General features: G+C 42.1%; 5 protein-coding genes across 5 annotated transcripts; 3 read left to right on the top strand and 2 right to left on the bottom strand.

The window, feature by feature from the left end:
* Positions 1 to 25,967: 25,967 nt before the first annotated feature.
* Positions 25,968 to 26,727, bottom strand: Ifnb1 (interferon beta 1). Its single transcript, XM_040757177.1, has one exon. The coding sequence runs from the start codon at positions 26,677 to 26,679 to the stop codon at positions 26,137 to 26,139; it is 543 nt and encodes a 180-aa protein (XP_040613111.1). The 5' UTR covers positions 26,680 to 26,727; the 3' UTR covers positions 25,968 to 26,136.
* Positions 26,728 to 43,669: 16,942 nt separating this feature from the next.
* On the top strand, positions 43,670 to 44,112 carry LOC121144027 (60S ribosomal protein L31). Its single transcript, XM_040757179.1, has one exon. The coding sequence runs from the start codon at positions 43,701 to 43,703 to the stop codon at positions 44,076 to 44,078; it is 378 nt and encodes a 125-aa protein (XP_040613113.1). The 5' UTR covers positions 43,670 to 43,700; the 3' UTR covers positions 44,079 to 44,112.
* Positions 44,113 to 58,154: 14,042 nt separating this feature from the next.
* LOC121144105 (interferon alpha-12-like) lies at positions 58,155 to 58,993 on the bottom strand. The gene has a single exon (XM_040757447.1). The coding sequence runs from the start codon at positions 58,948 to 58,950 to the stop codon at positions 58,378 to 58,380; it is 573 nt and encodes a 190-aa protein (XP_040613381.1). The 5' UTR covers positions 58,951 to 58,993; the 3' UTR covers positions 58,155 to 58,377.
* A 3,182-nt stretch (positions 58,994 to 62,175) lies between these two features.
* Positions 62,176 to 62,948, top strand: LOC121144104 (interferon alpha-12-like). The gene has a single exon (XM_040757446.1). It carries the CDS (start codon positions 62,210 to 62,212, stop codon positions 62,780 to 62,782), a length of 573 nt encoding a protein of 190 aa, XP_040613380.1. The 5' UTR covers positions 62,176 to 62,209; the 3' UTR covers positions 62,783 to 62,948.
* A 4,496-nt stretch (positions 62,949 to 67,444) lies between these two features.
* On the top strand, positions 67,445 to 68,176 carry LOC101824534 (interferon alpha-12-like). Its single transcript, XM_005074286.2, has one exon. It carries the CDS (start codon positions 67,481 to 67,483, stop codon positions 68,030 to 68,032), a length of 552 nt encoding a protein of 183 aa, XP_005074343.2. The 5' UTR covers positions 67,445 to 67,480; the 3' UTR covers positions 68,033 to 68,176.
* The last annotated feature ends 3,765 nt before the right edge of the window (positions 68,177 to 71,941 follow it).

The following is a 71,941-nucleotide window of genomic DNA, read 5'->3' as shown; positions in this document are numbered from 1 at the left end:
CTCTTTAAATTACAACAAGAAGTCCCACAATAGGCTGTCTTGAGAACAAGGAAAACTCCTGTGTGTTCAATTCAACTTGGAAGGCTCAGAGTTAAAACAAGTCCATGATTAAAGACTTGGAGAGCAGGGGGTAGAGTCATGGTGTGGACAGTGCTAGACCAAGACCAAGAGAAGGAAGCTCAGAGAACCTGATATGTGGACATCTATGGACAACAGAGAAAGGGCATCCTGGATGCAGAAAAGGGAGCAATTATTTGCCTTGCTTCTACATGTTTGGTCCATCCGGGTCCCCAGCTGATTGGATGATGCCCGCCCACACTGAGAAATGGTCTTCATTACAGTATCAATTCGCATACCAGCATCCTCCAAAAATAACTTCACAGAAACACAAGTGAGTCCAAGCAAAGCCAGGTCAACTGTGTTTTCATTGCAACAAAGAAGTAGAGAATAGACAATGTTTTATTATCCATCTCTTCATTTAAGATATCATAACATCACTAACAGGGTTAAGTGTGTGTGCACATGCATATGTATGCGCAAATTCACACATTAACGTGGTGTCTTGGCCACCCTTTCAATATACATTTAATAAATTATTCATTAACCTGCTTTGTAAGTGTGGCATACCCATTTTAGGGCTGAAATACTTTTGCTGTTAACGAATAGAAACTGACGTGCTATCAAACACACACACACACACACACACACACACACACATACACACAAAACAATATCTTATCCAGAGTAGTTAGGGCACATTGAAAATTGTCCATCTCAAAACAAATGGCAACTTCCTTATTAAATACACATGTGATGGCTGACTACTTCTTTATGTCTTTAAGTTTCAAGGACAAGTAATGGGATGACGTTTTCTTGAATTGGTTCTCGATGTATTTGTTGGTAGAAGGTTTGGCATTCATGTCTTGCTCAATAATTATTTTCACAGCCTTCTTCCCAAGTGTGAAGGGATGGTTATTATTTCTCTGGCTTTTGGATTTTGAAAACTAAGCTGCAGAGGAATGGACTTTGAAATCAGGTGACATTTGGCTATCTGAACCTGGTGTTCACACGAGCTAGATTTTCTAAGCCACACAACATTCACCCCTTCTCACTCCTCTCCTTGTTGAAGTAATCAGACACTGGGTTCAAAACTTTTTTTTTAACTCAGACCTTGCACCTGGATTTTAATCAGCTCTCCCAGGAGAAAACAGATCTTAAGTACTGTATCTCCCTTGATATTCACTGCCCAAGGCTAGATTTCTGACTGTCGCTGTGTGTATTCCTTTCTAGTTCAGTAAAATGTTCTAGTGCATATATTAGGATTCACTATAGGCTGGAGCCAAGGAAATCCTCTGAAGTAATACTTTTTCAAAAGACCAATTTATCCATACTTTGATTTTTCTACTTTAAAATTTTTATTCTAATTCTTACATTCTATAACTCATACAGGGTACACATTCTCCATTAAATGCACTGACAAGGACACAGAGACTCTAGTGACTTGAGAAGTCATTGAGATCTTTCTGAAGCCATAATGGCCTTTCAAGTGAAATAAAAACTTTGTATCTCTTGGTTTAGCCAGAAAAGCATGAATAGGCACAAAAACTAAAAGGTCATATACACACAGCACATACACACACACCCTCACTACTACCAATCAACCAATTGATTACTTTCAGGTGCATAGTCTCTGAGTAAGAGACTTAAAAAAATAACCTATATTCGTTGCCACTAAAATTAAGGTCATGCTTTAGCTAGGGTTCAATGGCTGTGATAAAAGAACATGACCAAAACCTGAGAAGGAAAGAGTTTTTATTTGGTTTACATATCCTGGGTCACTGTCCGGAAGCCGGGCAGGAACCTAGAGGCAGACACTGAGCTGAAGCCAGTTTCTAACTTGCTCTTCATGGCTTTGCTCAGCCTGCTTTCTTACACAAACCAGGACCGGGGCCCACAGGTGGCACCATCCCCAGTAGGTGTATCCTCTGCATCAATCATTCCTCCAGAAAATGCCCACAGACTTGCGTACAGGCAATTTGATGGAGGAATTTTCTCAACTGGGAGTCTTCTTTTCAGAGAACTCTAGCTTGTGTCAAGGCGACAAAAAAAATCACCAGGACAGGTCAGCGTGGTGACAGAAATGATCAAACAGAGAACTATGGAAATACAGGAGACAGGGAGATTTGAGAAAGTGTCATGAGCTTAGTTGAAGCCACCACTGGCCCTGAGGTGAGTGTGATCAGTAAGTGGCTGATGAGCTCTGTGAACCAAGGTAACTCTGTATTAGCCTCATAAGGCCACTATATGAATGTACCACAGAACTGGTTGGCTTAAAACAACAGAGCTTCATTGTCACCCAGTTCCAGAAGTCTAGAGCCAAGATGTTGTTTTGTAGGTCTATATTCTCTCGAAGCCTCTTGGGGACAATCCTTCCTTGACTCTTCCTAGCTTCTCATGCTGCATTTCTTGACTTTGTATTATTTGCCCTCACTTGCCATTCTCTGTGTGGCCATGTCCAAATAAATACTTGTCTAGAAAGAGCTATGGTTAGGACCCATTCTAATCTAGTGTGCCTCCCTTGTAATTAAATTACATATGTGAAAAGCCTATGTCCAAATAAGTTCACATTCATGGGTCTCTTTGTGGTAAGGATGAGGACCACAGAACATATATTTTGTTATGACACAATGGAACAATGTCAACAGAGTAGAAAGATGACCTGAATTAAACTGAAATTCTTCATGCTGCTAAGTGACCATGGAGGAGAGGGGGACAGACATTGCTCAGGTGTGTGGGGGAAGGGAACATTACATGCTGTACATTCAGATGGTAGCCTTCAGTCCAGAAGCAACGGGTGTTATCTGGGCCCTAATTAGCTTTGCAGAATATCAGGCCCCACTTGAAGTGTGTACTGAACCAGAAGTTTTATTTTAACAGTATCTCCAGGTAGGTGACTTTTACATCCAAGTCAAAGGAAAACCATCGAGACCAGTGGCTTTTGAAGCCTGGGTCTCAGCAACTTTTACTTCACTGGTAAGTTTGTCAGGTTGATAGTGATTGGTTCCATCCAGCCCACTGAGTCAGAACCTCTAGAGGTGAGACCCAGAAAACTGGTTCACCAGGCTTCTGGATAGTGTGAACTTCAAGAACCACAGACTTAGAGGAAGGATTTGAGAACAATTACTGTCCGGGGTTGTACTTGCTGTGGGTGGCCATTCTTTTATGTGTGTGCATGGGTCTACATGCCAACATATATATAAATACACAATTAAATAAAAATCTCAAAAATGCTTGTTTTTGTGGAGATTATGCCTATTGAGAGAATGGCAGGAAAAAACAAATTGCTAAAATTCCTCTTTTCCAGGTGGCAATAAATGGGACAAAAGCCTAGACAAATTGCTGGGCAGACGGAGTGGCCAACAAATGTCTAACTGAAAGGTCTGCTTCCTAGGCTAAATATTTAGATAAACGTTGTTTTCTGGGGGTTGTGTTTGTATAAAAAATGAACCAAGGTAGCTTCAGAAAATTACCTTCTCCCATGTCTCTCCTCTTACCCAGGAATTCTTAGGAATGTAGAATTGGGTAGTCCAAAGTGACAGTGACTAGGTGTGTGTACTATTGAGATCTAAGTTAATTAGAAGTTAATTTCAAAATCAATTCCTGTCATACTAGGCATATTTAAAGTGTTCAGTAGCCATGTGATTACTGTCTATACTAAGAGGCAATGCAGTTAAAACTCCTTACCCCAGTGAGATAGAAAAAAGGTCTACCCATTCTCCTAGGATCCCAAGGACAAATGCAGTCATGATTCTACCAAAGCTTATTCTGGGGAACCAATGTGTTTATTGTGCTCCCTTACAGAGCACAGGTGAAGGATCCTTACAGAGCATAGGTGAAGGATCCTTACAGAGTATAGGTGAAGGGTTGCTTACAGGGGTGAGGGTGCTGTTCTCCAATAGGCTGCAGGAGGAAAGCTTTTTAACCTAGCAGGGATGATGGCTTCCTTGGAGCAGGGTAGATGGAGCCTACCACCTAGTTCTCCCAACTCTATCACTAGCCCCTCCCCAAGGCAACACACAATTAAGACAGTGTTCCACACAACAGGTGGTAGGCTGACTCCTCAGGGGAGGGCCTTGTGACCCTCCTCACATGGGGGCATGTACACAGGCAACAAGTCCAAATGGTATAACAATCTTTTTACAAGTGGGCACAGATGAATTCCCCCAAATGGTGGTTGCTGGGCTTAGAAAACACAACAGCAGGAAGCACAAACCATTTCAAGTGTGGCAGAGAGTGCTATTGAGCAGCAACCTGTCTGGGAGGAATTATTTAGCATTTAAGTATTAGTACTTAGGCTCAAGATCTAATGTACAGGGAAGCATATGGTACCATGACTTAGTCAAACATTTCAGAGTAATACCAGAGAAGAACAGCAACCTTTTGAGACTATTTCTGTGTTTATAACTCAAGTGTCACCCATAGAAATGTACACATTTAATTGTAAACAACTGCTTTCTTTATGAAGACAAATGGCCCTGTAATTTTTTTCCCACTTGGTCTCTCTCCCCAGTGAACAGAATCTTTTCATCCTGTTTTTAAAACTTAAGTTAGCACCCAATTGCACCTAGAAACATGAAAATAATTTTTAAAATCTTAAACATTGTGTTGATATTGAGAACATTGTCCCAGGATACCCGTAGGCTTGAACATAACACATACACAAAACAAAACAAAACAGAAAAACAAACAAAACAAGAAATCAAAACTATGTAGTACAGATTGATGATTCATTACTTATGACTTGGGTGAGGGTTTTAGCCAGGAATTCTAGGAAGGGTGTGAACATCTTCAGGACTGTCCCAAATGTCAGTTTAGTTAGTAGAGCTGGGAGCACAGCATCCTGGGAGTCCCTACCCCATCATTTTACTAGGTATGATCAGAAAGCTGTGTCCTAACCTCCATGGTGAGGGTACCTAAACCTCAGGGGAGGTGATTGGGTCCTGGTGATGCAACCCTCATGGGGGCATTAAGCAGACTCACAGTTGCTTGTGTGGTCTTTTCTGCCTCGGAGGACACGACAAAAGGTAGTCCTCCATAAGCCAGGAAGCAATCCCTGAGCAGAGGGGGAACCTGCAGGTGCCTTGACCTTAAACTTCTTTATGAGTCATCCAGTCTACCTTGTTAATACAGTTCAAGCTGACCAAGGCAGAAGCTCCCCCCAGTTCTCCGTCTCTGCCAGCATCTTTGTTTCCAGCTTTCCTCTGCTCTCCTTCTTTTAGCAAAGAACATAAAACACTCAGATTATCAGATGGGCAAGCTTGGGGTCTGGAAAGAAGCCAGTACAGGGCTCATTCCTGCTTCCTCCTGATACTCCCTGTCCCCCAACTTCCGGATTCCCTGAGAACAGAAAATGACAATTATTCAACCACAGCCACAGTCTTTTTGTTGCTGTTTGTCCTGTCATTAATCTGGTACTTTTAAAAGATGGCTTTTCCTTTTGGGTGGTGAAAGGACCCTTAAGACTATTTGTCAAAATCATCAAAAGAACACTCTTGGAGCAGAGCCAAAAGGATCATGAATATAAGAGATACCGACTATAAAATCTAAAGAGCATGCTTAATTTAAAAATATTTTACATAAATAAAAGTCATCAAATTGTGTTTCAATAATAAAGTGACTTACATGAATATTTAACTGTGATAAGAATAATCTTATTAATGCATAAAGTTGAAATATCCCATAATCAAAAGTAAATAAAAAAGTGCCTGGACATTGGACTTTGACTTGAGGAGCCCCTGAGTCTCATCTTGGTCCTGGGGGCTTCTTGTGAGCTCTTCACTGAAAAGAAGAAGACATTTCTGCATGGACAATCTCCCAAGACCATTTGCTAGACTTTCGTCCTTGTAAGTGGTCACGGGCCCCTTGGAAGCAAAGTTTTGTTGGAGTTTGCTCTTTTCCATTGGTCAGCAAGCTTGACTCTGCTGCTGGACTTCCAACTTCAAGCATGCCTTTTTGTCTCCATTTGCAGGTAAAGTGCCATGAGGAGCCTGCCATGTTGCCTTCCTCCCAAGGAGTCTGGAGCACACAGGCTGAAGGTGTTTGCTACAGTACTTCTGGGCTGGCTGTGAGGGTGCCTTCCTTTGGAAACTGCATAGGTTTAGGAATCTGAAGTTGCCCGTGTCATTTAGACTTCCCAGAGGACATTTCCCCCCTGGGTTTCCAAAACATAAGGTCTCCCAGATGCCATTGGTCCTTTGAAAGTGATGGTGGAGAAGGACTTCCTGGGAAGAAGTGGAGGGGAAGCCCACTCCAGCAAGCTCCACTGGGCCCTGTAGACCCTCCCAGGACTGACCCCGCCTAGGAGAGGGTTTGGGTATGTATCACCTGTGTTGTAAGTCCCACAGTCTCCATATTTACATTTTTTGTTCCCTGGGCCACATGGAGGAAAGAGACAAAAGACTTGTGTTGTCTTCTGACTATTAATGTGTGCCTTGGCAAGTAAGCACACACACTTGTCATGTACACAGAAAGAATAAATAAAATACATATTTTTAAAAATAAATATAAATTAACTCTCCCCTCTGAAAGATCAACCATCACTTTGATGAACACAAAGCTGTGAGTGCCCTAGGATGACACTGTATCTTTCATGCAGAGTCCATTCCTGGCTTATCTTAATCTCAATCATTAATATTTTCCAGTTTATGTAAAGCCTCAAGTCAGAGCCTTACACACTCTGTTTTCAATGACTGTCAGCTGCCCTGTGGTGACCAAGTACTGTCACAGAGAGCCTCTCGCTGGCTGTGCTGATTCTTCAGAGTGCATGAATTAGTAAGACTCCAGTTGCCAACAGTCCCCATGCCTCCCTGTGTTTTATTGCTGTTTGACCACCTGTAGGACACTGTTCTAAATACTAGGGATTTAAGAGCCACAACAAAAACAGAGATGCACTTGTTGCTTCCATTTTTATAATTTCACATATGCCTCTATTTCCACGACAAACTTAAAAATCCCCAAATCCTGGGTTGAAATATGCCATTCCTGGGCAGGAAAACAGGGCGGCGCTAGAGTAACTAACCGTCAGTCCTGTAGCTGAAAGATGCATAAAGAAAAAGGTCTGTACGGCTCAGTGCTACTTTGGAACACCTACTCTAGACAGACGCCCTTCTGTTTATCATAAAGGTCACAGCTTCTCAGCTGAGGGTAGAGAAATGAGATTAGAATGTAGGATTAGAATGTTGGATGAGGTGTAGGCTCTAGAGCCAGATTTCTGAAGCTGGATCATGCTAATAGTTGCATGACCTCGGCAAGTAGTATTTCCTGATCTCTGAGGTGAGGCTAACGATATTATGTATGGTTTTCACGATGATTTTTAATCAATGATTGGTATGGAAGAAGCATGTAACCAGGGTTTGTCATCATCACAGGCACCATCACCATTACCAACATCACCAGCATCTTTGCTTTTCAGGGCAGGGAGAGTCTGGCTACCTCTGTCATGAACACCTCCCTGCTCCAGTTTTCTCCTCACAAGGGAAAGATTATTGTAGAGACCTATGGGCAAATGAGTATGCGACCTGTCAAAATATTGTTTTAAATGTTTCTTTGAGACGTGGTGCTTCATAAGTCATTGAATTAGGGAAGATCTGTAAGTTCACCATAACACCCATTGGGGGAGAGAGGCAACCTCACTCGGAGTTACTGAGATATGTGGGTGGAGGGAGGCACATTTATTGAGAATAAATTATACTGTAAACATAATGGCAGCCTGAATTTTCTAAAAGAGACAGCTGGCCGTGGTGGGGAAAATGTAAATGAAAACAGTAAGAAACCCTGTGCAGATTTGAAGGTAACAGTCGCTGCACATGTTTGCCTTTACACAATGCGACATAAACGTATAGTGTTTCTATGTATTGCTTTTATGCCAACTTAATATGGAATATCTCATTTAGCATGTAAGGAAGGTGAATATTAGAAACACTAACAAATGTACTCCGACCACACACGTGGCAGAAAAAATGTCACCAGGCAAAGGAGCTGCAAGGCTGGGGGACCGTGGCTGTAACCGGAGCAAACAAGTTTCCTTCTCCATCAATTGGGACTACTCTTCCCAATTAAGAAGGATTCTGGGGAACTGAAGTGCTTCCCCATATAATATTTAGATACAGGGTCTTCTTTGCTTTGAACAAATAAAGCAGGATTTCACGCCGGAGGGTAAGAGAAGATACAAAAGGAAGCCAGGGAAAAGGAACTGCGAGCCGCAGAGATCTCCAGAGTCGGACTGTTTTTACAACCTGGAATTGTCAAACAAAATTACCACCCTTTTCCTCCCCTGGCTCCAGACCATTTCCAAGCCAGAAAACAGCAGTACAGAGTCCTAATTGGACTTCCATGGTCTTAGGGAAGTCCTACAACCCACTAAGGCCTGACTTTATGAAGAAAAAAAAAACGGAACAAACAAGCAAACAACAACAAAAACCCTGCACCTGAGTAAGAGGATCAACTTTTTGCCACTGGCTGTGAGAACTCACACAGAAAAGTGTTCTCTTGAGATCCTGAAGCAGACGGTTGTAACAGCAGGGCCAGTCGGCACCTGCTTCTTCGTGAGTGAGGAAGGTGAGCCATCTCTCTGTGCTTTGACTGTCTGGCCTCCCCGTTCCTGCGGCATGTGTGTTTGCCTGTGCTTAGCTGCAGTGGAAAACCACTTCCCCTCTCTGTGGCCCTGAAAATCACAACCACATGCTGTTTCCAGGCTTTCCTCTCAGTTTTATTTTCCAGGTCTTAACTCATAATTGCCCTCTGGGTTTCTGAAATGGTGAGGGAATGTTTTCAATTGAAACAAGAGTTCCTGCCAGAAGGAAAGAACATGAAAACATGAGTCTTCATCTCGTATTTGGTAAATCCCCTACTTTCCATTTGAATTCGGAATTTGGAGGTTAAATTACAAGAGCACTTTCAAGTACTGTTTTTTTTTTTAAATCTGTGTGTATCTCAAATCTCAGGCAATCTTTGAATGAGGCCGAGTATTTAAATTGTTTACATGCAATTTATCGAGAATAACTTTTGAATGGAAATGGACAGTCTACCAAAACAAACACATTAATTCACTGCTTAACTACTATTATGAGATGAAATCTCCTTCCATTAGAGCACTACACATTGTGATCACTGCCAACCTTTTTAAAGTAAGTTGTTCTTTCCAATGAGAAGAAAATATGACTTGAGTTTTGTATCTTAAGTAGTCCTTTGCTGGTACCCAGGAAAGGTGACAGTGTTGAACCATCTGTTTTGCTCATTATTCCACTAATTCTCGCTCATCAGCAACATGCCTCTTTATATTTATCTAACAAAACAGTAATTTCCTTAGTCTCAGTCATACATATTATCTCTTACCAGGGCTTTCTGTTTGAGGACCAATGATCCTTGGAATCTCGCCTTTGTCAAATATTCCTTTGTGCCAAGAGATTTAAGTGTAATAGCTCATTTGGTAAGTTTTAAAAGGTAGACCATTTTATTATCCTTGTTTAAGGGAGGAAGATGAACTTCAGAAAAGTCAAGAAATCTGTTCAAGATCACATGATTTAGTAGCGTTTGAGAGAAGATTCAAGTACACACTTTACCACTTTTCTTGAAGCCAGAACTTCTGTTTGGGGTCTACACAAAACAACATAAAAGCCCTTTACACTCAACTATAGTCTCAGAGAGAGAAAGAAACCAGGTAAGATATTAAGTCTTGGAGTGAGAGATGTCAAAATCCATGTACAACTGAGCCTTTGCAAAGTCCACACAAGTCCCTAGGGAGCCTTGGAGAGCAATTTACCCTAACAAGTTAGCACTGAGAAGAGGGAAATACTAAAACTGCCTAAGTCCCCATGTAGTCTGTTTCCCAATAATGATAAAAGTATAGAAGAGCGGAATTACATTTTAAGATTTCACTGAAGTGTGAAATGCCCTCATTATATGATTCTCAGAAATTAAATCAAAGCTTGTATCAAGTAGAGCTTATTTTCATGTTCTCAGGGACAAGGGACAGTAAATGGAACATCAGGAACCAGGACTGATGATTCAGGAACTGAGATTAGAGCCAGTCTATCTCACTCTTAAAACTGAGATTGCTTTAGTATTATTAAATGATTATAAAAATCATTATCTGCTACTGAATGTGTTAATCATTCAGAAAATGTGCAGAAAAAGAAGTAACTGAGTCCTAAAATCTCAGATACAATTTCTTTACAATTTTGCCATTTGGGTTTAATAATTCTAAACTTTATTCAATTCATATCTATAAATTTTTTTCTACAATATACATAATATTTGCAAATATATCATTGGCACTTAGTGTCTTGGCTATGGAGTAATTTCCAAGTAAATACAGGAGATATAATGATTGTGTGTCTGCATGTGTGTGTGTGTGTGTGTGTGTGTGTGATATGTGCATACATGATGGTGTGTATGTAGTGTGTGTATGTGTAGGAATATGTTCATGTGTGTTATTATTCACGCTTGGGCTGCATGTTCATCAGAGGTTGACGCTGGGTATCAATATCTATTCCCAGCTTATTTTGTTGATGTTTAAGAAGCTTTTCATACACCTTATGTTTTGAGACAAGGTCTCTCGCTGAATCTGGAGCTTAATGAGGCAGGTAGGCAGACTGGGCACTGGAGCCCCTTCACCTCTGGGTTTATGGGCATGCAACTCAACACCCAGATTTTATGTGGGTGCTGGGGATCCAAATTCAGGTCCTCAGTAACAAGCATTTTACTGCCTGCACCAGCTCTGCAGCCTCACTGTTTATTTATTTATTTATTTTTATTTAAATTAGAAACAAGCTTGCTTCACATGTTAATACCAGCTCCCTCTCCCTCCCCACCTCCCCCCCACCCCCACAATCCTCCCAACCCCCTCCAATCCCCACTCTGTGTCCCAGGGAGGGTGAGGCCCTCCACAGGGGATCTCCAGAGTCTGTCATTTAGTTCAGCACAGGGTCTAAGCCCTCCCTGAAGAGTCCAGGCTGAGAGTCCAAGAGGTGCTCCTTGTTCAGGTCAGCAGTTTCTGTGGGTTTCACCAGTTCAGTCTTGACCCCATTGCTCATCAGTCCTCCGTCTCTGTCACTGGGTTACAGGAGTTCAGTTCAGTGTTTAGCTGGCCTCACTGTTTTTAATGGGCATAAAATGTTCCAATTCGACACCTTAACAAAATTCAATTGATCTTCTAGGATTCGAAATTTGTATTTTATTCCCTGATTGTGTTTATAATTAAAATCTAATAGGCACCACTAACAACTTTTTGAATTCTTTTTTCAAGACAGGGTTTTTCTGCAGCTTTGGATGTTTTCCTGGAACTAGCTCTTGTAGACCAGCCTGGTCTTGAACTCACAGAGATCTGCCTGTCTCTGCCTCCCAAGTGCTGGGATTAAAGGTGTGAACCACCACCACCCAGCATCTTTTTGAAATGTATTCAGTAATTTCCTTAGCCGAAAACTGTAGAACAAGATGGACAAATCAAAAGGGATAAACAGTTTTGACCGGCTATTGCCATCCACAGTCATATCATTTGCTAAATATTTGAGTGTCTCAAATAATACAACCTGGAACCCATATCATCGTGTATTCAATGCCTGTTTTTTCCACTGATGTTGGACATCCACTATTTTTTTAGGCAGGGATTAGTGACTATTTCATGTTTCTCAAGGCTAACAGATAGTGTGTGACATTCACAGCTCAGATAGTGTCCTACATTTGCCTGAAGAATTCCTTCTAGTACAAATTTGTAGTGTAGTGGGCATTCTAGTTCTTATTTCAGAGACTGGAAAGAAAAAAAGAAGAAGAATGTTAGCAGAATAACGTGACTTTGGAAGAAACAGATCTTCCCTGCCTCTCCTTAACTGTGCAGAAATCACGACATGCATGAAGCTTAGTCTTGAGCCCTCTTCTCTGTGTCTGCTTCCTCCACTTTGGCTCTGACCCCTCTGCTGTCCTTCCTGTGCCTTCACGGACATTCCAGTGAGGCTCATCACAACTTGTCCTCAGAGGAAGCAAAAGTAACGAGCATTGTTTATTCACATGCAAGATATTTGCGTACTGTGAGCATTTTAACTGATCTTCAAAACTTTGCGGTAAAATAGGAAATCGTAACAGCTGATTTTGAACCGTAAGTTAATGAATGGAGAGGTGCTTTTAGGAGAACGGGATCCTGGCAACCCAGAACCTGTAAGCAGCTGAACTAGTTGCCTTTTCCAGTATACTCTGGTGACGATCACAGACTTAGCTGGCTCTCACTACGTCAAAGATCATCATAGTTCTAGATTTCGTCATCTCATGTGACTTTTTGAATTTTACATAATTAATGTTTGTTTAAAATATCTTTATGGGATATTTTATGAGAACTTAGCAGTTAAGAGTGCTTGCTTCTCCCTTAGAGAGTCCTAGTTCAATTCCCAGCAACCACATCAGACAGATTAGAGGGAGGCGCCTGTAGCTCCAGCTCTTTGTGGTCTAATTCTCTCTTCTGGCCTCTGCGGGCATCCGCATGCATGTGTGAGTACACACATGTAGCTACCCCCCACCCCCACACACGATAGATAAGAAGGAGATTCTTGGCCATCGTGAGTCCCCTACACCACATCTCCTGTAGTACCCTTTTTTCCTTTTCTATGGGGGTATTCCCTTACTGTTGTATAGCTCAGTCACTCCAAAAAGTCAGTTTTTCTTCCAAGGCACACAGATAGAGATAATCAGAAAATATGCACAGGATCTCTTGGGACCCTCTGGCATTTCTTTTTGACTATTGGAAATTGATAGCATGAGTACTCCAGGCATCCAGCTCTTCCGGTTGCAGAGCTTAGACTGAACACTTAGACTGGTAACCACAGAGTAAGCACTGCAGGACCTGCCAGTTCCTCTAGAACTAGACAGACCAGACATTAGAATAAAAGGACATTATCCACAGAGTGTGTGTGTGTGTGTGTGTGTGTGTGTGTGTGTAAATGTCCAGTTGTATTTGTTAGCCATCACAGCCTCACAACACTACTAGACAGTTGGACTTCTAGTGTTGGAGTTTTTAAGTGTTGCTCACAGTTACCCGCTGTATTCAGGACACAGCCTGAGGGTGTGGATGACTGAGTCTTGGGAAAACGTGTTGTCAGCCACACAGATGCCCTGAAAGTATTTTGCTGTCTGCTGTGGAAGTCTCTTACCAGCCTAGCTCCCCCCAGGTCTCCTGGAGCACTTCCTGTAACAATCTCTTTGAAGTTATGGGCAGTTCCACTCTTCCAATCAATCTCATTTTCACGAAATAGGTTGAAGCTGAATTTCCACTGTTTTTAGGTAAAGGATCCTGCAGTCCTGTCTATGTAGGGCATATGGGCTGCTGTATGGGAGTCAGGAAGGCCAAGTCAAGCTGAGGAAGAGAAGAAAGCCTAGTTATGCTCCAATCAGGCTGGCCACTGAGGTTGTGTGTCTACTCTGTCAGCTAGCCGATGGCTGTCATGGGTGTTGGGAAGGGTTTGGCTGCATTCTCTGTGCTTTGATAGCTCTCTTGCACCTCCGTGACTGCACTAATCTTGCCTTCTCACTGCTCATTTTCACTAAGTCAAGGCTTCCTGAGGACAGGCCTTGCGCCTCTAATGTTCTGAATGCTCTAAACTGCACAGAGTGGTAAACACACAGAAAAAAGAACGTGGAGGATTTGTCTGCTGGCATCCATTGGGAGTATATTCCAAACAGTGCCCTGAAGCTGACTAGAGTTACTAAACAGCCATCAAACACTGGCATAAATCTGAATCTTGCTTCTCATCTTTTCCCAACACTTAACGAAAACACAAAATATTTAGTGCACAAATCTCTAGTGTGAACTGTGGCTTGTCTGTTTCCTGAAGTTTAGAGGTTGTGCTGAAGGCTGTGGTTTAAAAGTCACTGTGACCCAGAGGTGTAGTCCCGAGTTAGTCATGTGGCCAAGGGGTGATTCATATCTGACTGAGAACTGTTACATCACTAGATAACCTTATTGCCTTATGAATGACTTGGGGACATTTATGAAAGATATGTCCTTCTATTTGGCTTTTTTGTAAGTAAGTGAATGAGAGGCAAAACCCATTTTGTGTACAACCAGGTGAGTGACCACTTAGTATGAAGACAGTGTGCCATCAGGCAATGGGTGTGACACAGAGGTGGCCTCATCCCAATTCATTCAGGGCAACCAGAGCTTTAAGCTGTCCTCTAAGTCCTTCCGCTAGTCCTTTCTTTTTGGATTACCACTGATCAAATTTAAAAAAATGATGGATGAAATTAAAGAAGAGGAGGGGACGGGGACATCATGAGAGGCTTTAGACTTGGTCATGTCACTGGTGACAGCTAGGCAGTCCACTGTCCTTATTAAAGCCTTTGGCTCTGGGATTTCCTAATTACTTAGTATAAGAATCATCTGTTTTTCTCTTCTCAAGTTATGACCAAAGAAGTAATATAAAGGAGCAGGGGTTAACAAGGCTGGTAAAAGCCCATAGGTTAAAACTTCTAAAGATGGAAGAGATTCTGTGTCACTATGTTCGCGTGCACATACGTGTGGGCTTTCACATGGCTATTTTACCAGGGGATAGCAAGTCCAGGCTGTTTGGGCAACAGCATCTGTGAAATTGTGTGAGAAGAAATGGTGAGCTTCATGGACCCCAGACTGATGGCTGAGAGGCCAGCATGGGACTGATCCAGACCCGCTGAACATGGGTGTCAGTGAGGAGGCCTCTGCAATCTTTAGGGCCTCGGATACCAGATCAATATTTATCCCTGGCATCTGAATGGACTTTGGAAGCGCATCCCACAATGAGGGATGCTCTCTCATCCTGGACACATGCGGGAGGGCCTAGGCTCTGCCCTGGATAGACATTGGAGAGCCCCCATGGAGGGCCTCACCCTCCCTGGAGAGTGGAATGGGGATTGGGTTGCGGGTTAGGGGGGATTGGTGAGGGTTGGAAGGAGGGGAGGGAGAGGGATCTGGGGTGGACATGTGAAACAAGCTTGTTTCTAATTTAAATTTAAAAAATAAAAAAGACATGGTGAGCTTATTGAACATGGAGTCCAAATATGGATGTCTAGGTCATTTTCTCATCCTACAAATATATTGTGATATCCATGAACACTGTATTTTATTGCTTAAATAATGGAATTATTATACTGATGTTCTGAACTACATAGGGTAGGCTAATTGAGATAATACGGATTTTGTAAAAATTCTACTTCAGCAAACGGGAGTGGTATTTTGTGATAGACAGCCCTGTGTTTCATCAAGAGAATAGATAATAATTTCTGAAAAAAATGAAGAGTTGCTACCACTTGTTGAGCACATACTACATACCAGGCATTGCTTTGGAAACAAGCCGCACAAGTAGCAGGTGCAACATGTGACTGCCTGCCCACCACCCTCTCCTTCTATACACTTCCCAAGCAAACAGGAACTCGGGGTGGAACGAAAGGTTTAAGATGAAGCAATTTGGAAGAAAAAAAACAAAAACAAAAACAAAAGCTCTCCATCAGAGAAACCACTGTAATATGGCTAAGGAAGTTTGAGCTCTTTGGGTTTATAAATTCAATTAACTATAAAAAATAAAAAATGAATTTAGATAAATAGAAAGAAAATGAATCCCTCACGTAGACCACATTTATTATTTTAAGGGTGTGGTTTACAGCCAATATTAAGCTGTGGGACTGCAAGCTGTGTTGGAATTTAACAAAGATCATGTTGCACCCTGCAGGGGAAGAAATCAATGGCACTGCCCCTCCCCCGTGTGGCCTGTCTTTCTTCAGCGGGTGCCAATACTCACACATGCACAACAGAGACCAGTTGGTCCCAAGCCAGCTCATCAAATCTCTCTTGTGTTTTAAGCTATTTATAAAGTTTACAGCACACATGATAGAGGGGATGGTTCTTAGCACCTTTTGAAGATCTCTGTGATACTCGAGTTGTTTGTTTTTCAAAATGGAACCTAAATGGTTTCACTGCAGCATTTTCCAGGAGGGTTGATGTTGTCTGTGCTCCAGCTTCCTGCTGCTACAGATGGAGGAAGCTGAGGTGACTGGAGGAGGCTCTCCGGGCAAAACCAAACAGGAGAGAGGACACACATGAAGTGATGCCTAGGAGAGAAGACAGAGGCTGTATCATCTCCCGTGTCACTGGTTGAACTGTCTACTCACCACCCACATGCTGAAGCTTGAGCCCCCAATACTTCACAACTTTGACCTATGGAAATAGGGTTGTCGAAGGTAAATTAGGATGAGCGTGCTGGAGGAGAGTGGGCCAAGACTAACTACCGTTGTATAAAGGGAGAGATTAGGTGACACATACACAGGGACAGTTATGATGGATGTAAAGATCCAGTTAGGAGAAAGGCATTGAAAGATCCTCACAACCCTCTGAGAGAGCCAAACCCTTCCAACACCTTGCTCTTGGATAGTCTTCTCTTAGGAGTGTGAGACAGGACATTTCTGCGTTTCTATGCCACTCAACTTGGGGGACTTTGTTACAGCAACTCTAGAAATCAAATACACCGTCCCCAAATTTCACCAGCATTGAATGTAAGCAGGTATGAGATGAGACTTTAGGCAGAACTTCCATGGCCCTGTTAGGCATGAGGAGCACATCTTATGCAGCCAGCTGAAAGTCTGACAATATCCTCCATGGCGGTTGTTTGGAAAATAATTTAAATACAATTGAAATAATGTTTTGTGATGGTCTAAACTTCATATTTATGGGAGAGATGTCAATCTACATTAACCTCCTCAAGTGACCTCTTATGCCCAGACAGTTTTTGGAGGTCTCTGCTGAAGAGATGCCCTGGTTGGCCTTCTTGAAGTTTCTGGGAGCATGGAAATTATTCATGAGTAGCATCAGCTTCTGATCTGACCAAGAACTGTAAGAGTAGGAACATTGGACGTGCGTGTGTGTGTGTGTGTGTGTGTGTGTGTGTGTGTGTGTGTAAAGGGAAGCTCGGATGAAGACTGAGGGATTTACAAAGGCCTGATCCAGTGATGCGTGCCTATAAACCCACCCTCAGTCCTGCCACCAAATATTTGACCCAGACTCTCAGCATCCTCTCCAGTTCCTAGTCTCACCCTTCTTCCATCTATCCCTTCCAGCTGTGACCAGAGGTTCCTGTCCACAGTGAAGGCATGATCAGGCTACTCAAAAACACCGCTTGCTAAGTCCTCAGCATGCACCCCAACTTTAATTTCCAAGCTCCGTTTCTGCCCACTCTTACCCAGGCCCTGCTTTCTTGTAGCACTGTACTTCACGGCATTTCCTGAATAGACCATGGTGTTCTTTGCCCCTTTTTATTTGAAAAGGTTAGTATGGCTTCAAGTCCAAGTTCAAATCTTACCTTTATAAAATGTGTTCAGATCTTATCAGGTAGGCAGACTCTCAGCTGGGTTTCTGCAGGAAATTGCTCATTGTTAGAATGGCATTTATCAAGTTATCAACTTCAGGCCTACACATCTGTTTCCTTGTGGAAATGAGCTTCTTGAGTAGAGTGTCGGTATCTGCTTGTCTGTGTGAGCTCAGGGCTGACACAGCATTTGGTACTGTGTGAGCTAAGGAAATGCTGGTTGAATTTCATTGAACCACATACCTATGTGCTTCCACTATGTATTATCTGAATAAACATGAGAGCACAGTTAACCTGGAAGCCGTAGTCATCTTCCTTTAGGGATTCCACTGAACCCCAGATTAAAATATTCAGTAGGAGACGGATGAAGATTGCCTCATAAATCTCTAACTTTGGTTAGTGTACAAGCATCAGCTCATGGAGGAGGGCCAAGGAATGCCCCAGCCAGGCATGAGTGAGCCCCTCTTTATACTTCGTAGGCCCATAGAGTAACCCTCATAAAACTTAGGGTAAGAAAAAACACTTGGATTATGCTACAAGATGGGTCATTTTCTGGGTACATATGTTTCTAGATTATTTACACCTCCTTTGCTGTTTTCAGACTCAAGTAATGAAAACACGTTGTGAGGTTCATCTGCTTTCGACACAGCTAAACGGTGATTTCAGGCACAAGGCTTTCCCTTTGCTGTCCTTTGAATGCCTTAATCAGGCTCACCGTAGAAGGGCACCACCTAGAGGCCAACCAAGCACAGGCCGCAAGCTTGGTGTGGCAACCTTGTCTTTAGAGCTAATGCTGCGCACGCACTGCTAGTGTTCCTTCCTTCAGCCCTAGCAAGACTTTGGCCTGTCACTACCATGTCCTAATTTGGGGACATGTGTCTAATCCCTTATTAGCGTTCATGGATATGAGATGCCAGTATTGTCAGGGGCCCAGCCCGAGTTAGGGTTCCGCCTGATTCTCACAGGATGAGGCGCTGGCCCTGATGCGGGTGGGCGGAATAAGAGATTTCTAGGACCCCATGGAAAGTGCCAAACCCAATCCAGACACATTATCAGAGACCAGTGAGGACCGGTTCTCCTTCCTGCTTATGCTTCCTCACACCTGAGCCCATCCTTTATCCACCTTTTTCTTGACATTCCAGACACTTGGAATAATTGGCCTTGCTTTTAAGTAGCCACATATCAAAATCGGAATTTTAGGAAAGCATTATGCATGTTTTCATCACAGATGTTCAATGAACAAATGCTTTCCCGACACCTACAACTTCGGCAGGATGGCATTTATGTAGATTCCATTGTGACAATGTTCTTCACCAGCAACCTGATGACTCGAGACTTGATTTCAGGCAGGCAGCTCTGGAAGGCGCTCCTAATTGGTGGTAAGAAATTCCCAAAGTCTTTATTTGCTTTAGAGTTAAAACATTAGGCATCTTCTGTCAGTTCTGTGCTAGACCAAGTCAGACAGCCTACCGGCTTCTCACAGCAGCCCGGAAGACCTTGGGGGTAGTACTATTTCCGACTTTACATAATGTATCCAATATGAACCAGTTAACCAGTGGCTAAGTCTACACTAGCTCTCAGGTTTGTATTACCATATACTCGGGCTTTTGCCACACAGTATGCCCAGCGGGTTTTTTTTTTTAATATTTGGACTTTTAAAGTCACAGTTTCTAATTCATGCATGTAGATCAGTAGGTTATTTTCTGTTTTGAAAATTGTCTTACCTCTGGATTTTCCTAGAAAAATAAAATGAGCTAACCAGTTAAAAAGTGAAGGGAAAGAGAAACTCGCCGTGTCTCCCTAACAGAACAATGCAGCCCGTTTTCATTTTTGAACATTCCTATGAGATAATGAAAGCAGCGCGGGTCAGACATAAAAAGGAAACCGCATGCAGGGCTTTCGTGCCTGTGCAGGATAAAACTGGTGTAGCTGAAAGAAGGAAATGCAGCCAGCCTGGAGTGTGATGACTCAGCACAGACAGTTACCTCCAGAACCTTCCGAGGAGATGCTATCTGAGTCTGGGGAGGGACAGAAGGAGGAGGGGATTTCTAGCTGTTCTCTTTAGTGGGGGAAGGAGTTCCTTCTGAATAGGAATGGAAACAGCCTTTTCTGTAATGGGCCCATTGGGGCCCCGGTAGAAATTAGCGTGACTCTTGGCACAAAGCCAGGGGTTGTAGTTTTTTCAGGGGGAGCCACAGGGTGAGCCACAGGGCACTAGAGCTTTCTACCCCATCAACTGTGACATTAATGCTCTGTAGTTGAATAAAAATAACAATTGACATGGTAGTAGACAGTAGCAGAATATGATTTCTGGTCACAACGGTGCCTTTGCTTTTTGTCCACCTATGCAACATGAAGATCCTCACAGAGCCTCCCTTCATTTCCTTGTGGGCAAAGATTCCTCAAAGCGTGTCAGGAAGATTATAGAAGATGATCTATCTGTCACTCCTCACGTCACCTGTCTGTCCTTCAGCAGAATCCATTGCAGAAAGTAATTCCTTAGGAGGAAATACGATTTATCATTGTTATATTTGCATCATGATGAACTCACATGATCCAACAATTTTACTTCTGAGTATGGGACTCCAATAATGTTTGCATGCTCATGTTTATAGTGGCAGTATCCACATTAATTAAAAGAGAGAAATGACGATAGAACAGATAAGCACAATGTGGTTGAGTGGTGTATGGGGGGGTATATGTGTAGTGTGTATGGTGTTTTTTATGTATTGTGGTGTGTATGTGTGTGTTGTATATGTGTGGCATGTGTGTGTAGTGTGTATGGTATTACTGTATTTGTGTGTGTGTGGTATGTCTGTGGGGTGTTGTGTGTAATGTGTGTGTGTGTGTGTGTGTGTGTGTGTGTGTGGTAAGAGAATGATGTGAATGGAGGGTTGTATGTATATTGTGTGTGAGGTGTGCATGTGTGGTATGTGTATGTGGTGGGTTTGTACTTTCACAAAGGAACTTGAATTTAGTAGACAATAAAACTACATAAACTATATGTAACTATACTTGTTAAGTCTTCACAAGCATGTGCATTTCTTTTTTTTTTTTTTTTGGTTTTACGAGACAGGGTTTCTCTGTATTGTTTTGGAGGCTGTCGGTCCAGCCTGGCCTCGAACTCACAGAGATCCGCCTGACTCTGCCTCCCGAGTGCTGGGATTAAGGGCGTGCGCCACCACCGCCCGGCAAGCATGTGCATTTCTAAAACCATTGCCACAATTAAGCTGGTGACCATCATGTCCTCTCAAGACTCACCAGTCTATTTTATATCATGTAGATTAGTTTTTCTTCCTAGAATTTTGTACTTATAGAGTGGTACAGATTTAACTCCTTTTGGACCACCTTCTTTTCAAAAAAATAGTATTCTGTCTTTTCAAATTCCATATAATGTATTTTGATCATATTCACTCCTCTAACTCCTCTCAGACCCTACTGCCCTGCCATCCAATTATGTGTCCTATATATATATGTATATATATATATATATATATATATATATATATACTCACTATGTTCTGTATATGCTGCACAAATACTCTTGGGTGTGGGACCATCCCTGTAGTGTGATCAACTCACTAGTTGAATCTGCTTTTTATACCCAATATGAATATTTGGAGAGTCATTAATGTGGCTGCATCTATTGGTGATTCACGTTTTTTAATTTCACTTTTATCACTAAATAGCATTTCATTGTATGGATCTATTTATTTGTCCATTTGTGATATGTGATCTATTTATTTCTAGTTTCAGACTTTATAAAACTTGTAGAATATTTATATACAAGTCTGTGTATAGATATGTTTACTTGGGAGTGGACTTGTTGAATCAGATGTTTGGTGTATTTTACCTTTTGAAGAAACTGAAGTGGCTTTCAAAAGCAGTTTGTGGTTCTTATTTGAGGACAGTAAATGAGAGTTGCGGTCACTGCACATTCTCATCAAAGTTTGCCTCTTCTTTCAACCTTGGCCTTTATAGGATGTCTGCAGCAGTGTATTGTGGGTTAGGTTGAATTAACTAAGTCCGGTCAAGCTATCAAACCCTCTTGTTCTACTTGCCAAGTGTCTGGGTGAAGTGTGATTCAAAATTTTGCTCAACTTTTACTGAGTCATAATGTTTTCTTTCTATTGAGTTTTTTGTTTTGTTTTGTTGTTTTGTTGGTTTCTCTGTGGAAAAGCTCTGAAACATCGAATTTGAGAGTCATTTATCAGCTATATGTGGCTGGAAGATCTCTTCTCTCAGTCTTTTAATTTTTGAGTGGACTGTATTTGTTTTAAATTAGTTAATTACAAGGGAGCATAATTTAAACTGTGTTTAGGGGCATTCTAAGAGCACTCATAGAGGGATTTGTTAAACAGCAGGGATTTCAAACAACAGCAACTGAAACAGAATGTGTTGAATGGAGAGAGCTGTTTGGTGGGAACCAGTTTCTGGAGTACTCTTCAAATCAATTAATGAGTTAATTAGCCTGATCCTATTAATTAGGAGAAAGCTGTATGGCACTTCTAGTCCAGCACTGGTGTTTGCTTAAAACTATTAATTCTAGGGGATTTAAGACAGTCAAACCGATGTTTTATAAACAACATAGAGAATGAAAGGATTCAGGAAAGAGTTTGTTTTGTGGGTCAATGAGCATTGTAACAGATTTAGGGACAGTGTCTGATGGGCAACAGTGTAACTCTGATCTACTCTCAACTGCTGGCCACCTCTGCATTTCTCACAATCAGAGAGCAAAGACAGAAGCCCCAAATGGTTAGAACCTTGTCATCTATCCCAGGCAAATCTCCCTTGCTTTACATACAGATGCAGCTAAGAGGAGATGGCTGTCCTCAGAAGGGAAGTGCCCACTGCAAGCCCTCCTGGTGGAGCTGACTGCTTCACATTCCTTTCTAACCTGACCCACCTAGTCTCCAAGCATGTCTTCACCATGTCCAGGTGCTTACTTGGTTCTCATGTATCTTTTTTGATGGAGGCACCATTTACATACATTAGCCATTTTATTGGTCTGCTTTTCAACTATTGTATTTTCAGAGTATTTAATAATATATGTGGATACAATATTTTATCAGATAAGTGATTGGCAAATATTTTCTATAAGTCCACAGCACATTCCTCATTTTCTTAAAGCATTTTATGAGAAAATCCACAATCAGCTGTTATCTGGGTACCTGAAAGGACTTAATGCCACTTAAATATTTAAATATCCTTTTTTTTGCTAACTACAGGAAAGGCAATACAAACGAATGCTTAGGCGACACTGTATCTACAGACCTATATTGCCATGTGTCTAGGCAACACTTCTATATTTATATGTAGCCTACTGCTTCTGAAGATGCCCATGACACTCATGAGTTTGAGAAGGCCACCCTGCTAATCCACATCTGCAGAAACAATGTCTTCATGCTACACTTGGAGGCCTGAGGTAGCAGAAGGCAAAGGGAGGACCTGTGTTCTGTCATTGCTCAGTCCTTTGTGGTCATCCCTCTATGGTCTTTCCCCCATACTATTTGACACATGGACCTGGGCACTTTCTGTGAGTCACACATTGAAACTCTGCACACATAGCGCTTTGAGTAGTTTTGTTTTGAGACAGGGTCTCACAGTGTCACTCTGGCTGGCCACCATGCCCAGCTTGAAGACGAAAGAGAATGTCCTGACATCAGTAAGTACAACGTCAAGTTTCGAGTGAGACTGACTGTTCTGAAGAGTCTGGTTTGTCTCCATCAGGAAGTTGTCTAACTTACTCCAGGGAGCATCACATGCCCAGGCAATTTGTGGGGTTGCTTCCTCTGTCTCTCTTCTCAGAGCAAATTAACACTCCCAAGCATGTTATCTCAAACCATTTTATGTTCCTGCCATGTAACCCCACGAGTGACTAATTTGTAAATAACAGAGGGTTCTTTTGGCCCCGAGCCCCGGAGGCTGGAGAGCTTTAGATGGGGCAGCCATGGCTCAGACTTGAGTCTCTTAATGGAAAGCATGAGAGGGGAAGAGAAGCGAGGTGCATACATGAGCAGACGCTTGTGAGCTTCCATGAGACACGGCCCGTGCCTCAAGAAACACATTCATTACACATGGGGGCTCAGCCTGTGAGCCAAACAACACCTCCTACCTGCTAACACAGTTGCACTGAGGAACTGCAGTCCCTTCCCATAGACACAAAAGTGCTGAGGACACCTCAACAGCACCACAAAGATGCTTTCCTGTCTTTCTGTTACTATATTTAACTCTTCCAGATCTACTCTTCTGTTTTAAGTCTCTGTAGGTATTTCCCTAGAGCATTATCCTTAGGAGCGTTCTGATGCCAGCTAAAATGATACTGCCTTACCTCAGCTCCCATGCACAGTTGCCTACTTAGCATATGCAAAAGCCACCTTTAGGTTAGGGTTCTTTTAGGGATTTTCACTTACTCTGTATGCTGTCGATATGTTTTATTACCATTGGTTAATAAAGACGCTGATTTGGCCTATGGCAAGACAGGATAGAGCCAGGTGAGAAATCTAAGCAGAGATATAAAGAGAAAAAGGGTGGAGTCAGGGACAGCAAGCAGCTGGAGCAACAAGATGTTCTAGAGAACCAGTAATGCCACAAAGCCAAGCAGCAAAATATAGATGAATAGAAATGGACTAATTAGCAGGGCGGTGGTGGTGCATAGCTTTAGTCCCAGCACTTGGGAAGCAGAGACAGGTGGACCTCAGTGAGTTCAAGGTCAGCCTGATCTACAAAGCAAGTTCCAGGACAGCCAGGACTGTGGCACAGAGAAACCCTGTCTCCAAAACAATAAAAAAATCAAAGGGAGAGGGATGTTAATTTAAGTTGTAAAAGCTAGTTAGTAATAAGTCAATAGGCCAAAAGGTTTGTAATTAATATTAAACCTCTGAGTGATTATTTTGGGACTGGGTGTCTGAGAAGAGAAAGCCTCACCTCTGTTTAGAGTGGTAGACATACTCTTGGCAGTCTGGAGAGCTAGTAAGCTCAGCCAGGACTGCATTTTAAATTATGCAGAAATAGCTTTTCCCCAGTTTATCTGTATGCTGCAGAGAATACAGCAAATGCACCCATTACTGAGCTGTTTGCATCTTTCTCTCGGCTGCTCTAGACATTGCTTAGCTTATGCATTTCTATATACTGTGCTTGTACTTGACTCCCAGGCAGAAGGGAGCCTTGCTGAAGAAGAGCTTCTGGGAGGACTGGGACAGGACATTGCAGGAAGTAAGAACTGCGTTTTCAGGGCACTTCAGTGTGTGGGGCCCATGCGTGCAGGCTCATTGTGAGGATCCTGCTTGGTTTCACACTTTGAGTCAGGAAGGGGAGCCCTGTGCTGTCAACACAGTAGTAGCTTGTTCCTGGACAGAGTTCTATTGAAAGCTCACTCCTTCAGACGAAACTCTTACAGTTTTGGAATAAATGCTTTCAGAGAAAATGCCTCAATCCAGTAATAACTTCCATGATGCTTCATATGGTACTGCCTATGGAAAACCCCTCCACTTGTTCTCAATCAGAACTTGGCGCAGTTACTAGACCATTTTGAGACTCAGTTTTCTGCCTGGCCTAGAACATGAAGTAACAGAATTGTTCCTACCCAAGGGGCATATGTGAAAGGGATCAAACCAACTGTGTCCAGAGTACCCATTTCACCAGAACCTCTCAAGACACAGCTGCTGCGTGTGGTGCTGGAAGAGTCATATAAAACCAAGCTCCCAAGGGACAAAACCCTAGCCAGTTGGCACATGTTGGCCAGGTATCACAGGAATTTCCTAAATGCTTGATTTTTCTCAGTACAGTTGAGAAGCTGGTGTCCTCCATCTCCCCTGAATGCCTCTTTTTCGTATACTTTCTCTTTTCCCACTCAGAGACCAGACTAGATTTGATCCATCCATCTTGGCCCTGGGAAGATGACACTTTAAAGCAAAGGGAAACCAGAAGGACAGATGCAAGATTCTGTGTGAGCAAAGCTGAGGTGCTAGGGGCAGACAATTCTGAAAGGTAAATGAAGGATAAGACTTCTCAGGTTTTTAGGGTCAAGAAACGTCTTCTCTGTCTTTGGTACCTTTCCCTGGAAAAAGATACCCTCACTTCTCTGAGGAATCATGAGGAGCAAGGTAAATATCAGGGTGAGGTGTTTGGGACTTCTCAGTCATAGGCTTGGAGACACACACATTTTATAAACTGCTACAGCAGATCATCCCTATGATAACAAAGGTTTTGGGGTAAATACAACAGCTGATATGTTCCTCTGGCTACTCCAATGCCCAGCTGGGTTCTAGCTTTATAAGCACAAAGCCCCAAGAATCGAGTAGAAGCATAGGACACTCTGGGTTCTGGCTCCAGAACCACCTGCTTGCCACTGCCTTTTTCAATCCCACAGCAGGTAATGCCACAATAATTTCTCTAGAAGCTTTAGGTCTCCCATTATCTCTTACCTTGTGTAATGTATGTGTATTCCTTTGGTTTTAAATTCCTGAAAGGCAGGAGTCAGAAACTACACTAGTTTCTAGCAGTGCTTTACAAAGAACACTTTGTAAAAGATGTCCAGCAATTATTGACATAGAAGGCTATATAAATCAGTAGAAATTATGTTGCAATATTGACTTTTGTGTCATAAATATTTTTATTTTCCTAGGTTAAAATTTTAAATAAAGATCAGAAAATAACTTAAGTTATAAATTAATAAAATTTCAAAGTCCTCCTTTGACCTTTCAGATGCTTCAAGATTGCCTGCAACCATTATCCAGTCTCAGAGGCATCAGCTAACAGGTCTTCAGCTCTGGAAGATCCAAGTGAGCCTTCTAATGATTAAAAAGTTCCTTGAGACTGCTGCTCGGGTCACCATCCAGGCGCAGCTGCTGTACCTCTTCTCTTTAAGGTACCTTCCCAGCTGCCAGTAATAGCTCTTCAAGCTAATCCTTGTAGTCAAACTTTCATCCTCTGGCACTTCCTTTAGGGTTTCATTCAGAAAGACTATCTGATTGTGAAGTTTACCTAAGAAACTTTCAACGATGGTCTTATTCCACCCAGTGCTGGAGAAAGTGTTGTTGAAGACAAGAAAGATATTCTGGAGCATCTCTTGGATGATGAAGGCAGTGTCTCTCTTCTCCATCTGTTCTGGGTGGTTCACCTCCATAGGCATCTTGAAGAACTTTCTGTCTCTGAGGCAGAGAGGTCCACGCAGCTGTTTCAGGAGGTCCTCACACTCTGAATTGCTTCTGCTTTGTCTGGCCTCAAGTTCCTCGTAGTTGATGGACAGGGATATGGGGAGAAACCACAGCAGAAATGCAGCTTGAAGGATCCACCTGTTGGTCATGATGGAAGCTGGGGGGGCGTGCTGGCTGCTACCTGTCAGATGAGGCAGAGGCTGCCAAAGGCTGCAAGTGAGAATGTTCTTCCTCCATGGTCTGAGCTATTTATAAGGGATGGTCCTCTCTGCTTCAGAGGAAATTCCCACTTTCAGTTCTCCCTTTCAGTTTTCCTATGTCATTTTTTTCTTGTTTTAACAGCTTCTAATATTTTATTCAACCTCCTGCCAATTTCATGTACTATATATTGGGTTAAAAATACATGCAAACTGTAAGCATTTCTAAAACTTTGTAAAGTTTCACTAATTGATAAAGCAACAGAGGAGAAATACCCAGAAGAAAACAGAGGAGAGCAGACAGCCCTGAAGACAAAAGAACTCTCAAATATCCAAGGTGTCAACAGAAAAGCCAGGCAGTGGAACAGCTCATTCCAGATGGGATGGCTTCTGCCAATTGGCATAGTGGGTTGATGGGAGAGGACCTCAGTGAGCTCCAAGAGGATTTACAGGAGAAACTTCATATCAATAAGCCATAGCTCCCCTTTTGGAAATGAACCCCACATCCTGGAAAAAATGCTCAATATGGGATCCAATTTGAGTAGTGTAGAAATAAAAAAGACCAGGGAAAGGAAGTCTACGGGGTGGGCCACTGACAGAAGGGGCCACGTTGCCCAGTGCTTCCCCAAAGCAACAGAAGAGGGAGCTCTGAGAATTGAGAAAAACCAGCCAGGGCCTTTTCTAAAGGGGAGGCTGAGGGATGAACTGTCCCAGCAGAAAAGAGTTCCTAGATATGATTAAATACAGAGTAGCACAGTGTTTCTAGAATAAGAAAACTATTCCAGAATCATGCACACAACTCGGATTACAGCTGCCGTGCTCTCATCGAAGAGCTCGGTGTATAGAATGGCATGATCCAGAGTGGAAAGATCTAGGAATGAAGGAAATAAGCAGAAATGAAATAAAATAAAATAAAAAATAGGTTTGATTGACTGAGATACAGTCCAAAAGATGAATTCTTTGGGAGAAACCTCCATTGGAGAAAAACCGTGAATGTTTTGAAAATTATCAGCAGCCACAACCCAACAACACATAAGCATTATTATATATTGACTAGGGGGACATGAAGTCTAACATAAAATACGAAGTGGATTAGAAAGTCAATGACCAAATTCCAGGGGGTAAAATAAGGAATATGAAAAACGACGTTGGAACAAAGATGATCTATTGCACCAATATGTTAATCCGGAGGCATAAAGAAAAATACTGATAATGTGACTGTGGATACATTACACAGTTCAGTGTGTCAAAGTCACCCAGAAACCCAGAGGAAGAGTAGGGCCAGAACCACACTCACGATGCATAACGAAGTGCATCATTTTCTTCCCTCTCCAAAAGGTTCCCAACAGATACCAGGAAAAGAAACTTGAGGGATTAATAAAGATGATATCTGTTCAGTGTTACTGGGTTTAAAAATGTGCCAATCAAACAAGAAGTGAGGTAGCCATTTTTATTTTATTAATTTTTAAATGTACACTTATTTGATGGGGGCAGGAATGTGGGATGGTGGGAGTGCAGTAAGCAGATGGGAAATCAGAGGACAGACAGCTTGGAGAAGCCAGTTCTCTCCTTCTATCATGTGGGCTCCAGGAACGGAACTCAAGACTCCGGGTTTAGTGCTATGTCCCTTTACCATCCCACTGGCCAAGGTAACCGTTTTCAATACATGTTACACTTATACAACAATGGCAAATTCTTATTACAGTATTTCTCTAGTTAAAAAAATAAATGTTCATCTTTGGAAACTAGGTAAAGTAATACTATATTACAAATGAAATGGAGTACTAGACAGCCATCTGAATGGACAATTAGCCATATGGGACTATGTCACAAATTTATTTATTGAAAAGAACAATGCATATGCTAATGGATACAGTCTTACTTATTTTATAAAATAAGTGAAAGGTCTATGTGTATGTTGGTGTATGAATATGATGGTTTTTTCTGGCAAATACATCCAATCAAATATCAATAGGAGCTATGAAGGGATAATGTGAAAAGGATGATAGGAAACATCTTTCCCTCTTCCCTTTGCACCCCTAGTCCTATTTGAACCTGGAACTTTCTCCATGATAAGAAGATATCTTTAGGCAGGGTCATAGGTATCTTCATAATTTGATACACTTTATTTAATTTAGATGCACTATTAGGTTTTCAATTTTCCATATTCCCCTTTAAATATTTTCTATCATGAACACACATGCATCTTTAGATAGCAGAATTATACAAGAGTCTAGTGTCCTATAGTTGCAGCAGAGAGTGACTTACTCTATATTTTAAATTAAAGAGCTAGAAAAGAGTCCCAACATGAAGGCATTATACACATCCAAGAGGTGATATGATAGTTTTGATGTTGAGTGTTCTCTCCCAAAGATGCAGTCTCCATGGAGGGCCCATTGGTAGTCTTTTGGAGACAAGTTCCAGTAAGAAGTCATTAGATTATTGTGGGAAGAGTGTTTGGCCGCCTGTTCCTTGGTTTGCATTCTGACCATGCATGAGGTGAGGTTTTCTAAGACACTCCCTCAGGTCTTGATGGGCTTCCTCACAGCCTCAAAGCAACAGAACCAACCAGTAATGGGCCTGAGCAGCAGAAATAAAACTTCCCTCTTTGCAAGTTCATTCTTTCAAGTGTGCATTGCAATAATAGAATGCTAACACAGATGAAATTCTGATTATCTTGTTTTAGTTACTACACATTGTGTGCAATATGATTTTCACTATCCATCCCATGAATACGTACAGATATTGTACATATATCTGTAAAGCACCAAGTTATACTGAACATCAGGGCATAAAAAGTATCCACACTACAGCCACACAAGGACACGGGGAGGAAAATGGACAAGAGGAGGCACACCAACAGTCCGTTTAACAGCCCTTTTGTTTGGTGTACAAATGGATGGTGGGCTTTTCCTATTTTTGTTCATTGTGCACTTCCTAGCTCTTCACTGTTGAGTATGCATTCTTCTTAAATAGACTAACTTACAACAAAATGGGACCAGCGAGCTTAGCTTTTGAGTTTGCTCTGGCCCTCCTGTGGGTTGCATTCTCCTTCAGCCTTTTGGCTTTTGAAGGCTAGCTCTTGGCAGAACTGCAGCTACTTCATGATATTAGAAAAACAACTCTCTGAATGGGTTTGTAAAACAGCATTTTTTTTCAAAACCAAAGCCATCTCTCTTCTATTGCATTTGAACATGTCTAGTGACATCACTGAGTGATCCCTAAGCCTTAAGCTAGCTCTCTTTCCCTTTCTCTTTCTTCTTTTCTTCTCCTTTTCTCTTGCCCCCCCAAGCATTTTTCATTAGCCTGGAGTATACATGACATAAAGACCAATGCAGGGAGTTTCCGAAGTCATTCAGTAGAGTTGCCCTATTTCATTTAGCAAGGAAGAGACTTGAGAACTCATAGGAAGTTGCCTTTCCCTTGCTACATGCAGTGGCCTCTGATCTTCCTCACAAAGTGGCACCTGGAGAGCTCACAGTCAGCTGACATCACAGGAGGAGAGACAGTGATAGAGGTGGCTTATTTGTTTCCATTTGGGGGGCATTCACTATGCAGTATTCTATGAAAAGTTCTCAAAGTAAATATTTCAGAGTATTTAATAGCCCATATTTTTATTTTTATTAAAATAAATTATGTCTTAGAAACTTGCATGAATGCTTCACATGTCAATCCCAGCTTCCTCTCCCACTCCCCCTCCCTAGTCCCTCAACCAGCCCTCTCCCAGCCCCTCACCCAGTCCCCACATCATTCCCCAGGAAGGGTGAGGCCCTCCTTGGGGGCATCTCCAGAGTCTGTCATTTCATCCAAAGCAGGGCCTAGGCCCTTCCCCTTGTGTCCAGGCTAAGAGAGCATCCCTCCATATGGAGAGGACACCCAAAGTTCACTCATACGCCATGGTAAATAAACAGTGATCTACTACCCAAGACCCTAGAGATTCTGAGGCCTCCTCACTGAAACTACATTCAGGGAGTCTGGATAAGTCCCCTGCTGGCCTCTCAGCCATCAGTCTGGGGTTCAAGAGCTCCCCCTTGTCAGATCAGCTGTCTTTGTGGATTTCACCAGCATGGTTTTGACCACTTTGGTCATTATTCCTCCATCTCTGTCACTGGGTTCCAGGCGCTCAGTTCAGTGTTTAGCTGTGGATATCTGTCTCTGCTTCCATCAGTCACTGGATGAAGGTTCTAGGATGTCATATAAGGTAGTCATCAATCTTATCATCAGAGAGGGGCTATTAAGGTAGTCTCCCTGCTATTGCTTAGTTTGCCAGTTGGTGTTATCCTTGTAGATCTCTGGAAATCTCATTAGTGTCAGCTCTCTCCTCACAAACCTATAATGACTTCATCTATTATGGTATCTCTCATCCTGCTCTCCTCTATTCTTACCTCAACTCAACCTTCCTGCTCCCTCATGCCTTCTTCTCCCCTCCTCTTCTCCCCTTCTGTTTTTCCTGGTTCCCTCTCTACTCCCCCGATGTTCCCAATCTGCTCAGGAGATCTTACCTCATTCCACTTCTCTGGGGTATCATGCTTATCTCTTGGGAATCTCCCTGTTTCCCAGACTCACTGGCACTGGGATTGTAGGCTGTCACTCCCCTGATCTATGTCTAAAATCCATATATGAATGAGTACACACCATGTTTGTCTTTTTTTGACTTGGTTTCCTCACTCAGGTTGGTTTCTTCTAGTGCCATCCATTTGCCTGCAAATTTCAAGATTCCATTGTTTTGTTCTGCTGAGTAGTACTCCATCGTGTAAATGTACCACATTTTCTCTATCCACCCTTCAGTTGTGGGGCATCTAGGCCCATATTTTGTTACCATAAAATGTCAGAGGCAGGTTAATTTTTACAAAGAAAAATGATTGATTTAGTAGATTAAATTGAGTCGCTGTATTGGGTTAGCTATAGTACAGCTAGAGAGGGTAAAACTCTAAGGAATAGTATGTAGTCAAATTTAGGATACTCTAAGGGTAATGTGTGTATCACTTGTAGCTACTGTATAAAGAGTAAAGTGAAAGTGTTCAAAATGAAACTACAGGCACAAAATCTGTTAATGAAAACACATATAAAAAACAATGTAATGGGGCTAGAGAGATGGCTCAGCGGTTAAGAGCACTGGCTGCTCTTCCAGAGGACCCAGGTTCAGTTCTCAGCACCGAAATGACAGCTCCCAGCTGTCTCCAACTCTAGTTCCAGGGTATCTGTCATCTTCTGGCCTCCACAGGTACTGCATGCACACGGGTCACAGGCGTACATGCAGGTAAAATGCTCATACACATAAATTAAAAATAGAAGTCTTAAAAAATAAATGAAATAGCATAAATAAAACTCAGTGTGTAACTAAATGTGCCAAGTTTTTACATATGACTGAATTAAGCTATTTCAAGGTTAAAGTTGATTGTTGTAACTGTATTTTATACTAGCTGTGGTGGTGCATGCCTCCAATTGTAGCATTTGCGTAGTAGATTTAGGAGGATTGCTTGAACTTGAGATTATGAGTTCAAGGTTATTCTGGGCTAAACAACGGCAAAATCAAATAACCAGAGCAGTGAAATGAGTCAGGGTACAGGTGCCTGTCATAAAGTCTGATGACTTGAGTTTCATAGCCAGGACCTATGTGATGGGAGAGAGAACTGACTCTTACAAGTTCTCCTCTGACCTTCACACATAGGCTGTGATGTAGACATGCCCCTAAATAATTCATTCATTCATACATATGTACATACATACATACGTACATACATTTTAAAAGGAAATAAAATAAGAAATCATAGCGAAGGTGTTTGGTTTATGGTTTGTAGTCCATTAATGAGGAAAGTCAAGGCAGGAAGTCAAGGTGGGAGCCTGGAGCACTCTGACGGCCCACTCTGACCACCCTGATCACCCACCCAAGTGGACTTTGACCATCTCATTCCATCTAATAGGGAGGTGTGGAGCAGTTCCTGGAGGTTCGGTCTTGAAGTACAGCTTCTGTATTAGTTGGGTTCTCTGGAGTCACAGAACTTATAGAATGAGTCTCTCTCTCTCTCTCTCTCTCTCTCATATATATATATATATGTATATATACACATACACATTAATATATATGTATATATATATATTAATTTTGTTTTCTTTCTTGACTGCCTTTTCAGAAGCACAGAGAAACAAACGTGGTGTTTTTCTAGAAGAGGTAGCAATCACGTGGTATCTCCAGTCTGCACTTGAAGAGAAACAGTTGGGGATGAGACAAGAAGGACAAGAAAGTGGGAAAAGCGAGAAAGTCAATGCCCTCCACGCTGACAGTGATAGCTTTCCCCAAATCCTGCTCACACTAGAAAATCCTGCTCTGTAACCCAGAGAGCTTGTGAAACCTGGGGACCACAATGATGCCTTCCCTCCTGTTCGTCTTCCCCACAAGCTTTCAGGACGCTTGCTGGCTGCTGGGCCCTCCAGCCTGGTCCTGCCAGATTTGCTTTTCCTCTGGCACAGCGGACAGCTCTCTGCACACATTTTCACATTCTCCGGTTAGTGATGGGTACAGGTCCTTGCAAGTGTCAACTTGAGGGGATGATGGGAGGTGTTCTCAGAGGATGAGTTCAAGAACCGAGGGGAAGGGTTGGAGGTGGCTCAGCAAGATCAGTTTGGTTCAGGTAGAACAAAAAGGGCAAGAGCTGGTCCCTGCCTCTCTTTACCCCTGCATTTGGACACTCGTCTTTTTGTGCCTGTGAACACAACTGCGGGGTGTGACTCTAGTGGCCTCTGGGGTTCTTAGTCTTTGTCTTCTGGTAGAATTAGATTCCACGTTGCCTCGTTCTGAGGCTTCCAAACTTGGACTGAGCTACACTCCTGGCATCTGGGACCTTTAGCTTGCAGAGACGGCTTGTCATGTGATCTCTCAGCTACCACTCTCACGTGTGATGATGCCCATAACAAAGCTATCTCCCCCTTCCCCCTTTCTCTTTCCCTCCTTCCCTCCCCGAGTGAACAAGATGCAGCTGAGCAATAGCTAAACAAGAAGCAGCCCCTTTCCCTCTGCCGGCATGGCATGCACACCCCACTGTCCTTTTTCTCCATGAGCTTCCTGTCTCGGTTTCTGGCCTCACACAGAGAAACAGCCGAAGCAACACTCACTGCATCACTAAACTTAGAACTCAGAACTCAGCTCAGGGATTTCGTCACCAAGGGTTGCATAGTGACCAGTGACTGAGTAGCACAAAAATAAAAGGATGACGCAATAAGTGAAAAGGAAACCAAATAAGCAACTTGCCATAGGGGACTTGCACTTCAAGAATGGGGCAAGGATTCCCCTACAGCCCGGCTGAGAGGGGTCTGGCAATCTTCTCAAAGCTGGGGATTTTTTTCTTCTTTCTTCTTCCTGCCGTTTGCTACTCTGGTGGAAACTTCTAACTGCCCGCACACAGGAAAATGCAGAACAAGGTGTGGCCCTGTAACCACGCAGAGTGTTGCCAAGATCAAAGGCACTATCTGGTCTCAGAAATTTTGGCAAAAATGGGTCTCTCTTCCCATTTCTTGTGAGAAATGAAGTTAGCCTTACAAAGTTCCTAACAAGTTCTCTTGGAATGGCTTTGTGTCTGCTCATAAAACTAGAATGTTCTAATTGTTATTGTTAGTTCTAACAGAAGAACCGAGGTACAAGGAACATTTACTTACTAGCAGCCAGATACCGTTCTGAGCAAGACATCTAAATAAAACAATTAATTCTCACCACAGTGTATGACACAGCGCTATGTAGTCATTTAAAATTTACAGCTAACGAGACTGGCCACACGTACCTCTGTTTTCTCCTGTGTTAAGACATTAAACATAGACCTCCAGTTTTGGTTTCTAATAGGAACATTCAATACCTAGTGGGTTTCCCATCTTCTACTCATAACCAAAGAAAGAGAATTTTGATTTCATCCCAACCTTTATGCTTCCCATCTTCTGCTCATAACCAAAGAAAGAGAGTTTTGATTATGTTATACTCGTCTCTCATTTTTATAAAACACCCACTTGCCAACTCTCTGACTTATCTCTTGCTTGCATACCCTCAAGCCCTCTTTCAGAGGTTAATCTTTTCACTGTCTCTGGTAAACTTCCAACAGTTCTAACGTGATAGTTGCTTATGGATGTCTCTTCATTTTAGTCCCTGTTCCAAGCTTATGGGTCTTCGCAAATATAACGATTGTTGAAAAAAACAAAACAAAACAAAACAAAAAACCTTGTACTGATCTCTGGGTTTCATTGTCTTTTTCAACCAGAAAGCAAGCTGATCTGAGTCTGGACTCCCTGTCATTAGCCTAGCAGTCCACCAGAAATGTATGAGGGTTCCTGTTTCTCCACATTTTCACTGACATGTGTTACCTCCTTATTTGGTTCCAGTGTTCTTCGTGGCTCTGAAGTGGCATTTCACTCTAATTTTGATGTCAATCACATCCAGCCACATCCTGTTTAGATCCTCCTACCTGCACTTTTATGTGTGGCATTCGTCAGGTGCCATCTCCTCTTCCCTCCCTCTCCTTCCTCCCCCCTTCTCTCTTTAGATAAAGCCTCTCACTGAGCTGGAACTTCGCATGTAGGCCAGACTGTCTGGTCAGGGAGCCCAGGGGTCTGCCCGTCTCTGCCTTCCTAGAGCAGAGATTAGAAGTGAAGATGACCACATGGGACTTTTTAAAATGTGCGTTCTGGGGACCAACGCACATAGCTCAGGTCCTTATGCTTGTGAGGCACGCTACAGTGCGGACTGAGCTGTGCCCCAGTCTGCCGTTTGTCTGTGCCTAAACTCGGGGTTCCCCGTATTACTGGGTTCTAGCAGGGCCTTCTGTCGAGGTCCAGATTCCCTTGCGAGATTTATGATTTTCACAATGTTTTTCTATAACTTGACCTTCCATTTTCTTGATTATGACCTTTGAGCACAAAAAGTGATTATGATCCAGTCACATTTATCTATCATTCTTTTTTGTTTGTTTGTTTTGTTTTTACAAGACAGGGTTTCTCTGTATTGTTTTGGAGGCTGTCGGTCCAGCCCGGCCTTGAACTCACAGAGATCCGCCTGCCTCTGCCTCCGGAGTGCTGGGATTAAAGGTGTGCGCCACCACTGCCCGGCTTCATTCTTTTTTTTTTTTTCCTTGCACAATTATTTAGACTTGTGGTGTCATAGATCAAGAAGTTTTCATGTAAGACTTTTATAAATTTAGCTCTTACCTCTAGGTCTTTGACCCATTTTGATTATTTTAAAAAGCTGCGAGGGTGGGAGTCCACTTTTGTTATTTTACAAGCAAATAGGTAGCTGTCCTGTATCACTTGATGAGAGATTGTTCTTTTCCAGTCAAGTAGTCTGTGCTTAAACTCAGGTGGCCGGCAGTGCAGAGGCACAAGCAGGCTGTTATACCAGCACTGGCAGGCTGAGTCAGTGTGTGAGGCAGGCTGTGCTGCCTAACAAACTCCAGACCAACCTGGATTTTACAACATGACCTTGCCTCACAACAAACAAATAAAAGCAAGTAAAAAGACGCAATGTCTTGGAGTGTATGAGTTTATTTCTGGAGTTTGAATTCTGCTTCATGGGTTTATGTGCACACCAACTTGAATCTCATTGTCTTTATATTGTCACATGAAGTTTAAGTGACTAGAAAATGTCATTTGAAATGAGGTTGTAAGGACTCTGAAGATCATTTTAGGGAGATGTCAATATTTTGTTTTCCAGTGAAAATGGGATCCTTTTCTTTTGATTTGAATCTTCTTTAATATTTTCTAGCAGTATTTTACAATTTTAATGCACAGATCTCGTACCTCTATATTGGGCTAAACATATTATCAAGTAACTTACCCCATTCCATGTTATTGCATATGGAACTTTTCTTATTTCTCTTTTGGAAAAAGAGAAATTGTTAGCACATAACTGGTTTTGCTTGCTGACCCTGTGTCCTGCAGTGTTTCTGAACTCATTTACTAGCTCCAAGTTTGTGCGCATACATACATGTGTGAGTATGTATGAGTGTATTGTGTGGGTATATGTGTGCATGTACGTATGTATGTGTGTGTGTGTACATGTTGTTTTAAGATAACGTCAAGTACAAATAGAGCTAGTTTTATCCCTTCTTCCTCAATTTGGATGAATTGTGTCCTTAATTTTTTTACAAGATAGTCAACTTGGAAAATCCAAATTACCATTACCATCCTTGGATTCTCTGCAGTCCCCTCTCTGTGAATAACATTTTGCTTCCTGCTGTCTTTTCTCATCTAATGGGTTGACTGAAAAATTTTGCCATGTACTAATCACAATTCTTTTCTGATTGCCTACCAGTAAAAGTGGTAATTGTCTTCATTTTTAAAGGATATAATCTCTTGCTAAATTTACATTTCATCTTCAGAGGTCAGATTTCTATAAGACTGGGTGCAGTCCAAAGCAATGTAAATCTTAGTCCTAGCATGTAGAACTAGATTATAATAAGAGCTCAAAGGGTATTAGTTACATGACAGTAGCTATGATTACAAAAATTTCACTGATTGTCAAGGATCATTTTGAGAGTCAAAAGAATGAATATGGGTGTTGATGAGCCAGATAAAGGTACTTGTGGTCTAGCCTAATGATCTGGGTTCAATTCCTGAAAACCCACATTGTAGAAGGAGAGAACCAACTTCAGTAAGCTGTCCTCAGACTCTAACACACACACACACACACACACACACACACACACACACACACACACACACACGGAATAAAATAACTTTTTTAATGAGTAGATATGAAGATCTCTCAGAACTAAGAATGGATTCAGGCATAATCACAGTTACTTTGATTGTAGAGATCCTTTCTTCAGTTTGTATTTGAAATGTTTAGAATATCATGGAAGAAATGAGCTATGGGGGCCAGACCAGGGAGAAAGTCTTGCTTGACCTTCTTGCTTTGGTTTTTTTTTTGTCATAATTCTCTAGAGGAACAAGACCAGTAGACTGAATATGTGATGTTACATCACTAGATTACATGGTATGGCCTGGGTGTGCCTGTCCCACACTGGAGAGGCCAAGAACTTGGTAGTTTCTCAGTCTCTGGTGCTGGATGTCCCAGAAGTCACATCTGACACAATGGCTGAAGAAGTCCTGGAGAGCTGCTGCTCTCTGGGTCAAACTGGAAGCTGGCTTTCAGTGTCAATGACGGGACACAGCAGTGGCAGCCATGAGGTAGATGAACTTGCCAGCAAGTGAAGGGCAGGCAGGCCAAACCAAAGTTTCCCTCTTCAGTCTTTCACCGGGCTTGTCAACAGGACCTGTCAAAATCTCTCACAGTGGTTTGGCCTTTCATTGATTCTGCACCCTGACAACCAAATAAAACATGGCAACTTTCTTCCGAGAACTTGAAAACAACACTAAAACCCTGTGTGAGCACCAAAGGTCAAATAGCCAAAGCAACTGTAAGTGGGAAAAGTAGTGTTGCAGATATCACAGTACCTGATCTCAGGTTACACCACAGACACCAACAAACATTGTGTGACCAACGGCACAAAAGCACGCGTGAAGCCAGCTGAAACAGAGTAGGCATCCCAGAAATAAGCCCACACAGCAGAATCACCTAGAGGGGTGTGTGTGTGTGTGTGTGTGTGTGTGTGTGTGTGTGTGTGTGTGTGCACGTATGTGTCTGTTGCTCACAGAGACTAGAGAGTGTTGCATTCCTGGGACTGGAATTCCAGATGGCTGTGAGCAGCCATGTGGGTACTGGGGTCATCTTAGTTTTTTATAGTCTCTCCCCAAAACCTTGAGCTGCCAGCTGAGCAGCCAGCCTGGGGACTTGGGGGATTTCCTGCTCTGCGGTCCTGGTGCTGGAACTGTAGACGTGCACCAGAGTACCCAACTTCTCATGTGGGTGCTGGGGTACAAACTCATGCTTTCATGCTTTGTGGAAAGCCCTCTACTGACTAAGCCATCTCCCCAGCCCCTACTGCTTTATATGATCTAAATCATAGTTCTACACACTTTACAGTTTAGTTATGAATTCTATCTGTTTATTTATCTGCTTCACATTCTAAGTTTAAAGGAATTTCACCGGATTGTCATCAACATTAGTACTGTTATTATTATTGACATCCCATTGATATTGATATCTCCAATTTGCTTTCTTTTTTGTACTCTCTTGCATGTTTGTTTTACCCTTGCTTAAATTTAGGCTTCTCTTTACGCAGAATAATTATGAGATATGTGCTTTAAGCCATCCAAGAATTGTTCTTTAGTGTGTGAGTGTCCGGGAAGGTAAATATTTGTCTGAGTTATTTTGTATTTGGCTCTGAGTGATGCAGGTCTGTGCTTGACCTTCATAGTTTTTAGACTGAACACCGTCTTATTCTCTGATTGTCCTTGGTTTACAGACTTTTGAGTGAAAAACATCTTTAATATCTTAAGAGATCTTCGACTGCTTTCCCTATTCACCGCCGGTTCCCACCAGGACAGCGTGCGAGAGACAGGAAGTGGTGGTCATGTATGTGAGTTCATGCTCACATAACCAGAGATGAGAAGTTCCGAGAAATCAGTGACTACAAAATTATGTCAGTCCCAGTAGACACAAAGACACTGACTTGGCTGTTCTTGAGAACAATTTAGATGCAGTCTTGTGGATCAGCGCCCCTATTCCAAAAGCAAGCTAGCAGTCAATGGGATGCTAATCAAGTTTAAGCCATCTCCGTTTTAAGAGCCAACATATAACCGAAAGTCTGTGAGCCTGACATTCGTGTCCTGCTTGTAAACTCCCTCTGAAGATAGTCTCACCCTGCACTTAGAACACTGAATTCTGTGGTAAGTCATGCTAACTCTGGCGTCTTCAAGACAGACAGCAAGATGCATTTGCAGTGAAGAAAATCCCTAAAAGCTGTATTTGAACATCACATTTGCCATTCTTTCAAGTTTACCCAAGAGGGCCATGAGGCCTACTGGCTGTGAGTGCAGAGTTTAAGTAGGGATTACATCATCATACAACACAACACTTTCTAACTGTGCAGGCGTCTGTTGAGCTGTTTTAGGTGATGGAAGTCCAGTGTCAAACTGGATCCACAGGAGAGTGGGACAATAGTAATTTCAGATGACATTCTTTCTCGGTCCTCCAGATTCTTGGTCCTCCAGATTCTTGGTTTTATAGTCTTCCTTTGACTGTTAATCAAATATGTAAGCCTGATGCCATACTGCCATCTACTGGACAGAGTGGGAACTACTGACTTTGAAAAAGAATATTAATTTCCTATGACTTCCAGAAGCACAGAATATGGGAAATTGGCAATAAATGAAAGGGAGTTTTGGGTGTCCTGGCCATCTAAGAACAAAGAACAAAAAATAAATAGTAAGCAACTTGTATAGTTACAAATGTACAAAACATAATATAGACATACATCTGAAATTTATGTTTTCAGTATTCACCTTTTTACTCTAGGGGGCAATTGTTTTTTTTTTTTTTTTTTTTTTTGGTTTTTACGAGACAGGGTTTCTCTGTATTGTTTTGGAGGCTTATCGGTCCAGCCCGGCCTCAAACTCACAGAGATCCGCCTGCCTCTGCCTCCGGAGTGCTGGGATTAAAGGCGTGCGCCACCACCGCCCAGCACCGCAATTGTTATTTTTAGTTTTGGTTAAATACCCCCTCAGAATATTCACATAGAAAACTGATAAGAATAACACCGTGGATGTATCTGAGAACTTTTTATGATGTTGTTAAACCTTGATGTCATGCCCCAGAAGATGGTCCTGGAGGGCCTAAACTTGCAGCGGGCAGTTTCTTGGCACACTTGTCATTAAAATGTGTATGGGGGTGTGATAACAGAAAATGCAGAGAAGACTTTGGAAAATGTATCCTACACCAAAAAAAGTGGAGGAGGACAAACATTTCTGGAATATTGGAAATGAATCAAAATTTGCTTTGGGAAGCATTCATTTGAGAATGACACCCAGATGTCAGTAGGCACAGAGAGACTCATCAATAGCTTCGAAAGGTGACCTCCCTCATTTCTAGTACCAATGGGAGGTGAGTGAAACTACAATACTTGTTTTCAAGTCTCATAGCCAAAGGTAGTTCTCATTTGAGCACATTGCATGGCTGTGACTCTCCTCATTTGTTCATTATCTGTTTCTTTCTCTCTTTTTTTGAGACATTCTCTCTCTGAACCTGCAGACCACAAATTTGGCCAACTGTCTGGCCAGTGAGCTCTAGCGATCTGTCCATCTCTGCCAAGGGCTGTGTCTGGCTTTCATATGGGTACCAAGAAACTAAACTCAGGTCCTTACACTTGTACATTCAGGACACTACCCACAGAGCCGTCTCCCTAGTGCTTGCTTTAACGAGCTACTACATCTAAAAACAACAACAACCCCCAAAATTTATATTTATCTATAATAAATCATTAGCCATACCTCTTTAGTAAACAGTAACATCTATTGATATCATATGTATAAATTGAATTAGTGGGGTATTTATATAATAGTCTTCAAGAATTAAAAGTGGGTAGGCAAAGAGTTTCTGGAGTCCTAATGTTGTAGGGCTTTATGAACATGGTCAGACAAAAAAGTAGAACTAGATTTCCTTTATAAGGTGCCTTAGGGGTATTTACTTCTCACGACGTGTGTGTGTGTGTGTGTGTGTGTGTGTGTGACATGTGTGTGTATGTGTGTATGAGTGTGTGTGTGTGACATGTGTGTGTATGTGTGTATGAGTGTGTGTGTGTGTGTGTGTGTGTGTGGACTAGAAAACAACTTGTGGAGGAGAGTTCTTTCCTTCCACTTTGTTGGTCCCAGGGATCAGATTCATGTGGTCAGTTTTGGCAGAAAGTGTTTTTACCTGCTGATCCATCTTGCCATGCCCTTGATTCCTTATTTCATTGACACAAATTTTCTATATATGCGATCTGAACCCAGGTCCTCGAGATTGTGCCAGGCAGTTTACTTACTGAGGCATTTCTCCTGTTTTATTCTTAATTTGTATGTTAATAAGTAAAACAAGATTCCCTTCTCACTTCTTATGGGAGAAAGATGGGTATAAGGGGAGGTCAAGCAGTTTTGGGTTCCAGTAGTAGCCATATTCAACATCACGTCCATGAGCATATTGGTCTATCTCTGTCACATCATCTGGAGTAGGACCTAGGTGCTCCCCCGTGTGTCTAGCCTGAGAGAGTATCCCTCCATAGGGAATGGGCTCCCAAAGCCCATTCATGCACTAGGGATAAATACTGGTTCCACTGCCAGAGGCCCTATAGACTGCCCAGGCCTCCCTACTGCCACCCATGTTCAGGGAGCCTGGTTCTATTCTATGCTGGTTTTCCAGCTGTCTGACTGGGGTCTGTGAGCTCCCCCTTGTTCAGGTCAGTTGTTTCTGTGGGTTTCACCAGCCTGATCTTGATTTTTGCTCATCATTCCTCTCTCTCTCTCTACAACTTGATTCCAGGAGTTCGGCTCAGTGCTTGACTTCGAGTCTCCTCTTCTGCTTCCATCAGCTGCTGGATGAAGGCTCTAGGATGGCATTTAAGGTACTCATCAATCTCAGGGAAAGGGCATTTAAGGTAGCCTCTCCACTATTGCTTAAATTCTTAGTTGGGGTTATCCTTGTGGATCCCTGGATGTACTGGAAAGAAAACTCTAACCCAAGGAAGCTGTTTTACTTTTAAAGTAATAAAATATTAAAAACAAATTTAGTATAGCTTACATCTCCAGTGTTACAAAGTTTTCAGGAGCACACAGTGAAATCCTAGATCTTGGCATCCACTTGGCTTCACTGTCTCAGAGCACCTTGTGTTACCTAATGCCTCGTTCATGGGAAATGCCTCACACACTGGACTAGTTGACATTCTACGCTTATATACACTGTAATTTTATATTTGAAGTATGTTTAAGTGCATTGGCCTAAGTACCTGCCATTATATTACAATTTCCTACAGTCTTCAGTGTGATATTTTGTCCCGGTTTACAGCCAGGAGTGAGAGTCCACTTCATGAATCCTCAGTGTAGTGGGTTTTAACATCTAGGTTTGCGCAAATATACCCTGTGATGTTTAGAACAATGGTGAAGTCACCAAAGAAATATGTATCCTTTGGGTTATTCCCAGGCTCAGGTAAAACATGACGCTGGGACACATACTTAAACTGTCAACAAGACAGAGACAGAAAGAGAACTTGAAGCAACTCTTTCTTTGAGAGCAAACACCTATCTCCCACAAGGCAAGTGCCACAAGCTACCAGTGTACCTCTCACTCAACAAAACCTCAGTTCCAGCAAAGAATGGGAGGACACACTTGAGGTTTCAAAAGAAAGTAGAAGCAAGATAAGAGCTCAGTACCTGACTAAGTTGTCCTTCAGAAGTAACAGAGATAATGCATGGTGTTCCAAGCAAGCAAAAGCTGGTGGAGTTCCTTACTAAGGGAACAGACTAAGAGGAAATGCTAACCAGTGCTTTTCAAGCTGAAATGGAAGAGCGCTGAGTAACAATGTAAGAACATATAAACATTTAAAACTTACCAATCAGAGTCTCAGTAAATACACATGTATCGTCAAGATACCATGATACCACAAGTTGAACTCTAGTTAAAATGTTAAAAAGAGAAGTCTAGTAAAAACAACCATGGTCACTTGACACATGGTATAAACAAAAATAAATATGACATCAAGAGCATAACTTGGGGCTTAATGCAAAAGCAGGGAATCTTCATAGAGGTTTTACACATGCCTCGTGGTAACCAGAAAGAAGAAACTGAGAGAGATGCAAAGGAGGAGGAGAAATACCACACAGCCTCAGCAAGAGAATTCCATCAACCGCAAAGGACACCAGTGCAGCTGGAAGAAAGGAGTTACTAGGACTATTAACTAAAGGACAATAGGAAGCCATGTCTCTAAGACAATAGGTTAAAAATTTCAACCTACTGGGCGGCGGGGTCCTGGCTCTAAAATCCAGCTCCATCCTCCCTAGGCGCGGGGCAGGCCGGCTTGGGGGGATTTGTTCCGAGGTGACCGGAGACTCGGCGGTCCGGGGCGATGGCTCCCGCAAAGAAGGGTGGCGAGAAGAAGAAGGGCCGTTCTGCCATCAACGAGGTGGTGACCCGGGAGTACACCATCAACATCCACAAGCGCATCCATGGCGTGGGCTTCAAGAAGCGTGCTCCTCGGGCCCTCAAAGAAATCCGGAAATTTGCCATGAAAGAGATGGGAACTCCAGATGTGCGCATTGATACCAGGCTCAATAAAGCAGTCTGGGCCAAAGGAATAAGGAATGTTCCATACCGTATCCGTGTACGATTGTCCAGAAAACGTAACGAGGATGAGGACTCACCAAACAAGTTGTACACATTGGTAACCTACGTGCCTGTTACCACATTCAAAAATCTACAGACAGTCAATGTGGATGAGAACTAACCTGCTGAATGTCAAATAAAGTTGGAGAACTGCCTTCAAAAAAAAAATTTCAACCTACTGATAACAGCATTGAATGGACTTAAAATATACAAATCAAGATATGCCAACTTTGTGATACGTTTATACAATGGAATATTATTCAGCCACTAAAAATAAAAATTATAAAATTTGCATGTATATCAGTGGAACTAGAGAAGAAAGTCATTCTGAGTGAGGTAACCCAGACCCAGAAGGACACATATCCCCTTATATGTGGACATTAGCTGTTAAGCAATGACAGTCAAGCTATCACAGTCCGTAGAACCACAGAGGACATGCATAAAGTAAGGAGCTTGAGGAACACATGGAGCTCCCTAGGAAAGGGAATTAGAATAGATATTATGGGTGGGTGGGGGTGGGACTAGAATGGGAGGATCGAGTAGGCAAGGGGAAGAAAGGGAGGCTGAGGGAGGGGATACAGGAAGAAGACAGCTAAAATTAAGGCTGTTTGATGGACAATATGGAAACTTAACTTAGTAGAAGCTTTCTAAAATATATACATACGTGAAGGTAGTCTAAATGAAATCTCCAAATAATGGGGGATACAGAATCCCAAGTGGCCATCTCTTGTCACCAAATGAAGCTTCCAATACTGGGGATGGGTTATGTCTAATTGAGTTGTTGGCCAAAGAGGTTCCATGGGAGACCACAGACAACCCAGGCTGTTAACACGACTGTAGGTTTGCTCTCCTCAAACTTATGGCAAGGCCCATTGCTGAAAATAACACTTATACAACTTACCAAATGAGGAGAAGTCAAGCTGGTGTCTACAGAGAGAGTTCACACATACGTGTTAGCATTTTTGGTACAGCAAAGTATTATGCATGATAGCAAAGGATAAAGGTGAAACACCAACCCAGCTACAAACCCTTGCATCTAATATGGTGTCCTGACTGCAAGACATGCCAGTTCCACGATGGCACAGACCTTGTGGGAGTGATCAGCCAGTATCTGATTTGACTTACGGCCCTCTTCATGAGACGGAACCCACACCCGACGGTGCTTGGGTGACAGCCTAAGACTAGATAGCTCAGGGACCGAGAGTAAAATCAAACAGAGACCTTGGAGCGACCTTGGGAAAACTCAGCTCTAAATGGAATTTCAGCCTCAAATCCTTCCCATCAGGGCTCGGGAACCTCGTGGAAGAAGACGTGGGAAGAATGTAAGAGCCAGAGCAAACAGAGGACACCAAAGAAACCGGGCTCTCCAAATCAACAGGATGCACACATGAACTCACAGAGACCGAGGCAGCATGCATAGAGCCGGTGCAAGTCTGCACCCGATGACATCCTAGCGCGGTGAGAGGTGTATTTTCACACTCATGGGAAAGTCAGGCGACATTTGGAATGAACTGTGAAGCTGCATTTGCGCTCTTAAACATTCCATCAGATACGAGACTTTCCCATAGTTACCTCTGCAGTCCTGCTTTAAGTTCCTCAGGGGTCTGTCCCACAGTGAGGATGGGTGTGTGTGTGTGTGGGGTAACCTCGCAGCAGGCAGAAAGCACAAAACCCCATTCTTTCCTTTCTCCCTATAGCTGCTCACTGTCCAAAGAAGACATACGCTGCTTGAAGTTGGAGACTTGATGTTTTCTGTAATAATCTAATCTCAGTGATATTCTAGCACTGGGTCAGTTTTGGAGGTGAACCCAGGAAGGACACTGGCACTCTCATCAAGAGGCACCTGCTCCTAGGACGTGGGCTCGGTGGGTGACGCATGGCCAGCAGGGGGCGCTCCCACACACCGCTTAGAGAACCCTGCAAACCCAAAGGTTTCCTTTCACTTTCAGATCCATCACGTCACCTTGGGTATTCCCTCCACCCCCAAAACATTCCTCGAGAGACGAATTCAAACCTTCTTAGAGCAGTTTTGTAAAACTTTTGTGTTTCATTCTTTATAGAGGCAGGAAGTTAAAACCACAAAGGGAAGCCAAAAACACCTGCAGGAAGGAGCAGAGAGTGGAGGCGGGGAAGTTACTGTGGCAGCGGGGAATGGATTCTGTGCCGCTGGAGGGGGTGGGTGGAGGGGGGGAGGAACTGTGGCCCTGCCATGCTGGCCACAGCTGCTGCTGCGACAGAGGTACCCTGTTCCATTTCTTCTGGGACTTGTCCCGGAGGATCACGGAATTTCTCTTTTGGACAAGCAGAACAGAATGCAATGCTCCATCAATAAGCAGTCCTAGGGGTAACTCAGTAGAAGGGACACTGACTGCCATGGTCCTGAGAATGCTAGTGTTGGTTTAATATAACAGTCCAATGAATATTCCAGCCCAGTTTACATCTTACGGACACCACAGAGTGGAGGTTTGGTGATGTCCATCTGTAGGTAGAGCTGCCAAGGACTCCCTAGAGGTTCATCAACTCCTTAAGAGTAACTTGTCAACTGCTGTCGACAACTCCATGCTCTTGGGTCCTGTCTCTTGACTCCATGGTCAGGTGGAAGTTGTCACTGTCACTTTGGATGAGGAACATGCTCACATGAGTATTAACCTGTTGGAATCCTCAGGGTGATCACAGGAATAGATGAAGGACTTTTACATGTTACAGGGACAGGAACAGAGAAAAAGCAGATTAATACCAAGGTGACCTGCAGAGTTTGAAATTGAAGAAGACTCTGGCAGGAAGTATTGATTATTGATGACCCAATGTCTCATATGAGTCAGCTCTTTGCTGACTACCCTTCTTGGACCCCCTCTACCCACTGATTATCTACAGGACCAGGTCTTCTTCTCATTGTCCCCTCTAGTTGGAAGTGACCATGTCCATCCCCATGTTCTGGGACATGTAACCAGGAATTCCAATTCTGTCTCCACCTATGCCAAACTGTTCATCCTGAGCCACATTCCCAACTGCCAGCCAGACTTCTACAGTTTCTCATCTCCCACCTAGATTAGAAATGAATCTAGCCTTATTTCCTTCTCTTGTGTGTCATTTGTACCTAAAGCCTCCTCACTTCTCTTTGTAGATTCATGTAAGTGGTATAAGTATGTAGTCTGTATGTGTATATGGTGTGTGTGTGTGTTCATTTGTAAAGCTAAAGTTCTATCAGTGAAAGATCTGTTTGTTTTTCTTGGCAGTATTTTCTTTTTTTTTAATTTAAATTAGAAACAAGCTTGTTTTACATGTCAAGCCCAGTTCCCTATCCCTCCCCGCTTCCCCTGCCCCCCACCAACTCCCTATCCCATTCCCTTTCTGCTCCCCAGGAAGGGTGAGGCCTTCCATGGGGGATCTTCAAAGTCTGTCATATCATTTGGAGCAGGGCCTAGACCATCCCCCATGTGTCTAGGCTGACAGAGTATCCCTCGATGTGGAGTGGGCTCCCAAAGTTCATTTGTGTAGTAGGGATAAATACTGATCCACTACTAGAGGCCCCATAGATTAACCAGATCTCCAAACTGATATCCACATTCAGGGAGTCTGGGACAGTCCTATGTTGGTTTCCCAGCCATCAGTCTGGAGTCCATGAGCTCCTCCTTGTTCAGGTCAGCTGTTTCTGTGGGTTTCTCCAGCCTGGTCTTGACCCCTTTGTTCATCACTCCTCCCTCTCTGCAACTGGATTCCAGAGTTAAGCTCAGTGTTTAGCTGTGTGTGTCTGCTTCTGCTTTTATCAGCTACTAGATGAAGGCTCTAGGATGGCATATAAGATAGTCATCAATCTCATTATTGGAGAAGGGCATTTAAGGTAGCCTCTCAACTGTTGCTTAGATTGTTAGTTGGGGTCAACCTTGTACATCTCTGGACATTTCCCTAGTGCCAGATTTCTCTTTAAATCTATAATGGCTTCCTCTATTATGGTATTTCTTTTCTTGCTTTCCTCTATTCTTCCCCTGACTCGATCTTCTTGCTCTCTCATGTCCTCCCCTCCCCTCCTCTTCTCTTTCTCCTAACTTCCTCTCTCCTCCCCCATACTCCCAATTTGCTCAGGAGATCTTGCCCTTTCCCCTTCTCTGGGGGACCATGTATGTCTCTCTTAGGGTCTTCCTTGTTTCCTAGCTTCTCTGGTGGTGTGGATTGTAGGCTGGTAATCCTTTACTCTATGTCTAAAATTCTTGGCAGTATTTTCTATATATGATGTGAATAAAATGAGTTAGCAAGTATTACTGCCCATTTTTCAACTTGACTCAAGATTTTAGTTTTAGAAAACAAATCCACCTGGGCGTTAGTGGGGCATGCCTTTAATCCCAGCACTCAGGAGGCAGAGGCAGGCAGATCTCTCAGTTCCAAGCCAGCCTGGTCTACAGAGCGAGTTCCAGGACAGGCTCCAAAACAATACAAAGAAACCCTGTCTTGAAAAAAACCAAAAAAAAAAAAAAGAAATTCAAATTTTTATAAGCATGTAATGTATCAAAATTATATTCAGTATGGTGGAAGAATGAACATGTTTTCTAATTTTATACAGTACAAAGGCAAACACCTATATGCAGAAAATAAAGTATGAATAGGGTAAGCTGCAATAATAGGTAAAGTAAAAATGAATAAAAACATTAAGCCTGTTACCCTTAACAAAGTCTGACTAAAGAGAACTAAGATCCCTTTGAAATGACCAAGGATGATGTGTGTGATATGTCACATTCGTCTAGAAGAATCATTTAAAGATAACCCCAGGTCTCTGTCCTCAGCCTCTCTTTCAGCTTTGTTGCTGAAGGGAAAGCTCTCCTGACCCCCACAGTGACAATATCCCCGGCACAATCACTGTGTTTCTTCTCTTCCAGGCAGAGATGGGCTCCCTCGACTGTGTTTCTTCTCTTCCAGGCAGAGATGGACTCCCTCGAAGTATTTACTTAAGGCTGCTTTCACATGCTCAGCCAAGGCAGACTCTTGCTCTCCCATCATCAACCAAACAGGTCTCCAGGGGTTCCTGCTGTTGACAGAGTCCAGTTCAGAATTCCCCCAGAAGAGCCTCTTTCCGGGCCACAGAGGAGCACAGAGGTTGAAGATATGCTGCAGGATCCCGTGGGTAACTGAGATAGCCTAGGACCTCTGGATCTGGCTTTCACTCACTGTGTCTCAGAGGAATCAGACACTAGAAAAGGGAAATTCTCCTCATTTTGCCCCAGGAGCACAAAGGCTTCCTGCTAAGCATGGGCGAGTTCTGAGGCCACTCACACCCCAGAGATCCAAGGCCATAGCTACACACCACCAGGGCGGCAAGGAGAAGGAACAGGAGGGCCATGGGGAGATGCTGCTGCTAGCCTGGCTGAACTGGGTAGGGGTGATCTTTGGCACTTAGATTCTCTGAGGATATTTTGTGCATGCATTGTTCTTAAGTAGGAAACCAATAATTTTCATTTTATGAACATTCATCTTAACTTTTACCTCCCTTTTTCCAAGTGCGCTTTCCGTACTACCTAACAAGACAGGCAAAGGCGAGACTGTTAAACTTTATAATAGAAGTTAGCTTTTCCAGTGAACTTCAGAGATAACAATCTAAAGAGACACTTAGTCATGAGAACTGTTTGGTCACAGCTCAGAAATGCTTATGTGAATGTGAACAAGCAGACAATGCACACAGGACTCACCCCCCCCCCCCCGTAAATGAACACACATTTCTTTTCTAGGGACACATTTTTTTTTAGTCCTACATTGCAGTTTTACTCTTCTTCCTTTTAAGAAAAAGTCAGGCTCCCTCACACCTATTCCATGCCAACTGTGGCCAATAAAATCTTCAGAATGAAGGATGTGGTTTGGCTCATTGTTTGATCCTGCAAAGGCTGAGACTTAGCAGTGGATGATCTAGTCTGGGCTTCCCCTAGAGCACATGTGTGCTGGAGCAGGTGGCTGTGCTTCATGGGCCCACAAGTCCGTGTTAGTGTGCCCATCACCTGTTCTGCCTCCCACTGCGGTCTGTGGTGCTCTTCTGTGTGCCCATCATTCTTGGTCCATCCTACTTCCTTCGGGTGCTCACTGCAGAGATTCTAGCTCTAATGTTACACCCCCAGCACCAGCTCACTCCTTCAGCTATTTCCTCTGTTCCAGGGTGACAAAGAATCCCTAGTCCACGCTTACTGAACTCTCTTTCTGAGAGCAGACTTTCCCACATCTTCATGACCATAGTCCTCTTTATGATGGAAGAGGTGCTTCTTTACAAAATAATAAGCTCCCTAAGGTCTTTGCTATGTTGATTGGGTGCTTTAATGAAAGAGCTTAGCTCTCAGTAGTGAACTACTGTCCAGATGCATACATATCAAAATATCAACAGCCCTCAAATGATGACAGCAAATGTTTGTACCATCTTTATAACCTTCGGAAGCAAACTAATTCTTGTATTTGTAATCATAAATTTTGATTGTCCAGCTTACACTATCGAACCCTTGTCATCCTCAAATTTTCTGATCTGGGCATGGAATTTATTAATGATGCTACTCTTCACTAGAAGTTCAGTTCAAATAGTCAACTTGACTCTATTATTTTATCTATCTATGACTTACTCTAATACTACAGTGAGATGCAGGGTAATATGTCAAAGAGTAACACATCTTTCTTATTCATGGTTTTTAACTTTAGATTTAAATAGTCACAAAAGAAGTATTTTATATATTCTTTTTTCATTATAGTTTATTGGCCAAGGTGTAGTTTGCTCATCTGGTATTACTTTCTACTTCATCCTGATTCTAGAATTAAACCAAAGTAAGTCAAAGAATGGGGTGGCAGTGTGTGTGTGTGTGTGTGTGTGTGTGTGTGTGTGTGTGTGTGTACTACTTCTCTGATTCGTAAGAGATAATATTTTGGATCGAGACAAAGTCTCACTATGTTGCCCAGGAAGGCCATGAATTCATAATTCTCCTGCCTTGGTCTTCCAGGCATTGGGATACAGAATGTACTTCTAAATTTAGCTAAGAGATTTTTTAAGCTTCTCATTTGTACTTCTCTAGAAAGTAAAACTCCAGAGCTGTTTGTTGATAAAATGGAAACAAATGTGAGTCAAACCGTCATAAAAATGGAAGAGAAGCTCCTTCTTTTTGAAAAAATCTCAGTGTTAGAAGTAAAAAAGGGGGTATGGGCAATTTAGAGGGAGAGAAGGAAGGCTAGTGCTGACAGGCATGAATGTGGGAGATGCAGAACCACACTCAGGGTCAGTTATCAGTCCCAGCCTAAAAGGCCTGACAGCCGATGCTCTCTGGTTTAATCTAGATGTGATCTGCTCTGGGGACAGAAGGGAGGAGTCAAAACAACCACCTCATAGGGGACTGACAAACTGACTCAGTCACTAGAACACTAACCCAGTCAGGCAGAGAAAGGGAATAAACCCAGCTAGTGAACTGTCCACTCAGGCAACGAAAGCGCTATCTTGAGAACAGATTTAGAAGAAAGGAAATCTAATGTCCTGAAATCATTGACTCTTCTTAAAAAATATTTATTCTTCTCTCATACAATATATTCCAACCTGCAATTTCCCCTTCCTCCACTCCTCCCAGTTCCCCCTCCCTTCTTCTCCAGATCCACCCCCCCCACCCCATCTCCCCTCAGAAAAGAGCAGGCCTTCCAGGGACAACCAAACACAGGCACAGTAAGGTACAATAAGATCAGGCACAAACTCTCACATCAAGGCTGAGTAAGGCAACCCAGTAGAAGGAAAAGTGTCCCAAGAGCAGACACAAGAGTCAGAGACACCCCACTCCCACTGCTTGGACCTAGTGTAGATCCATGGAGGCGCCACGGTTGCTGCTTCAGTCTCTGTGAGCACCCATGAGCCCTGCTTAGATGGTCTCTTCCTGTGTCCTCGACACCTCTGGTTCCTAAAACTCCTCTTCTGCCTCTTAACTTACTCTTAACCTGGAAAATAATGATGCTGTTTTGATAATAGAAAAATTTTAATTCATATTCATTGTGGATCATCTCTGGTCTCAAATCCTTGAAAAGATTTAGACAATATTCTCACCAACACTATTGTAGATGACACTTAATTTGAAACTTTTGGGGCAAAAAATACAAATGTGGAAGGATAGATTAAGCATCCGAAATCAGTATCTTAGGGTGGGCTGTGATAAGGCTTTCTGGAAGGGACTCTCAGAAGAGATGGGAGATAGAAATGGACTTGAAGTGCTTGAGCCAAAGAGGCTACAACATGGAATCGGAGCAGAGAAGGGGGCTTCAATAACAGATGACCTCAACTCAACTTCACTGTTGCTTATTCCTCTGTTTAGATTCAGGATGGTGGCACAAGTGGACTGAACTGCCTCTGTTCTAAGAAGAAGTATATCGTCTGTGTATAAATAGGATATTCTTTTTTTCTTTGAGATTTCATACATGCATATGACGTATTTTGACGTATTCGTTTCCTATTTCCCACCTTCAAATCCTCCCAGATCCCCAATTCCATGCACCCTTCACAGCTTCATCTCTTCTGTTGATTTGGTGACACACTGCTGCCCATACACACATACAAGGGACCACACATCTAAAGAAAACAGACCTCTAGAAGCCATCCACTGTAAATAGCTCTTTAGCTAAACCTGGCACACACACATGCTGCTCATCCACTCCAATGGTTTTGTTTGATCTTGTGTGGCTTCTGTGAAGGCACTGCAGCTGCCATGAGCTCATGAATTCAACATCCCTGCCTCCATCCTCTTTGATTTCTGCCTTTTACATTCTTTCTGCCCCCTCTTCAGAGATGTTCCCTGTAACTTGCAGGGAAGGTGTGATACACAGATGTCCCATTAATGGCTGACCATTCTCTGGAACATGTAGTCTCTGAGTTTTGACCACTTGTGAGTTTCTGTATTAACTGCCACCTACCACACTAAAATGCTTCTGTGATGCCAGCTGAGGCCTGCACTAATCCAACAGCAAAGATGCAGATTCAGAAGTGCCTTGGTTACTTCTATACTGCTGTGATGGAAGACCAGAACCCAAAGCAACTTATAGAGAAAAGACCTTATTTGGTTATGTCCCAATGATATGAATCCACTATGATGGGAAGCGTGCTAGCAAGTGGCAGACATGGTTACAAGAGCAGGATGCTGAGAGTTTATGCCCTTTACCTTATTGTGAAGCAGGGAGAGCAAACTGAAAGCGATCAGCAACTCAAGAGGAAGTGCCCCGTACTAAGCACTGGGCTTATTTGGAAAAACAAAACAAAACAGGAACTTACTATGTAGACATAACTGGCTTGGAACTCACTATATAGAACAGGTTGTGCTTGAACTCACAGAGATCTGCCTGCCACTGCTAAGGATTAAGGGGATGCTGGGATTAAGGGCATGCACCATCATGTCTAGCTGTACTGTGCTTTTTATTTGTCAACCTATGGCTTCTGCGAAAGCAATTAGTTCTTATGTAGGGTAATTCTATTGAAACTTTTTATGTGCACATGCACACACACCACTTGCATACATTAATAATAAATAGGAAAATTGTAAAGATGTAATTTTGGTTTTACAAATATCAGTTATTTGAAATGAACACATGGTCATTGCTAAGATGCTAGCTTGCCTGTCTGTATTCACACACACGTACAGAGTTGCTCAGTGCTTTTTCTTCTGGTCTCACACTGCATGCTCACCTCCCATGTATGTCAAGAGCCACACTGCTTAGGCAACATGGCACTAACCAGGCTCCGTGACTGGCTGGAATGTTGAAACTGCTCTCCAGAATAGTTGGGCTGAATACGCTCGGCTTACACAAATCACAGCATGGAGAGATTGTGGTGAACACCTTGAGCTCCACTAGAGTTCTCTTTGTGAAACAAGAAATGAGTCTCTCTCTCTCTCTCTCTCTCTCTCTCTCTCTCTCTCTCTCTCTCTCTCTGACACACACACACAAATGGTTGCACGTGTGTGCGTGCATGTGTGCATGTGTGTGTGTGTGTATGTGTGTGTGTGTGTGTGTGTGTTATTTGGGTGTGCTTGCCTGTGCAGCATGTGCATGCGGAAGCCAGAGATGACATCCGGAATCCTCCTGATTTGGCTAGGCTACTGGCAAGATCATTAGGATGGACCGTTTCCCTTAGTTACTATGGTTCCGTGTCCTGCTCTACATCACTGGGTGCTGGCCACTGCAACTCAGAGTCAGCAGGTAGAGGACTGCTGTGGCCTTGTCCACACTCTCAGTCCTGCCTGAAGCCTGACAGACTCGGCTGACTCCAGTCTGCATGGGGTTGCCACACATAACTGTCACTTCATAGAGAGCTGTGCACTGCTCCCTGACTTCTAGAGACACTCTCACACATGGACCAGATAGATGCACCTGTGTGTTTGGGGTATGGTGAAGAAATCCTGGCCTTGTGTGAAGGATAGACAACTCAGCACTTACTGTCCTCATCCAAGGCTCCTGTCTCAGTCCTTCCATTCCTTTCTCTTGGTTCACCAATTTTGCTGAAAAAGGCAAGTTATTAAACCTATAAGTTGTGAAACAAATATGGCCATTCGTATTTTCTGGGCAAGGTGATAGCATGGAGCTACTTCACAGTATTTTCCCATTATATAAACAAAAAGATGATAAAAATTACCTTAAAAAGAAACACCAAGTAAAGCACTGCAGAGTCATATGGGAAGGAAGCTGCACAATCCCACAGAGACATTGGGTCATCAATAATCAATACTTCCTGCCAGAGTCTTCTTCAATTTCAAACTCTGCAGGTCACCTTGGTATTGATCTGCTTTTTCCCAAATATACGCTCCACAGTGTCTGTCCCTGTAACATGTAAAAGTTCTTTATCTCTTCCTGTGATCACCCTGAGGACTCCAACAGGTTAATACTCATGTGAGCATGTTCCTCATCCAAAGTGACAGTGACAACTTCCACCTGACCATGGAGTCAAGAGACAGGACCCAAGAGCATGGAGTTGTCGACAGCAGTTGACAAGTTACTCTTAAGGAGTTGATGAACCTCTAGGGAGTCCTTGGCAGCTCTACCTACAGATGGACATCGTCCTTCTCCCTCCACATGTCCTGCAGAACTAAAAGGGACTGATGGGTCCAGATACTTTGGGCTGTTGAGCTGTGTGTGCCCCCTGCTAAACACAGATCTTGCTCGAGTAGGAATAAGAACTGGTTTATTCTGCACCAATTAAGAGTGGCCATGGTCTGTAGCATGGGTTCAGTTGCCCCGAGAGTCATGTTCTATTGTGGAAGAAGTTATCTAAGCTTTGGAAGTCATGAATGAAAAGACAGTCAGAAATTAGTGCATTTACCAAGTTCATTGTTGCTGGTCTCAGTAGGCAGAGCAGTAGGTGGAGAATCTCTTCTGTGGGCTCAGACAGTATGTTACAACATTCCTAGCTGGAGTATGGTTAGCTCAGTTTCACAATGCATTGCAAATGCTTTACCTACTACTCAAATGATGTGAGGTCAGACACAGAGCTTTATAAATAGCTACTAAGGGGACTACACACAGACTCCTACTTTTCCAGAGAACTTCCTTTACAAAAGGCTAGAGAGGAAAAAACTCTTTGAAACTTTTTGTACATGTTGAGCTATCCATTGTCAAGAAGACAAGACCTGAGTGGACCCGGGAGAATGCTCCCTCTCTCACATGAGAAGTGAAGGGAGTTGAGTCTTTCAAACTGAAACTGGTTCTTCTGGGCAAATCCAAGTTTAGCTGCAGAGGAAAAATTCTTCCAGGAAACAGAATTCTGCAAAAAACAGGGCAGTTACACTCTGATTTTTCATTGTAGGCCATTGCCAACAGATGAGTGACTCTCTTCCTCTGTAAATGCTTGCCAGTATTGCAGATTCTGTTCCTTCCCTCCTCCCTCTCTTTCTTCCTTTTTTCCTTTACCAAAGTCAACATTAGGTCATTAGAAGAACATTTTCTCAGTTTCATAACTGTGAGGAAATTCTCTCAAAAGAGAGCTTCTTACAATCCATTAATTGCTTCATTTTTGCTTTCAACAGGTGGTTATGCATTTTCAGGAATAACAAACAGCCAGAAAAGATGTTATAGAAGTCAGTTGTACAGTGAACAGAGCTGGTTAGTGAGGAGAGAATGAGGAGCACACACTGGGACTTTCCACATCATGGAGGAGGAAACCAGGGTGACCAGGCTGAGAAAGCAGGGAGGTACTGGAAGTGTGTCAGAGAGAAAGCTGTGGGTGCACATATGCTCTTGATTATATAGGGCACGTGCTACTTGTATACATTACATCATATATAATATATATACTCCCACTTTCAATTTTGGTCTAGGATACTGATCCCTATGTAAAGTATTCCTTATTGAATGTTGATGTCAGTGATTAATCTTCAGTTCCAATGTGTCTAATTGTAGGAATATTTAGCCTATTCTGACAGACAGAAAAGACCTTCAGTGTTTCAGTGGTCTACACTGTTCCATTTACTATTTCTGTCTTTTCCTGAGGTGTTGGTTTGATGGTAGAAGTATCCTCATCTGTTTAATTTATCTTTCCTATTTTCTTAGAAAGAAAACCCTGATGTTGCTTTGTGGCAATGAACCAAAAACTGTGATGTCACTGGAAATGAAAGCTCAAAAAGGGAACTGGTGAGTCACCCAAGTGAGACAGCAGCAGTAGCTACCATGATTCAGTGGAGAAGATCTGTGATGGTTAAATACAATAATGTTATGACAGTGACTGTATTTCCAAAGGATGTTCAGGCTCAATGCAATCCAAATCAAACTTTCAATAATGTTTCTCCCAGAACTATCACTTTTAGAATACATATGGATTCATGAAAATACCAAAGGAAAAAAACAACATTGAATTGCTAGTCCACCACATCTGATTTCAAATTACAGCTGTATGTTTAAGACAGGGTTACTATGCCTTACCACAGAGGTCTCTTGCAGTCAGTGCAAATAAACACAACTGATCAATGAGCAGAAAACAAAGGGCTGATTTCCAGGCACCAAGGACCATTGCAGAAGAGGGAGCAGAAGAGCTGTGAGGCCAGAGGCAGTGGATGACTGCAGCAGAGCAGAGGTCTTGGACCCAACAGGGCAGCTGCACAAATGAGCCGAGAGAGACTGTGACTGAATGAACAAGGCCACGCCACACAAAATCCCAATGGGGAAAAGGAGGCAAATACACCTCTCGCTGAGGAACTATGAGAACTGGCGGCTGCTAAGAAAAAGATTAACTTCTCTTCAGGGTTGGGGCCCCTAAATGGTACTACCTAAGCTCCAGGAGATGGTGTTGTATCCACACATAACTAGAAGCTCCAAGAAAAGAAGGATGAAATGGAGGAGGAGGAAGAGTAGGAGGATGAGGAGGAGAAAATGCAGTGAAATTGAGAGGGCACAGTGGTGTCTCAAAGGATTAGTTTTAGAGGGTTTCACTTCCCTGGTGGGATTATTTCCAAGAGATGTTTCATGAAGCCACTATGAATGACGTTGATTTCCTAATTTTTCCCTGGTACGTTTGTGTTATTTAGGCAGGCTAACCATTTTTCTGTGATCTTTTTAAATCACTGTACATGATCTCATGTTTATTTAGAACCCAGAGCTATTAAACTCTTAGTAGTTGAGAGTAGATGAGAGGTAGCAGAGGTCAACCAGGCCTGAGGAGGATTAACTGAGGACTATTAGAATATTAGGTCAAAGAGGACTAAGTCACAATGTGACAGGAGCAAGAGTCTCTGGCTTTCCACTGCTCAGCATGCTGGCTGCACATTCAGAAGACTATATACTGGAGAGAAGTAAGAAACATAGTTAGGGTTTGTCTAAACATAAGCAGTGCACACATGTAACCTGTATGATTTTGGGGCATTTATGTGATGCTTATGGTGTAGGGTATAAACTGAAAAACATTAGAAAAATGAAAAAATATACAATTAATAAATCAGAAGTGTTTTATATAGCAAAATTTATTGAATAAAAATAATTTAATTGCATATGATGGTTTGCAACAGTAAAGACAATATATGACTGTTAGGTATAGCTTAAATGACTTAAATTATATAAATAGTAAAATAAATAAAAACCTATATATATAGAAATTCCTGAACTGAAGCAGGAACAATGCCTTTATATACAGACATTAAAATTTTTGAAAACATGTAATGAATAAAAAGGAAAAGCAGATTCATTTTGCAATCATTTATAGAACACAGAAAATAAAGTATTTTCATATATACTTGCTACCTCAAAGAAATTATAAAACGGCATCAAATTATGATGTAGTTTACATCACAAAACAAACAAATAAATAACTTTGAATGGATGGAGAACAAATGTCTTACAGATGGACACAGTATTCCTCATTGAGTTTGTGCTAAAATAATTAAGAATCGTGAGACTGCAGATTCTGAGCAGTGAGGTGCACTGTCATAGTTCAGGAGAGTCCTCTCCACTTTGCTCAGGACTTACTCCTCCTCCTCACTCAATCTTGCCAGCAAGTTGGCTGAGGAAGACAGGGCTCTCCAGACTTCTGCTCTGACCACCTCCCAGGCACAGGGGCTGTGGTTCTTCTCTCTCAGGTACACAGTGATCCTCTGGAAGTATTTCCTCACTGCCACCAGGGAGTCTTCCTGGCTCAGGGCAGGTTCCTGCTCCCCCACCTGCTGCATCAGACAGGCTTGCAGGTCATTGAGCTGCGGGTGGAGGCTAGTGCAGAATGTGTCTAGGAGGGCTGTCTCCCAAGCAGCAGATGAGTCCTTGGAGCTGAAGAGGATCAGGACCTGCTGGGTCAGCTCCTGCAGGACAGGGATGGCTTGAGCCTTCTGCATGTGCTGGGCATCCACCTTCTCCAGAGGGAATGCAAAGTCCTTTCTGTCCTTCAGGCAGGAGAGAGGGGAGAGTCTCCTCATTTGTGTCAGGAGTGTCAAGGCTCTCTTGTTCCTGAAGTTATGAGTCTGAGGAAGGTCACATCCCAGACAGCAAGTTGACCAGTAGTTCATCACCACTAGGCCCATTAGGAAAGCATAGGGTCTAGTCATTGTGGATGCTGCAGATGCTGCTGGTCCTCTGGGCTGTATGGTCCTGATCTGTCCCCTCTAGATTCTCTGAAGACCATGCTGTGACCATCTACCTTTAATAGGGGAAACTCTAGCTTCCATTTTCTGAATGCCCTCCCCTTTTCCACAATTCTGCTTTCACTTTTTTTCATTCATTCTCTGCTTGTGTCTGGGCATTTTTCTCACCCATTTTTGTTTTCATTACTACTTCCTCTTTCACTGCTCTCCTAAAGAAATCTTTATCAGAGGTTTTCTTTCCCTAAATGAAATTGTCACTAACTAGGAACCACACATGTAATTCAAGCTTTTAACATAATGTAAAGAAAAATTTGTTCTAAACATTTTCTTTAAAGATATTGAAATTTAGTTTATAATTTAATTTCTGTTATATCAAATACATAATTTTAAAACATAATCAAAGGTATGATGCATATTGGTTGTTTCAAAATTAAAAATGTCAATGTAATGGGCCAAGCATCTGGGCTGAGATCCTGGAGTTCATTTGAAGAGAGGGAGGAGAGATATTATGAACAAGGGGGCTCAAGACCATAATGGGGAAAATCATAGAGACAGCTGACCCGAGCTAGTGGAAGCTAATACCCTATGGACTGATTCCTGAAGAACCTGTATGGGACCTAACTGGACCCTCTGAATCTGGGTGACAGCTATGTGACTTGATCTGTTGGGGGTGTTGGAGTGGCACCAGGACCTAACCCAAGGGCATGAACTGGCTATTGGAGCCTATCCCCTATAGTGGGAAACCTTCCGCAACCTTGAACAGCATTAGGGACTTGGTTCTGTCTCAACTTGGTATGCTAGACTTTGTGGACTCCCTAAGGAAAGCTTTACCCCTCTGGGGAGTGGATGGTGGTGGGAAGAGAGGAGGCAGAAGGGGAGTTAGGGAGAAATGGGGTTGTTATGTAAAATGAAAAATAATTTTTAAATAAAAAATGTCAGTGCAATAGTACACTTCAAATGTTTCCAGTGTTTAAAGGGTTAAAATTACTACCTTCACTAACCTTAACATTAACTTGTATGTGTGTTTAATTTAATAATCATTGTATATTAGCTACTTAATCAATGATTCGTGTCATCATGAGGTCTCAATATGTAAAGGCTTGCTGTCTGAGCTGGAGGAGCTGAGGCCTGTAGTCTGTTCTATTACCACAATATCCATATGTTATGGAAAATTTGAGGCTACACACACACACACACAACACATTCCCACGCATATATACACACCCCCACACCTACACACAGACTCCAGCATATATACACACGCACACAGCATCACACACAGAAATGCACATTCACAGACATTCACATAAACACACACATAGCACACACTCCCACACATATAAGCATACATTCCCACACACAAAGGCACTTGCATACACATTTACACTTTTGAACATGTACATAACCCAGACACTCAAACACACACCTATATTCACACACATATGTACACACACCTATATACACACCCATAATACACTGATGCATACACACATACATACACACGCTCTCTCTTACACACACACCTATTCATAATGCTCACACAAACACATATGCACACTCCTAGTAATAAACCAGAGTAATAAGAAAAATAACATATATCTCAAAACCAAAAATTTCATTTGTCACACAACTCTAAACCCTTATCTTTATGGAGTTATTCACCCTATTAGACTGGATCTCTTACCTGGCCTTCCTAACATTCTGGAGTCCAAAAGAAGTAGGCTCTAATGCTAATGAAGGAATGGAGGTGAGATCTTTGCCTGCTTACTCTCACTTGCTATCGAGGTGAGAGTAAGCCAGCAAAGATCAAAATCTTCCTTCCTTCTGTCATGTCTTCTATGGGCTTCCAGCAGAAGGTGTGCCTCAGCATAGAGGTGGGTCTTCATACCTCCAAAGATCTAGGTTAAAGGTGAGTGGTCCCACCTCAAAGATTCAGATAAAATGTGTGCCTTTCCCTCTTAAAGATCCTCATTAGAAGTGGATCTCCCCTCTTCAATAAGAAAAAAACCCTCCAGGAATTTTAGTTTGAGATGTTTACTACTTATTACTCTTGTGTATGATTGGGACAGTGTGTGAGCATTGTTTTATAAGTGTGTGTGTGTGTGTGTGTGAGAGAGAGAGAGAGAGAGAAAGAGAGAGCAGTATGTGAGTGTGTACGTGTTTGTGCACCACTGTATGAGTATGTGTGTATGTGTATATGTGTGTGTTTGTGTGCATGTGTGTATGTGTGTGAAAGTGTAAATGTGTATGTGAGTGCATTTGTGCATGGGAATGTGTACTTATGTATGCGGGAATGCGAGTGATATGTGTGTATGTGTTTATGTGAATGTCTGTGAATGTGTATTTCTGTATGTGATGCTGTGTGTCTGTGTATAAGCTGGAGTGGGTGTGTATGTGTGTGTATGTGTGGGAGTGTATATGTATATTTGTGTATATGTGTGTGTGTGTGTGAAGCCTCAAGATTGCCACAACAGTTATGTGGTGGTCAAAGGTCAAAGACTCAGCTCTACTTCAACCATGAGTTCCAGGAATCAAAATCAGCTCCTCCAGCTCATACAGCAAGCATTTACACATCGAGACCTCATGATGACATGAATCATTGAATAAGTAGCTAATATACAATGATTATTTAATTAAACACACATATAAGTTAATATTAAAGTTAGTGAAGGAATTTGAAGAGAATAATTTGAACCATTTAAACATTGGAAAAATTAAAGTATACCATTACATTGACCTTTAAATTTAGAAACAATTAATGTGTACCATATCTTAGATTATAGTTTAAAATTGTGGATTTGATATGAATAACCACAGAAAGTTTAATTATAAACTGAATTTCAATATCTTTTATTGAAATTTTAGAAGAACTTTGTCTTTACAGTATATGTATAAATTTCAAAACTTGAATATGTGTGGTTCCTAGTTAATGACAATTTCATTTAGGGAAAGAAAACCTCTGATAAAGATTTCTTTAGGAGAGCAGTGAAAGAGGAAGTAGTAATGAAAACAAAAATGGGTGAGAAAAATGCCCAGACACAAGCAGAGAATGAATGAAAAAAAGTGAAAGCAGAATTGTGGAAAAGGGGAGGGCATTCAGAAAATGGAAGCTAGAGTTTCCCCTATTAAAGGTAGATGGTCACAGCATGGTCTTCAGAGAATCTAGAGGGGACAGATCAGGACCATACAGCCCAGAGGACCAGCAGCATCTGCAGCATCCACAATGACTAGACCCTGTGCTTTCCTAATGGGCCTAGTGGTGATGAACTACTGGTCAACTTGCTGTCTGGGATGTGACCTTCCTCAGACTCATAACCTCAGGAACAAGAGAGCCTTGACACTCCTGACACAAATGAGGAGACTCTCCCCTCTCTCCTGCCTGAAGGACAGAAAGGACTTTGCATTCCCTCTGGAGAAGGTGGATGCCCAGCACATGCAGAAGGCTCAAGCCATCCCTGTCCTGCAGGAGCTGACCCAGCAGGTCCTGATCCTCTTCAGCTCCAAGGACTCATCTGCTGCTTGGGAGACAGCCCTCCTAGACACATTCTGCAGTGGCCTCCACCAGCAGCTCAGTGACCTGCAAGCCTGTCTGATGCAGCAGGTTGGGGAGCAGGAACCTGCCCTGAGCCAGGAAGACTCCCTGGTGGCAGTGAGGAAATACTTCCAGAGGATCACTGTGTACCTGAGAGAGAAGAACCACAGCCCCTGTGCCTGGGAGGTGGTCAGAGCAGAAGTCTGGAGAGCCCTGTCTTCCTCAGCCAACTTGCTGGCAAGATTGAGTGAGGAGGAGGAATAAGTCCTGAGCAAAGTGTATTGGACTCTCCTGGACTAGGACACTTATCCTCACTGCTCAGATTCTGCAGTCTCATGATGCTTCATTATTTTAGCACAAACTCAATGAAGAATACTGTGTCTATCTGGAAGACATTTGTTCTTCATCCATTCAAAGCTGTTTATTTATTTATTTATTTATTTAGTTAGTTAGTTATTGTGTGATTTAGCACTTCATCATTGTTTGATATAGTTTAATATTTTCTTTGAGGTAGCAAGTATATATAGAAGCACTTTATTTTCTATGTTTATAAATGATTACAAAATGAATCTGCTTTCCCTTTTTCATTCTTTATGTTTTCAAAAAATTTTTATTGTTGGGAAAGGATTTTCCAATCAAGTTGACCCAAGAAACAAGCTAGTGTAGCAATCCTAATATCTAACAAATTATACTTCAAACTAATATCAATCAAAAGAGATGAAGATGCCTATTTCATATTCATCACAGGAAAAATCCATCAAGATGAAGTCTCAATTCTGAACTTCTATGCCCCCAATACAGAGGCACCCATATTTGTAAATGAAACATTACTAAAACTCAAATCACACATAAAACCTCACACAGTTTTAGTGGGAAACTTCAAAACCCCACTCTCACCACTAGACAGGGCCACCAAACAAAAACTCAACAAGGAAACAAAGGAACTAACAGAAGTTATGACCCAATTGGGTTTAACAGACATCTACATAACATTCCATCGAAAAACAAAAGAATATACCTTCTTCTCAGTGCCACATGGAACCTTCTCAAAAATAGACCACATACTCCCAACATTGCAAACCTCAACAGATACAAAAAAAAAAGACAAGGAATAACCCGCTGTATCCTATTGGGTCACCATGGTTTAAAGTTAGAATTCAACAGCAACACAAACTCCAGAAAGCCTACAAACTCATGGAAATTCAACAATGTACAATTGCATCATTCCTGGATCAGGGAAGAAATTTTGAAAAAAGAAATTAAAAACTTCCTAAAATTCAATGAGAATGAAGACACAACATACCCAAACTTATGAAAGCAGTGCTAAGAGGAAAGTTCATAATGCTAAGTGCCCACATGAGAAAGTGGAGAATAGTCACACTAGAGAATTAACAGCACAACTAAAAGCTCTAGAATAAAAAGAAGCAAACTCACCCCAGAGGAGTAGATGCCAGGAAATAATCAAATTTAAGGCTGAAATAAATAAAGTAGAAACAAAAAAAGCAATACTAAGAATCAATGAAACAAAGAGTTAGTTCTTTGAGAAAATCATTAAGATAGACAAACCTTTATCCAAACCTACAAAAAGGCAGAGAAAGAACATGCAAATGAACAAAATCAAAAATGAAAAGAGGGATATAACAATGGACACTGAGGAATTCCAGAGAATCATCAGGTCATACTTTGAAAATCTGTACTCCACAAAATTAAAAAATTGAAAGGAAATAGACAATTTTTCTCGTTCGATATCACATACCAAAATTAAATCAAGCACAGATAAGCAATTTAAATAGACCTATAACCCTTAATGAAATAGAAGCAGTTGTCACAATCTCCCAACCAAAAAAAGCTCAGGCCCAGATGGTTTCAGTGCAGAATTCTACCAGAAATTCACAGAGGAGCTAATACCAATACTCCTCAAAGTGTTCCAATAAAAGCAGTAGGGCCATAAACTGTTTCTTTCTTTCTTTCTTTTTTTTTTTGGTTTTTACGAGACAGGGTTTCTCTGTATTGTTTTGGAGGCTATCGGTCCAACCCTGCCTCGAACTCACAGAGATCCGCCTCTCTCTGCCTCCAGAGTGCTGGGATTAAAGGCGTGCGCCACCACCGCCCAGCAAACTGTTTCTACGAGTCTATAATTACCTGGTATTGAAGCCACACAAAGACACAACTAAGAGGGAGAACTACAGACCATTCTGCCTCATGAATATTGATGCAAAAATACTCAATAAAATAATGGCAAATCGAATCCAAGAACACATCAGGAAAATCAACCACCATGATCATCCCAGGGATGTAGAGATGGTTCAACATACGAAAATCCATCAATGTAATCCACTATATAAACAAACTGAAAAAGAAAAATCCCATAATTATCTCACTATATGCTGAAAAACCGTTTGACAAAATCCAGCACCCCTCCATGATAAAGGTCTTGGAGAGATCACAGATAACAGGAACATAACTAATCATAATAAAATCAATATACATCAAACCGACAGCCAACATCAAACATATGGAGAGAAACTCAACGCAATTCCTCTAAAATGAGGAACAAGACAAGACTGTCCACTCTCTCCATATCTCTCAATATTGTACAGGTACTAGCTAGAGCAATAAGACAACAAAAGGAGATCAAGGGGATACAAATTGGAAAGGAAGAAGTCAAACTTTCACTATTTGCAGATGACATGATAGTTTGCACAAGTGACCCAAAAAATTCTACCAGGGAAATCCTAAAACTGATAAACACCTTCAGCAAATTGACAGGATAGAAGATTAGCTCTAAAAAACCAGTAGCCCTATTATATACATGTGATAAATGGACTGAGAAAAAAATCAGAGAAACATCACCCTTTACAATATCCACAAACAACATAAAATATCTTGGGGTAATACTAACAAAACAAGTGAAAGACCTGTATAACAAGAACTTTGAGTCTTTAGAGAAAGAAATTAAAGAAGATAACAGCAAATGGAAAGATCTCTCATGCTCTTGGGTAGATATGATCAACATAGTAAAAATCGTAATCTTCCCAAAAGCAACCTACAGATTCAATGCAATCCCTATCAAAATACCAGCACAATTCTCCACACACCTTGAAAGAACAATACTCAACTTTATATGGAAAAACAAAAAAACTCAGGATAGCTAAATCAACACTATACAATAAAGGTACTTCCGGAGGCATCACCAGTCTCTGATTTCAAGCTCTATTATAGAGCCATAGTCCTGAAAACTGCTTGGTATTGTCACATCAATAGACAGGTAGACCATTGGAATCAAGTTGAAAACCCTGATGTTATCCCAGACATCTACGAACACCTGAGTTTGACAAAGAAGCTAAAATTATATACTGAAAAAAAGAAAGCATCTTCAACAAATGGTGCTGGCATAACTGGATGCTGGCATGTAAAAGATTACAAATAGATACATGTCTATCACCATGCACAAAACTTAAGTCCAAATGGATCAAAGACCTCAACATAAATCCAGCCACACTGAACCTCTTAGAAGAGAAAGTTGGTGGTACCCTTGAACGAATTGGTACAGGAGACTACTTCCTGAACATAACACCAGTAGCACAGACACTGAGATAGACAATTAATAAATGGGACCTCCTGAAACTGAGAAGCTTCTGTAATGCAAAGGACACAGTCATTTGAGTGTCTATTTGAGTATGTGTATGAGTGATTATGTTTAAATGATGATATGTGTATATGTTTCTAAGTGTGGGAATGTGTATATTTGTGTGTACTCATGTGTTTGTGTATGAGTCTTTATGTGTTGAAAATATTTTTTTATGTGTGAGAGAGACTGCACGTATGTGTGTATGCACGTGTGGTGGAGTGTGTTGATATGTGTGTGTGTTGTGTAATCACGTGGATTGTGTGTGCATGTGCGTGTATATGTGAGTGTGTATACATGTTTATTTACTTGTTTTTGTCTGTGTGAGTATATGTGTACATATTTGTGTGAATGTGTATCTGTATTTCTCTCTGTGTCTGTGAGTGTGTGTGCATTTGTGTGAGAATGTTTACCTGTGTATATGTGTGAGTGTGTATGATGTTATGTATATATATGTATGTTTGTATATTTGTGGCATTGTATATGTGAAAGTGTGTATGTGAGCTCATGAATGAGCGAGTATGTATCTGTGTGAGTGTGTATGTTTGTTATGGTGTGAGGGTCTTCGTGCATATGCATTGTGTGTGTGTGGGCACAAGCTCACCAAGTATGAATGTGGTCATCAGAGTCCAATTTACAAGAGTCGGTTTCTCTGTTTCAAGGATTCCAGGAATCAAATTCAGCTCACCAAGATTGAGCATCAGCCTTTACACGTCAAATTCTCATAATGGCATGAAAATTATTGGATGAATAGAGAAGATACACTGTTTATAAATTAATATTAGAGTTAACGAAGGCAAGCTGATGTATATCAATACTTTTAATTTATAAACAATTTATATCATACCTTACATTATGATTTAAGTATTAATTTAAATGATATAGATAAAAAACAAATTAATATAAATATAATATAAATTATAATATAAATATAATATAATTTCAATCACTTTAAAATACAATTTTGGAGGAAATTTTATGTTTACAATAGATGTATAAATTTCAAACGTGGGATGTGTATCTGTGGAGCAATAGTTAATGTCAGTTCTATTTATAAAAAGAAAAATCTGTAAAACAGCTTTCTGAGGGCAACAGTGAAAGGGGAAGCAAAGACGAAAACCAAAATGTTTACAAAAAATTCCCAGACACAAGTAGAGAATGAGTTCAAGAAAGTGAAAAGACAATTGGGAAGTGAGGGGAGGGCATTAAGAAAAAGGAAACTAGTATTTTTCCCTATTTAAGATAGATGCTCATGACATGGTCTTCAGAGAACATAGAGGGAAAGGTTCAGGACTTCAGAGCCCAGAGGACCAGCAGCATCTGCAGCATCCACAATGGCCAGGCCCTGTGCTTTCCTGATGACCTTGGTGGTGATGAGCTACTGGTCAACCTGCTCTCTAGGATGTGACCTGCCTCAGACTCATAACCTCAGGAACAAGAGAGCCTTAACACTCCTAACACAAATGAGGAGACTCTCCCCTCTCTCCTGCCTGAAGGACAGAAGGGACTTTGCATTCCCTCTGGAGAAGGTGAATGACCAGCAGATCCAGAAGGCTCAAGCCATCACTGTCCTGCAGGAGCTGACCCAGCAGGTCCTGATTCTCTTCATTTCAAAGGATTCATCTGCTGCCTGGGAGACAGCCCTCCTAGACACATTCTGCGATGAGCTCCATCAACTGCTCAATGATCAACAAGTCTGTCTGATGCAGCAGGTGGGGATGCAGGACTCCTTGGTGGCAGTGAGGAAATACTTCCACAGGATCACTGTGTACCTGAGAGAGAAGAACCACAGCCCCTGTGCCTGGGAGGTGGTCAGAACAGAAGTCTGGAGAGCCCTGTCTTCCTCAGCCAACTTGCTGGCAAGATTGAGTGAGGAGGAGGAGTAAGTCCTGAGCAAAGTGGAGGGAACTCTCCTGGACCAGGATGCTGCGCCTTATTGCATAAATTCTTCTTTCAAAACTCTTACTCATTTTAACCTATATGTTTCAGCAAATCAGAGTCAATTTTTGTCTATATGTAAAATTGTTTGTTCTTGCATCCATTTGTGTACATCTGTGTATGTATGTATTTATTTATTTTATTATTTATGTAATTTAAGTTATTTAAGTTAACCCTTCAAGTTTTGTATTTTCTTTAATGTAGCAAACTATCATATGTAACTAAATTATTTTCTTTTCTATTATATTTGTTGTATAAAACACTTTTGATTTGTTAATTCATTTATTTTTCAATTATTCAAGTCTCTTAATATTGATACTCTACACCATACAAATTATACAAATGTACACAGTGTTGAAAACTTACACTGGATACATGTGTACAATGTATAGTGTTTAGGCAAATCCTAAGTTCATCCCTCTACTTCTCTCCAGTATATGGTATACTGTAACATGAATTAATGAACTATCAGAGACAGATATTGGGTTTCAAACTTCAAGCTGAATATCAGAAAAGCAAAGCTGCTGGTCACTAGCTTTTTACCTCTACCTCAGGTTGAATGGGCTGATCCTGTCTCCACGAGCTCTCACCAAGCCTCAGACTGTAACCTTTCCTCAGCATGGCTGGAGAATGAATGCCTCATACTGACTACTAAAGTCCCTGCTTCTATCTTTTATACCCCTCTACTTAAAGACAAGTAATCTGTCCCTCATTTAGATTGATTCATTCTCATGCATCCCTTGATGGCCTTGAAGTCAGAGAGATCCCTCTCCCTCTCAATCATGAATCCTAGAATTAAAGGTGTGTACCTCTTAGGATCTGGCTGTTGGGATTAAAGTCGTGTGCCTGGCTTCTATGGCTTGTGACTGACTTTGCTTTCTGAATCGCCAGGCAAGCTTAATAAATTATAAACACTATCGCACCACAGTATTCTCTGTATGTGTATCAGCATGCTGTCCAGTAAGAAGCCAGAGAACTGAGCTCCTGTGAGACTGTGACTTAGTCTTCTTTGACATATATTTCTCAGTTAATCCTCCCTCAGACCTCACTAACCTCTGTTCCCTTTCCTCTACTCACAACTTCTATGAGTTTAACAGTTTTGTATTCTAAATATGAATGACATCATGTACAGCTATAAAAATAGATCACAGAAAATTTATCACAGACAAACATACCAGGAAGAAATCAGCCCTTTCTTAATAACCTCTGGAAACATCTCTCAGACTAAATCCCACCAGGGAAGTGAAATGCCTCTAAAGCCAATCATTGGAAACAGCACTATTCCACCTCAGATTCATGGGATTTTCCTCCTCTCCCTTCTCCTCATTTTTTTCCTTCTCTGTCTTAGTCCTCCTAGTTGTGCATGGTTACAGGGCCATCTCCTGCAGCTTGGATAGCTTCTCTCTGGGGCCCCAATCCTGATGATAACTCAATCTGTCTTTCAGCAGCCACCAGTTCCCATAGTTCCTCAGTGAGAGGTAGAATTTCCTTATTTTCCAAGCTGGGATTTTGTGTGGCTTGGTCTAGTTCATTCAGTCCAAGACCCCTGCTCTGCTGCAGTCATCCACTAGCCTCTGGCCTCACAGCTCTTCTGCTCCCTCTTCTGCAATGGTCCTTGGGGTTGGGAAGTCAGCCCTTTACTTTCTGCTCATTGATCAGTTGTGGGTCTCTGTGTTTATTGCCATCCACTGCAAGAGGCTTGCGTGGTAAGGGGTTATAATCCTGCAGTGATGCTTTCTTACACATATACCTGTAATTTGAACTCATGTATTGTGACACCACCAATATGACACTACATTTATACTTAGGTATCTGCATGGCTCCATATGTATTTTAAAAGTGATAATTCTGGGAGAAAAATAATTCAAATTATCATTTGATTTGTGTGGTGGTTTGATATGAATGGCCCCATAGACTCATGTGTTTCAATGCTTGGCCCTTTGGGGAGTGGCACTGTTAGGAGGTGCAGCCTTGTTGGAGTAGGTGGGGCCTTGTTGTAGGAAGTGTGTCACTGTAGAGTTGGGCTTTGAGGTTTTACATGTTCAAAGTAGGCCTAGTGTGTCAGTCTCCTTATGCTGCCCGTAGACCAAGGTGTAGAACTCTTGCTCCTTCTTTAGTACCATATTTGCTGACCTGCTGCCGTGTTTCCTACCATGATGGAAATGGACTACACCTCTGTGACTGTAAGCCAACCTCAATTAAAGGTTTTCCTTTAAACGAGTTGCTGTGATCATGGTGTCTCTTTTCAGCAATAGAAACCCTAATTGAGACAGATTGTACTGAACGTGAAGATCCCTGGGAAATACGGTCACTTTCATAACATCATTGTATTTAATCAATGTAGATCTTTTCCACTGAATCTTACTGCTGTCTCATTTGGATGACGCTTTCTTCAGCTTTCATTTCCAATGACATCATAATTTTGGTTCATTGCGATGAGCCAACATCAGGGGTTTCTTTCTAGAAAAGTATAAAATAAAAATAAAACAGATGTGGAGACTTCTAATATCAAACCAACACCTCAAGGAAAAACAGAAAGAGTCAGTGGAAAAGTACAGAGTAATTGAGCACCTTTGCTCTCTGTTAAAGTAGCCTCAACACATCTACAATTTCAACTGAATTCAATAAGGAATTGATGGCTTACAAATGCTTCATAAAGGGATCAGTGTCCTAGTTCAAAACTAAAAGTGGAAGTATATATAAAGATACGTATTAAACATGATGTACTGTATACTCATGGGCCATGCTGTTTATAATAATGTACATATGTGTACACACACCTTTCCTTCTGATACACTCCCAGTACCTCCCTGTTTTCCCAGACCCCATCTTTCAGCCTCAACGCCCTGGTTTCCTCCTCCATGATGTGGAAAGTTCCAGTGTGTGCTCCTCGTTCTCTCCTCATTAACCAGCTCTGTTCACTGTAAAATTTCTTACTCTTACATCTTGATTTCTGATTGTTAATTTTTTTCTGGAAATGCATAACCACCGGTTGAATTAAAATATGAAGCAATTCCCGGTTTGTGTGAAGCACTCATGTGAGAGAATTTCCTTGTAATTTTGAACTGAATGAATGAATGTTCTTCTAATGAGCTAATGTAGACTGTGGTATTGACAATTGCCATCAAGGAAGAAACAGTTTGACTCTGGCATGGTTTCTGCAGAAATCTGTTGCCTAGAAGGGTTTTCCTCACAGTTAAAACAGTGTTTGCCCAGAAGAACTGACTTCAGTTTGGAAGACTCAATTCCCTTCACTTCTCATCTGAGAGAGGAAGCATCCTCCCAGGTCCACACAGGTCATGTCTTCTCAACGATGCATAGCTCAACATGCACCAAGTTTCAAAGAGTTTTTTCCCTCTAGCCTTCTGCAGAGGAAATTCTCTGGAAAAGTAGTAGTATGTGTGAAACTTAAACCATGCTCCCTCTAGGAATGCTGTAACAGTGTCTGAATCCACAGAAGAGATTCTCCACCTACTGTTCTGCCTACTGAGACCAGCAACAATGAACTTGGTAAATGCACTGATTTCTGACTGTCTTTTCATGCCTGACTTCAAAAGTTCAGGTAACATCTTCCACAATAGAACATGACTCTTGGGGCAACCTGAATCCATGTTACAGACCATGGTCACTCTTAATTGGTGCAGAATAAACCAGTTCTTATTCCCACTCGAGCAAGATCTGTGTTTAGCAGGGGCACACACAGCTCAACAGCCCAAAGCATCTTGACATGTCAGCTCCTTTGAGTTCTGCAGGACTTGTGGAGGGAGAAAGAGGATGTCCATCTGTAGGTAGAGCTGCCAAGGACTCCCTAGAGATTCATCAACTCCTTCTTAAGAGTAACTTGTCAACTGCTGTCG

Source organism: Mesocricetus auratus, unplaced genomic scaffold (assembly GCF_017639785.1).
Source record: "Mesocricetus auratus isolate SY011 unplaced genomic scaffold, BCM_Maur_2.0 Super-Scaffold_100014, whole genome shotgun sequence".
Taxonomy (NCBI): Eukaryota; Metazoa; Chordata; class Mammalia; order Rodentia; family Cricetidae; genus Mesocricetus; species Mesocricetus auratus.
Note: the sequence above shows the minus strand (reverse complement) of the source record. Positions and strands in the feature narration are given on the sequence as shown.

What these genes read in the sequence shown, in the direction of transcription:
- LOC101824534 (XM_005074286.2), top strand. Translation starts at nt 67,481, where the DNA reads ATGGCCAGGCCCTGTGCTTTCCTGATGACCTTGGTGGTGATGAGCTAC.
- Ifnb1 (XM_040757177.1), bottom strand. Translation starts at nt 26,679, where the DNA reads ATGACCAACAGGTGGATCCTTCAAGCTGCATTTCTGCTGTGGTTTCTC.
- LOC121144105 (XM_040757447.1), bottom strand. Translation starts at nt 58,950, where the DNA reads ATGACTAGACCCTATGCTTTCCTAATGGGCCTAGTGGTGATGAACTAC.
- LOC121144104 (XM_040757446.1), top strand. Translation starts at nt 62,210, where the DNA reads ATGACTAGACCCTGTGCTTTCCTAATGGGCCTAGTGGTGATGAACTAC.
- LOC121144027 (XM_040757179.1), top strand. Translation starts at nt 43,701, where the DNA reads ATGGCTCCCGCAAAGAAGGGTGGCGAGAAGAAGAAGGGCCGTTCTGCC.